Consider the following 60000-nt stretch of genomic DNA (forward strand, 5'->3'; position numbering starts at 1 on the left):
AAAAGCTTAAATGAATTAAAATTTTATGTAAATAATATAGCAAAATCTAGGGCTCATAGGAATGAACAGGCAAGGTAAAATCTTTACTTGCTAGGTCAGGAGGATGGAACAACACCCAACAGGTCTTCTTAGAAAGGCAGGATAGAAATCTTGAAGTTTCCCCTTGAATCTTTATTAATCAACATCTGTGAGAAAGATATGAGCAGAAAAGAAATTCCAAAGAGCAAAAGGAATGAGTGTAGTGATTAGTGTTGGGCCTGGGAAAATGGACAACGATAAGGGCAATGGAAGGAGAGATGAGTAAAATGGGCATAGCTGAGTGCAGATGGCATGTGCCCAGCCATCTCCAAGGAGTACAGAAAAAGTAAAGAGAGATGACATCATGCCTATGAGTGAGTGACTAGAAGTGTGTCAGTGGATGACTTTCTGCCAGTCAGTTAAGTAGTTCTTTTCTTGATGTGGGCTAAGATGTCCGAAAGTACAGCAGCTGCACCATCCTAGATGTGAGAGTAACATTCTATTGTGGGACTTACCTAGGCTTTGTAAAGTATCAATAATTGTTGGGGATTGAATTATCTTCTAGCCTTGAAGAGAAGGGCCAGTCATTAGGATGTGATCCTACGTTAAGGATATGCTTTCATTAGGATAGGTTTGTAGCAATTTTAAGGGCTCTAACTGAATGTTGCTCATAATTAAGGGATGTGTAGTGCAATGATGCTTCCTTGATATGAGTTGCATTTATGTTTTGTTATTGGAAGAGACCAGATTATTATATCCCCATTGGAGGATTCTTGTGGTCTCTGTTCATGGAATCAGTGTGTTTAATATCTAGGTTGCAAGTGAATAATGTACAGCTGGAAGCAATGAAAGCTACTGTTATCAGTATAAGAACAAGTGTTTATTAGCTCTTTTAAGAATAGATGTCTAAGTATAGAAAATTGAAAACAACTGACAACAACACAAGCAAATGATGGAATTAGTTTCAGAAGTTTTACTTGATGTGTGCTTGACCATTAGTTCCGAACTAAATTTCTCATTTTAGGATTAATAGATTTTCTTTATTGAAGAAACTATTGATTGATACCTTTTAAAGATTCCTTGTTTATTTGGTTTTTGGTGGGTGTGGGGTTGTGACATAATGCATATTTGCAAACTACACATTTAATAATCTAGAATCTGAACAGCCATGCCTCATTATGAGTTGTTTTTATAGATAATTGAAGGAGATGTATGCCCCCAAAATTTTAGTAACTGCTGTTCAATTTGAACTTCTGATGATTGATGCTTGAAGGTAAAATTTAGATAGTGAAAACTATTGCAGTTTTGAAGAGTTTATCAGAGTAATTTATATGGAATTAGTGGTCTGGGAAATAACCAGGATAACATGAGGTATAAAGGCAAGTGCTTCTGGTGAAAGAGATATGCACCTTTTAGACAGGTACAGCAAAATTTATTAAGACAGCTATTAAAGTAACTGCATCTTTGAAGTAGTGGTTTTATCATATCGGTGACATAATGTTTAGTTATAAAACTGGATGGCCGTTCAAGGGGATGGAGTCTCAGATGTTTGTGTAGCACAATCTGATATGTGTCTTCAATTTTATGTAGAAGATCGGAAATGTTTGAACCTAAAGACCTCACTTTGTGACACAGTTTTTTTTAATATTAGATGTATGATTTCCTTGGCATTGCACACAGAGCAGTTGTTGCCTTTTTCAACTCTGCCACACACATAGTAATCCTGGGGAATTAGAAAGCCAGAAATTGGGGCCTGGAAGTTGTAGAAATTCTCTGACAACCAATTGTGACTTGTTCCAGAGGCATGGCAAAGAGATGAATCTGCTGCCAACCATATGGCCTTCTAGCAGCCACCCTCTCAAGCCAGGGAATGACCAGTTTCCAGCAGCTTTACATAGCCATATATATATATATATATATATATGTGTGTATGTATTATATATATATATATATTGTTTACATTATATATATATGCATATATATATTATTTATATTTTATATATATATATATATGTATTATATATTTTTATATATCTTTTTCTTTTTTCTTTTACTTTTATTTGTTTCAGTCATTTGACTGCGGCCATGCTGGAGCACCATATTTAGTCAAGCAAATTGCCTCCAGGACTTATTCTTTGTATGCCTGGTACTTATTCTATTGATCGCTTTTCCCGAACCACTAACCAACCATAAACACACCAGCATTGGTTAAGTGATGTTGTGGAGGCAAACACAAACACATCAACACACATTTATACGACAGGCTTCTTTCACTTTCCATCTACCAAATCCACTCACAAGACTTTGGTCAACCTGAGGCTATAGTAGAAGACAATTGCCCAAGGTGCCATGCAGTGGGATTCAACCCAGAACCAGGTGGTTGGTGACCAAGCTACTTACCACACAGCCACTCCTGCACCTATAATATATAGTGGAGGTGTAGTGGCCCAGTGGTTACGGCAGTGGACTCACAGTCATAGCATCAAACTCCCATTCACCAAATGCCACATATCAGAGGTGGTTTCAAATAATGGTGTAACACAGCTAATGGTGGTGCCCTACCATGACTGCAGCTATAAAGCTGAAACATCATCATCACCACCGTCATTTAACGTCCACTTTCCATACTAGCATGGGTTGGATGGTTTGATTGAAGACTGTCAAGCCATAAGGCTGTACTAGGCTCCAATCTGATCTGGCAAGGTTTCTACAGCTGGATGCCCTTCCTAACGCCAACCACTCTGAAAGTGTAGTGGGTGCTTTTTACATAGTACTGGCATTGACTATGCTTGAATGATTCTTTTTATATACTACTTGCACAGGAGCCAGTCAGGTGGCACTGGCAACAACCATGCTTAAATGGTACTTTTTACATGCCACCAGCATGGGTGCCAGTCAGGTGGTACTGGCATCAGCCATGACAATTTCACTTGACTCAACAAGTCTTTGCAATCACAGATTATTGCCCAATGATTGAAAAGTACTCTTAAATGGGCCGGTTATGCTGCACTCGCATAGGCCACAGTTAGTCTCATTTGGTTTGCCAGGTCTTTTCAAGCACATTATATCTCCAAAAGTCTCAGTCACTCATCATCGCCTCCGTGAGGCCCAATGTCTGAAGGTTGTGCTTCAGCACCTCATCCCAGGTCTTCCTGGGTCTACCTCTTCTACAGGTTCCCTCTACTGCTAATTAAAGAAAATATATATATGTATGTGTATATGTGCATATGTTCTTTTATGCATTTCAGCCCAATGGCTACAGCGATGCTGGTTCACTACCAATGTAATAACCTCTTCAGTGGCAATTCTTGTGAGAATGACTTTTGTTGAGGGAGGGAGTTTGCCCTCTTTTTAAGTTCATCTGGGACCTTGGACAGCAGGAGGTCAAGTTGTTTCTTGGAAACATCTACCCCTACTTCATGTAGATCCCTCAGGTGTTTTGGCAAGGTATTAAATAGTTGTGGGCCCTTGAAACCCAAGTTGTTGCAGAATATAAGCCTCACTCTAGATGGGATAGCTGGGACTTTTGGAGTAGTGCAATGCTCTTTTGGACATGCCACCAATTACACAGACAGCTACACTTGTAGTACAAACAATCAAGGAACTTTCCAATGTTAATCTACAAAAAGACTAGATGCCATATATAAGTGGGCTGAAGTAAACAGCATACAATTCAATGCAGGGAAATTCCAAACACTCCACTATCAGCTAGCTAGTGCTCACATACCGCAACACTTCCCAAAAGGAGCAGTAATCCCAGAATCAAGCACAGTGTGTGATCTGGGGATTGATATGAGCAAGAATGCCTTGTTTCACCAAGAAAGTGACAATGTGCAGGCAAATGGCCAGATGGATTATGAGAACTTTTAGAACAAGAGACCAGGAAACTATGCTGGTTCTATGGAGGACTTTTGTACTTAGTTGTCTGGGCTGCTGTTCTCACAGAATCAAACTGATAGCAGAACTTGAGGCAGTTGAGCAGTGCTATGCCAAGAAGATTGCATCAATGGAACAGCTGAGCTGCTGGGAGAAACTGAGAGTAACAACTCTACTCCCTGGAACAAAGATGAAAATAATATTCAGTGTGGAAGATCTTGGGGGTACTGGCACCAAACTTTGGCATCAAGTGTTACACTAGCCTCCAAACTTGTCTCTATCACTGTGCATTCCTTTACCCCCTCCCCCCACCCACTATCTCTTTCTTTCTCATGTGTATGGTTTCATACATGTCAGACTCTTAGAAACCTATCCTTTATTATACTCACCTTCCTGTGCCTATGCAGTAAACTATAACACTTTATCACCTTCTATTCTTCCTTTCTGGGGTAACCTTGTGTCTCCACTACAAGACACGTTTTTGACCATGTTACATATAGGAACACTGATTATGATGAGATTTTTTTATAAAAAAAATATTCTTTGCGTAAACAAAAAAAATGTTACTATGAAAAACAAAATATCGATAAAGTTTGAAGCTGATTGTTCTTGGTGTGACTGTAGCAGTAGTCAATGTTAGCTGGTCCTTGTGTTGCTGTCACCATTCATTCATTCATTGTGGTCAGCTGCTGGTCATGCTTTTGTGTTGTCAGTTGGAGCAGCTGCTGTCTGCCATCTCATAGTAGCTATGGTGCACTGCATATATAGTGATGGTTTGGCTCAGAAAGAAACACACCAAATGATGAAATTGTTGTTGGAGCCAATTCCACAGTTTTGATTGGTTAGATCTTTTTTGACGATATAGGTAATTTTCTAGCAAATCACAACCATGTTCTTGAGCTATATAGTTATCTGATTGCTAAATATTCCTGCTACAACCCTCTATCATACTTTAGCCTCTAAACACCTGGCACAAAGCTAACTCTCTCAATACTACACTCAACTCAATCAAGGCGTCTTGTCTTATTGAATTACTTGGTAACTTCACTGGTGCTGAAGCTACAAAAAATGCACCCAGAACACACTCCATAAAATGGTCAGCGTTAGGCAGAACATCAAGCCATAGAAACCATGCCAAAGTATCCAGGGTAACATACTCCTCTGGCTTGTCGGCTTTTAACAAAATATCCAACCCATGGAAGATGGATGTTAAATGATATATATTGCTTATGCAGTGTGAGACTAATAATATGCATTGGCCGTTTTCAATCAAGTGGGCTTTCTTACAAAATACTCCTCCACATCTTTTTAAAAGCCCTGATTAATGAAGCAAATGATATGAAAATAGAATGAAAAAAACTTAGTTAAAATTATTATCACAATACACATAAATTATGCAATTATTAATATTACCACAATACCATTAAATTTCAGAATATCATTATCAATATAGTAATAATTAAGCAGTACAAGCTTGTAACAATTACTGTTCAAAGACTGGCATGTGCCAATAGATCTGGTAACTAACTATTATTGTTGGTAATCTCTAAGTGTTATCTTTGTCATTAGATGCATTTTAAGTTTTTCTTTTGGGGGTGAAGAGGGCAAAATTGAAAGCAGTAGACGGTATTATTCGGGTCAATTAACGATATTTTTTCACTTCTAATTGTGGTATCTGTTACTAATCAAAAAGTATCTCCTGCCATTGTAAATGACCTGAATAATGCAGTCTGTATTATTCAAAACCCAACTTTAAAATGCCTTTAAAAATAAGCATACTAACACTTAGGGATTACCTTATTATTCTATTTTCCTCCATACACAGGAGGAAATTTTATAAAATACTATTTAAGTATGGTACTTGGATCTTTTCTATTGCTATCACTGGTTTTGAAATTTTAAAATTAAGTTAAAATTTTCAAATTTGGTATATTAATGTAATTTTTCATGCTAAATCCAATTTTGTGATTCATTTATTCCAGAAGAGTTTTAGAAAAATGTTACAGAAGTTGAAAGTTTGATAATTTTTTTTCTTATCTGAAGATGGGATTTGGGAGCAGGTATTTTCTGTGCAATAGTTGTCAATAAAAAAAATTTTTTAATGCAAACAGAAACATTACAATGAAGTTTCAATAAACAAAATGAAAGCAAAACATTACTATGATGAAAGTTTGTAAGAAGTTTTAATGAATAAATTCATGTGAAACGGTCGAACAGGCATGAATATAATTTAAAAAGGAAAAAGTCCTCAACAAAATTTTGCGAAAAATTACAAAAAAAAACAACAAAAAAAACAACTCTATGTGAGGGTTAGTTTGACTTATTGCCAAAGAAGGTACACATGATGGTGATGGTAGTTCGGACAGCAGACTATAGTTTCGCTTGTTACTATGGTAACAAGCACCAATGTGTCTGTTGCTTTTGACTGGCTAAAGTTACCTAGAATTTGCAATATTTTAAATCTATTAACCTTTTATTTATTAATTTTTCATAACTAGTAAATTGGTACATCAAATCTGTAAACAACTGAAACAAAATTTAAAGAAATAGAAAACTGGCAGCAACAAAAAAAGATCCCCATATCCCTATTATTTATAACATTTCCTTACAGTACAATATTCATCCGATTTCATTTCATTAAATTTGTCATATGTAAGTGTACATACCCGGGTGGTTTTTGCCATGCGTTTGTTAATCTGCCATCGTAAAATGTAATTATTTATGCATGTTTACATTTACATGAAGTATGTAAAAAATATATCCACTTGTTTGTGGCAAATTAACACCCCCATTGAGAATACCTGAAGTAAATGGCTGGGAAATAACAATTTACTCAAAGTAGCCACCCTCACTTCCACCACAGCCTTAAGACAACTCCAGAACCTGGTACATGCATTCACCAGTGTCCACGGGAAGATTTTCAAACACCTTGTTTTTGGCCTTTATATTGGAAGTGAAGCGGTTGGTATGCACCTCTGGGATTACAATCGGTGGGGATTAGAACAGAAATTGGGGCTGGTGAAGTTGTAGAAATTCTCCAACAACCACTTTTGACTTGTTCTAGAGGTATGGCAAGCAGCCAAATCCTGCTGTCACATATGGCCTTTCAACAGCAACTTTCTCCAGCCAAAGTCTGATAACAATCTCCAGCAGCTTCATATACCCATCTGAATTAAGCCAAGACCCTGTTCCAATACATGGGACTGTATGATGTCATCCTCACTTGAGACACACCCAAAGACCACCTGTTTTGGGGAACTCGGTTTTCATGATGTCCCTATCAAACCTAGTTACTATGTTTACAGAGCAATGAACGGCAGTCATGATGTTGGAATTTCAATACCCAGCGTAAATCTAATACAGCAACTTCTTTCCAATATTCAGATGGCTTTCAGTCCTCCATGTCAGCTAACTTTTTCTCGACTATAACTTATCTTTATGCCATTGACTGTTCAGATATACTGTAAGCTGTTCCTCAAAAAAGGAGGCATAAAAAAAAATTGTTAAATCTAGCCCAAACACCCTGTATACATACACACACACATACATACAGATAGATGTGTGTATGTTAATATATTTGTATTTGTGTTAGAAAAAAATTAGAATGGGTTAAATGGAAACAAATATACAAAACAATATCAAATAAAGAAAATGCAAAAATCAATAAATTTCTTTGGGTGAAAATATATTTCAATTAGTAAAGAAATACTAATCTTGGATTATAAATTATGAATGAAACACCTGAAAAAAAACATGCAAGAGAATTTTAATTAATATCTAAAGTAAAAGAAGAGTCTCAATTTTAAAAAGCCTAGTAAGGGAGAACATTGCTTCAAATAACTTCTGATCAATTACATCCGTTTTCATTCAAATAAACTTAAAGATCAATAAATTATCCAATTTGTATGACAACCAAGTGTTGAGTGTACTAAGATAAATATGGAATGTTTTAGACCACAAATGTTAAACATATAGCTGTATTACTCCAATAATCTTCGACCAAATTTTGATAGCAAATCCATCAATAAATAAATCTACTTTTAAAATCTTCAAACAAAATCTTACATTGAAGTTTGGTGACAGTAAACGAGGATTAAGAGGGAATTTGGATATAAATTTATAACTGCAATCTTTAAATCAAATAAAGTATTGCCTTTATGAAGGGAAATAACTATTGCTACCCTTGAACAGTTTACAAAAGCAAAAAGATATCTTACAATATTTTTTTTCGCCAATGAGTTTTGTGTTAATATCAGTAATTTAAAGTATATACTTCAATTCACAACAAAATAATTTAGGTTAATGGCTTCTTCATTAGTAGAGTTTATGTAATTAGAAAAACTCTAAATTATTTAATAACCCTTAGTGCTTTTAATGAAATTCATTGATTGAGACAGTTGAAACTTAACTTGCAATATCTTCAAAAAAGAAAAAAAAAAATCAGAAACTATTTTTAACCATTATATAACCTAACTAGTTGGAAGGTCAGAAAAGAAAACAAATTTGAAAAAAAAATGGCAAGAGCATAACCAGACATTCTTCAGTAACACAAGTTATAATTATTGAGGTCAACATCAAATTTGTACAAATATAAAACAGCATTAAAGCATATAGCAATCAGCAATTTTTACCTATATGTATGCATTTAATAGGCGTTATATAACTCATCTAGGTCGTCCCACAGGACACCCCAAAATAACAGACTGGTTATGAAGTTTGCCTTGTAAACATAAGGTCACAGGTTCAATCCCTACTGCATAACATCTTGAGCAAATGTCACCCCATACCATGTAAGTAAAGTTGAATAGACAGAAATGTAGAAAAGTTCTTGATTGTAGCTGTAATTCAGAAGTATAGCCTTGTCACAAACTGTATAACACAGATTCATTGTATCAAATTATAACGGTCATTCCAATACAATAAGATAAAATCAACACGATTTTGAAGGTACCACACCTTTTTTGTATGTTTTTTGTCTTAGTATCAATACTAAACTTTTTGAAACAACGTTTTTAGTCTTTTTTTAAAGAATATTTAAAAGTTACATTTAAAATAGAAAAAAAATAATAAAGGCTATCCCATCTATGGGACAGATGAAATTAACTTTTTTTTTAATCCATAAATTAGTGATCTATCACAAATTAGTGTTTACACAAACTGGCAGAAGTTAATAATAGTCAGCTGATCAACAAATTTTACGACATTTAGCTCCAGCTCAGTGCTAACTAAACAGATTCATGATTAAAGGCATTTCAGTTGCAGCCATCTCACCTTTTTAGTGGTATGTAGGGCTAGATTAGCCAATGTGTCCATCCTTATTTAAGATGGAGTGTGACTGCTATTTCCAAAAGATTGAGCAGCAGCATACAGGCCCCTTTGTTGACTCAGATTTGATGATGCCACTGTTGGTATAAATTAAATAAAATATTAACTATTTTTTACAAAAATAAACATGCCATAGATATCACATATTCCAACGTTTCTCTTTACTTGGAGTTTACTGAAATCAAAATCAAAATATAATTTTGATCTGCACTAATTTTTGAAAGAGACAAAATATATAACTTTTAGCAAATGAAAGTTTACAACTTTTGTTCTTAATTACCTTTAAACATTTAAAATCTAAGAACCAACAGAAAAGAAAGTTTGTATAATTAAAATTACAGTCAAACATGGATTTAAAGTAATAACATTTTCCCCTTATTAGCACTGAATTGAAATAAATTTAATTAAAATCATTATTAGAACAAAGCTTAAGATATGGTAAATATTAAGTTTAGAGAAATTGCTTAAAGTATTTTAACAACAGTAGTAACTTTCAGATTAAAAACTTAATTCTTCAAATCCAGAGAATTTATTTTTATTTTACTTTTTTAGATGATAGGCAAGGTATCCCTAATGAAATTCTTTTAAAAGTTTGTGTAGAAACTGAAGATGTAGTTTTCAAGACAGTGGATTGGCTCAGAAGCATAGAATGGAACTTTGATTCATAAATCAAGGAATTTATATCATTTAAAATATTTTGTTGAAATACCAAGACTAATCATTATAGAATAATGCATTGGTCTTTTATTTCATACAAATATATATTGTAAATAATTGCTGTTTTTAAATATATTACAAAATATAGATTAATGAGAAAAAAAACAACAAATATTAACAAAAGACAGGCTGGTGTATAAAACAGTAACGTTGTGGTATCTTGAATACAATGAATAAATAAAAGCTTGTAATGTAACAGAAATGGCTGAACTTCCTTGCATTTCGTTTCTCTCTCATTTTCCGATATATACATAATATTGATACAATATGAGTACAACTGTAACATTATTCAGAGCCTCATCAGTCATAGGGAAATACCAGAAATGCTGATAAGTCAAACTTCAAACATTATTACAATGTTTAGAGAAAATGTGGGATAATCAATTAGATTGACATCATTATTTGACTAGTATTTATTTTATCGATCCAGGAAGTACGAAAAGGCAAAGCAGCCGGCATGAGTTGTAAAGGGGCGTAACTGAATGCTGCAAAATATTTTTGGCCAGCGCTTGACAAATTCTGCCATATTTCAGATATCGGTACAATACCACAGTTTTGGGGAGCTTAGTCGATTAAATCGACCGCAGCAGTACTTATAGGTACTAATTTTATCGACCTATTAAGATGATAAACAATAACAACAATAAATAATGTACATCGGTGTAAATGAATATAAAAGAATTTCGCATTTAAGACAAACCAGAGATCGAAAAGTATCTGATCTATCTTTTCAATAGAACCAAGGTGCACAGGTGTTTAGGCCAATAAAATTTTTTAAAAAACATTTAATAATGGAGAGACTCGGGTTCTTGGAACACAGAAGTGGGTAACAGAATACAGTGAGTGGCAGCAAAATCAATCATATACTTATTAGCTAAAAATATTGTCATCTGTCTTTTCATCTCATTTGTTAAATCAATACCTTCTTTTATCGGGAAAGAATTAGGTAGTTCCTTCAAATATAAGGAGCATTCTGTATAGCTTAGTTCACTCAGACATGTAGCTTTCTGTACGCCAGAATAACCCAACCATTCTTGTAAAGTGTCCTTGTTAATGATATTAGGATAACGATGAGTTAATATGTGTGTCAAAAGGTGGTTTCCACGGTTGCTAAGAAGGTCTGGTTGAGTGCTAGTTGTAATTACTTCATCATGAGTTCTACGAATCAAAATTATCGGTCCGTTATAGTGCAAAACTTGCTCTGCTATATTCAAGTTCATAAATTTATAAACACACAATGTTACAAAACTTTCCATGAAGGCAGGCAGGCGTGTGATAGCAAGAGGCAGGAGATGATCGAAGGATGCATCAATTATTAATGCCTTTAAATCAGGGTAAGTCATTCCAGCCCATGTTGCAACATAACCACCGATAGACCAAGAATATATTATTATATTTCCTGGTAAAAATCCAAGGCCCTCTATTGCATATTGTATAACCGAATCTATTGCATTTTGTTCTTCTTTAGGGCAGGGGTGTCCGCTACTTTCTCCAAAACCAGGGTGGTTCCAGCCTAGCACGGAATATCCTTTTTCAAATGGAGTACACAATATACCAATTTCATAATAGCCACAGTTTCCTTCGCAGCATATAACGAGAGTCTGGCCTGTTAGGGTCTTGTTTCTGTTGTCAATAAATACAGTATCAATGCCGTTTTTATCGAAAGTCTCAACTCGAGCTCTTACCGCTCCGTCTTCCTCCACCAATTTTGCCCTATACGATAAAAGCATGCTTCTGTTCATTTTGTTCACGACCCAAGTGGAACCGGGATAGACGAGCGCTCTGCCCATGACATTGAAAAAAACATAACCAAGCAATAACATGGGAATATCCATTATTTTTCGCAAAAGAGATTTTTCATTGATGTTTGTTTTATTAGTTTTGTCCGATTTAATGGTCCTTGCACTTTTCTGAGTGGAAACGACGCTGAAATCATAAGGACGTGCCCACTGTTCAAAATCAAAATAGTTTAACATTTGAATATTATTTCGCGAAGGACTAGATTTCGCTGTAGTCAAGCTTCTTTGAAAATCCATATAATCTGCATCCATATACCGTCCTAGACCTCGAATAACAAGTGCCATCAGATAAACAGCAGCAGCTCCGGACAAGGAGTGTACAGCGACCACTAACATGTTACTTGTATAATAGCCATGACGGTAAAAATAGAGAATTATAAAAGGTGACGCCCACTTTGAAAAACTTAATACCATATGAGTAGAAGAAATAATTTTGTCTCCAAAAGCTTCTAAATATTTTGACTGATAGTATTTCTCCGCTTCATTTGGTTTATGGATCCTGTAAAGACGTGGTCCGAAAACGGCTTGCAAGAAAAACGACGCCATGATGTTTCTTGGGGCGCTCGAAAATGTGGAATTGGTCGTGTGACGGAAGAAGAAACTTTGATTAGCACTGCTCAATAAGTGAACCTATCAAGACGAAGGAGATAAAAAAAAACATGAATGGCCAATTATGAATTAACCTTACTTAAGCCACAAAATAGCATCTCAAATATTATAAAACCTCAAATATATGCTGTCAAATGAAAATACAGCACTATGCGTGTTTTTGGTAGTTTTGAAATACACTTTAATTGGAAAATATTCCGTACATTTATTTAAACAGAAGTAAAATGCAAAAGAGAAATAAATCTAACATTTAGTTATTTTTTTTATGACATATTCCTACATTCAAATCTAAAAATGGTTTATGTCATTAAATTCATGCGGGTTGTGCTATTTTATTTCCTGGGGGGAAAAAAAGAGAAAAAACGGCGGGGTTGACTAACAAATACAATCACAACATTGATTTTATATGTGCATGTTAGGAAAGGAGGCACAGGTTTACCTTTTCTCCAGTGTTCTGATACCGAACTGGGTTCAAGGGTGTCATAATTATTCTTTTAAAAAAATAATTACACTTATAATAAACAGATAGAAAGATAACTGCTGGTAAAATAAACACTAGTTCTCCCGTTACTTGTCTAGAGATTAATCATGTGAAATGGACTATTTAGTCAATAAAGCTGATAAAATTCAGAGATTTATATGATTTTCAAGTTAAAAGAAAGATACAGAAACAAGCAAAAAGAAAGAGAAATAAAGGAAAAGTTATTAAAAAAAAAAACTCATTCACTTATATGGCAACAATCAATGGCCGGTCATTCATAGATGCAAATACATTTTACTATACAGAGGTAAACCAACCAAGATAAAACCTCGATAGAATTTCAAAAAATGTCGACATCAATTTTGTAGTTTGTTCACCTATTAAAATAACTGTAAGTTCAACAAGATAAAAGTCACAGATGGCAGTTGCATAAGGAGTCGCAGCAGCCACTACAACAGGTAGTGAAGTCAAAGTACAGGGGAGAGAAGTGGATGTAACTTAGTTTTCACTTGGTTTCAGAAGGAAGGTAACATTGTAATATTGTAAGAAATGGTAGAACTTTCGATCAGTTTGGTCGTCAATCTTGATTATGCTTTATCTTTGTGAAATGGTACAATCAATAAATATATATCTTAAGATAATCTTGTCAAATTTATTTCATCAACTTAAACGTTTGTTTAGAGGTGATAAGCAATGATTGACAGAGAAAAGTATATAATAACCCTTATACAAAATAATAATTTCGAAATATAAACAAGAGAGAAATAAGAACATGTAAAAAAACAGTTATAAGTTTTTGCATTTGTTGAACTTTTTATACCCTCCATGAATTGAAAGAACTTATCTTTGGTTGGTAGATTCATCACCATCGTTTAACGTCCGCTTTCTATGCTAGCATGGATTGGACGATTTGACTGAGGACTGGTGAACTGGATGGCTGCACCAAGCTCCAATCTGATCTGGCAGAGTTTCTACAGCTGGATGCCCTTCCTAACGCCAACCACTCCGAGAGTATAGTGGGTACTTTTACGTACCACCGGCACGAGGGCCAGTCACGTGGTACTGGCAACGGCCACGCTCAAAATGGTGTTTTTTACATGCCACTTGCACAGGAGCCAGTCCAGCGGCACAGGCAACGACCTCGCTCGAATGATTTTCTAACGTGCCACCGGTAATTTTAGACAGTCTCTTTGGAATAAATAATGCTGCATGATTTCTAAATTGGCTCCACAAGAGCATAAAGTTGATCACATAGGACCTATTCATGAAGTAATGTGTAGTTCAGAGGAATATAACATATTTGAAGCCAACATTCATTATCATTGTTTTATTAGTTTTGTCCAGGTATGATAAACATTTTTCTCTGTGCACACAACGATGAAATAATTAGGATGTGCTTACTGTTCAAAATCAAAATAGTTTAACATTTGAATATTCTATCATCTGTTTTCCATGCAGGCATGGGTTAGACAGTTTGACGAGCTGATCAGCCAGCTCCAATTGTTTGTTCTGGCATTGTTTCTATGGCTGGATGCCCTTCCTAATGCTACCCACCTTAGAGAGTGTATTATGTGTTTTTTTATGTGAAACTGGCACAGGTGTCTTATACATGGCACTGACATGGGTACTTTATACTTGGCACCAGTACAGGTTCTTTATATGTGACACCACCAGTACAGGATCTTTTTATGTGACCCCAAATGGCTACTTTTCTATGTAGTACCGGCACAGGTCCTTTTACATGACGCCAGCATCTGCAAAACAAAGGTCTCTTGGCTGACAGAGGAACATGTCTGTATGTATAGATGGCCATGATTTTACTTAGCTTTTCATATCTTCTCAAGCATGGCAAATTGTCAGAAGTCTCAGTCCCTGCATCTGAAGATCTTTCTCATCGCTTCATCTCACATCCTCCTAGATCTACCCCTTCCACAATTGGAGATAAACACTTCTTTATGCAGCTGTTCATCTTTACGTATCACATTACCATACCAGTGCAGTCTTCTCTCTTGCACACTACAACTGATGCCTCTTATTTCCAATTTTTCTCTTAAATCATTTACACTTTGTCTTACACACACACTAACATTACCCATTTAGCGGAGCATACTGGCTTCATTTCTTTCAAGCCTTTACATGTTCTCAGTAGTCACACTCCATGTCTCACTACCATGTAGCATAGCTATTTGTACACATGCTTCATACAAATTGCCATTTACTTTGAAGGAGAGGTCCTTCATTATCCACAAAGTTAGCAGCACTTTGAACTTTGCCCAGCCCATTCTTATTCTTGCAACTATGCTTTCAGAGCTTTCTCCTCCACTGCTAACTTGGGCACCTAGGTAGCAGAAGTTATCTACTACTTCTAAGGATTTCCCTAGACATTTGAGGAAGTCTATTGTTTACATATTCCTAGTGTTTATTGTAACTGCACATTTGCCACACACAAAGACTACTTTCTCTGTTCAACTTCCTGTGATACTGCTGCATCTCTTGTGTCAGTTTGCACTGGGTACACTGTATAGAGTATGGGGTTTCTACCACAGCGTTTCTATATATCAAGCAGGGACATTGCCCTAGATACGCAGTATTTATACCTTGATAGATTTAATTGAGATAATGGGGAATTGAAGTTCAATTGTTTGTCTCTTGATTCTTCTCATATTCACCCCGCTTGACTCATTATACTTTTGCTGAATGATTTTAACTTATGAAAGATTTGAAAAATAATCTATACTCCTTGTTTTACTAATCCATCTACTTTCTTGTTTCTCTTGATATCTGCATGTCCTGATAGTCAAATAATTGTTACTTGCTTATTATTTTCCACTAAATAATTATCTAATTTCAGAAAAATGTTCAAAATTATTTCAACTTGACTGTTTTTTCTTCATTGGAATAGTTATTGGCCTGAAGGAACCCTTTTTTTGTTTCATGGAATTTCTGTGGCAGAATCATCTAAGAATATTATCATACCTCACCACTTGGCATCAAGCATTGTAAAATTATGATGCAATCTGAAGCTTATATTTGCATTATTATTTTGAAAGGTTCAAGTAGCCCCACAATACTACTCCATTCTCAGAGTGTGAGCCATCTGTATAACTGACCCAGTTGGTTTGATTTTATAATGTATCTGGTATTTCTTTGCTTCCTCTTTTGATTCTTTTATTGGTATTTTGAAAGATTTTAATTGTTCCATCCATGGAGTGGGTAGTGATGTTTCCTGGATTCTTCTATTAGAAAGAGTATAGGCGGAGTTAATCCTGCTTTGTGAGAAATAGCTTTTTTGGAGGTCAAACATAAGCAGTGTAAAAATTTTCAGAAGCTCACAGAAAGACAGGACTTGAATCTCCTCATAAACCAGCTAGCAAAAATTGGTCATCAATAACTCCCTTTTCCTTATATAATCACAAGTGTTTATATGTTGGACAATGGTTTTTCTTTGAAATGACTTATATGGTATGACATATTAAGGTAATTTTTTCAAATGAAAATTGAGATAGGTTTCCCAAGAGCTTTATAGTTTTTTTCTCTTTTCTTTTTTGTTGTTGTTTCATTAGTGGTGCTAATAGCTAACTCACTAAATATATTTTATCATATTGATAACTGAAAGTTTCTGGGTTATGGAAATGAATCAACTGTTGTTTTAGAGAGAGCAAATTGTTGACAAATTTCAGTTGTTCATTTAATTGCAGTTGCTTGGACTGTACATAATTAGTTTTATTATTATTGATGGTATTAGATGAAGTGTTTATGTTGATATCAACAAAACTTGATTCTTCCACAATTTCACTTAATGATTTTGTAGCAGATAACCTTCCTCAAATTCAATTTGAAAGTCAAAACCACCAGCAAATAATATTACTATATTTGGTAATCATCATTATTAGCATCATCATTTAGCATCAGTTTTCCATGTTGGCATGGGTTAGACAGTTTGACTGGAACTAGTAAACCAGAGAGCTGTACCAGGCCCCAGTCTGATTTTGGCTTGGTTTCTACAGCTGGATGTCCTTCCTAATGCCAACCACTCTATGAGTGTAGTGGGAGTCTTTTATGTGTCACTAGCACTGTCTGTGATAACAATTTTACTTGGCCTGACATGTCTTCTCAAGCACAGCAAACTACCAAAGGTCTCATTTGCCATTGCCTCTGTGAGACCCAACAGCTGAAGATCTTGCTTCACCATCTTGTCCCATGTCTTCTTGGGTCTACCTCTTCCACAGGTTCCTTCCACAGTTAGTGATCAGCACTTCTTTACACAGCTGCCCTCATCCATATGCATCACATAACCATACCAGCACAGTTTTCTCTCTTGTACACCACATCTAATGCTTCTTATGCCTCTCAAGATGCTTACACCCTGCCATTCATGCACACTGACATTGCACATCCAGTGAAGCATACTAGTTTCATTTCTTTCAAGCCTTTGCAAGTCCTCTGCAGTAACAGTCCATGTTTCACTGCCATGTAGCACACAGACATCATGCAATCTGCCTTTCACTGTGAGGGAGAGACCCTTTGTTACCAACAGAGGTAGGCGCTTTCTGAACTTTGCCCAGCCTATTCTTATTCTCGCAGCTATGCCCTTGGAGCAGTCACTTCTACTGCTGACATGGTCAACTAGATAACAGATGTCTACTAAGTATCCCCACTGGCATTTGACAGAGTCTATTTTCTGTACATTTTTAGTGTTCATTGTACCTGTACATCTACTACACACAAAAACTATTTTCTCTGTTAACATTCCTCTGATATTGCTGCACCACTATGTGTCCATAGCTTGCACCAGGTACACCTTATGGATTTTCTACCCATGCCTTTTCTACATATCAAGCAGGGCTATCTCCCTGAACAGATTTGTGATTTGTCTGCTTTCCTACTTACTAAGACTTTGGTCTTTGCTAAATTGACTATAAGGCCCTTTGATTCTAGACCTTGCTTCCACACCTGAAATTTCTTCTCTAGTTCTGGTAGTGATTCAGCTATATAAACAAGATCATCAGCATAGAAACTCATCTTAAATTCTTCTGTTATTGTCTGGAGGACTATGATGAACAAGAAGGGGCTGAGGACCGATCCTTGATGAACTCCCACTTGTACACTGAATTCATTGCTATACTCATTTCTAACCTTCACCTTACTGACAGCATCCCTGTACATGGCTTGTATAGCCCTCACTAACTACTCATCTATCCCCAGTTTCCACATTGACCACCAGATAAGGGAGCAGGTGACCTGCTGAAGGCTTTGTCCATGTCAACAAAAGCCAAGCACAGTGATTTATTTTTGGCAAAGTATTTTTCTTGCAGCTGCCTTACCAGGAATATAGCATCAGTGGTGCTTCTCCCTGGCACAAAACCAACAACTACACTAACTTTCTTCCTAATTAGCTGGGCTGTGACCCTCTCTGTAACTTTCATCACCTGGTCCAACAATTTGATACCTCTGTAATTATTTCTGTCAAAGGCATCACCTTTACCTTTATAGCAGTTGACTATGGTGCTGCTACACCAATCATTGAGTAGGACTCCCTCAGGACAACCCAATTAACTATATGGATGACTAGACTGCCCACACCACTAGATATTTTAAGCATCTCAGCGGTGATTCCTGATGGATCAGGGGCCTTCCCTGTCTTCATATTCTTCATGTCTTTATCTACTAAGCTATTGTCTATTTGGATAGCTGGTCCCTCTGTTGAATTCACATTAGGCAGACTCTTCTGCCTTTAGCAGCCTTTACAAGCCTCTTTCTTTGCAGAATCACTAAATGCAGACACATTTTTCTCATTTCATATCACAATTTTCTCTCACACAATCTTGCAATCTGAAACACTTCAAGTCTTTGGTCCTCGTGTCACAGAACATTGGCAAACATCTTTTCTGCTTCTCTCCTGGCTAAATATACTTGTCACCTAGTATCTTTTCTAGCTATCTGATACAGTTCTCTGCTACCACATACTTTCAGTCCTGTTTCTTTTCTCTAATGACCCTGTCAACTACATTATTCCACCACCATGTCACCTTCAGTTAAAAAGGGACCATCCAAAAATTTGGACAGTGGCCCTAAACAGGTTGTCCCATAGGAACCTCCAGTTGTCCTCCATGTTATATATCACTATATCCTCATCTTTCATTAAATGCTTCAAGTAACACATCTCTAAATCTCTGACTGTTCAGAGGATCCTTAAGCTTCCAGACCTTTCTTTTCCACACTGGTTATCTTGGCAGTTTTTTAGCCCTGATTCTGAAGTCGCTAATGACTAAACTATGCTGAGGGATACACTCTTCACTTGGGAAAGTTTTGACATTTATAAGCAGCCATCTTTTCCATTTTCTGGTGAGAATGTAGTCAATCTAGGCTAGTATGCCCACTAGATGGATAGGTGAGCAGGTAGCACAATGCTAGCAATTTCAGGGGGAGGTGTTGGTTGATTACATCAACCCCAGTGCTCAACTGGTACTTATTTTATCAACTCTGAATGGATGAAAGGCAAAGTCAACTTCAATGGAATTTGAACTTGGATTAAGAAGACAGACAAAATGCTGCTAAGCATCTTACCTGGTATGCTAACAATTCTGCCAGCTCACCATCTTCTACATTTGGTAATATCAACCAGTGTATAAGCAGTGAACTGGTAGACTCATTAGCATGCTGGGAAAATGCTTAGCAGCATTTTGTCTATATTTACATCCTGAGTTCAAACTCAGGTCAATAAAATAAGTACTAGTTGATCATTGGGGTCAATGCTTCCAAAAATTGCTGGCCTATTGCCAAAATTTGACACCAATATTAACCAGTTATTTTGGCTATATGTGACAATTTTTTCCCACCCTATCATCATTGACATCAGTTTGTGATAAGCAGTGACAGAAAAATGAAAAGTTTAATTTTTATACCTAAAAGCCTCATAGAATATTCTAAAACATCTTGGTGAGTTTATATATAAACCTTGGAGTTCAACTCTCTATAGGAATTTTTTTCATTGTAATCAAAGCTCTTGTCCCTTTAGGCTTTTGTTTAATAAGATGATTTTCATCACTCAATTTTTGAAAAGATAATTCCTGTTGTAACCAGCAATTATATCCAAATTTATATGAGATATTTCAGTTTTAATCTTTTGACAATTTTATTGTTTCCTGATTCAAACACATAACTTGTATTTAACAAATTGTACATTATGTATATGAAAAGTATCTAGTATCATTAATAAATGTTGTTGAAAGTAATTCTTTTCCTTATTAATTATTCACTGTGTCGCACATAACAATTTACAAGTTAAACAAGGCTGATGTGCAAAAAAGAAAGAGAGTGGGTAAAACTGGAAAAGTAAATTAATACACCTTCCCCAGGGACTCTTATCCCAGACTGGATGCCAACAGACTCAATGACAACAGTGTAAGCAAGACTTATTCGCTACACTGCATTGGTTGGGTGTAACCACAAAGTAAGTCTGAGTTGGACCCCTGAAAATTTGTTTCAGGATCTGAGATGTGGGGTACTCAGAGACTAAGGTTTGACAAGGAAAAGCAGGTTTGAGGATTCTGCAAGAAGGTTGAGTCAATTTCACACTTCTGACTCATATACTGCCAACAGAGGAATCACAATTCTTGGTGGGTGTTGTGTGTCAAATCTTCCTCCCTTGGTATCCTGGAATCTGATGAAGTACTCCTGACAGAGGAATCCAAGGTGATAGTTCATTGGGTATCATATTTTGAGGAGTTGTATAAGGTGGACCCACCTAATACTGTTCTGAAAACTGCAGTACCTTCAATGCTGATGACTGACGTGCTGGTCAGCTGAAATCTGCCCTTCATAGACAAGGTTCATATCACAGAAAATCAGCTGAAGGGCAGGGAGGCAGCTGGTGTTTGTGGCATCTATGGGAAGATGATCAAAGAATGTGGGCCTGCTGCAGTCTTGTTCTTGCAACAGACCATTTGGTCAATTTGGAGTAGTAGCATAGTGACTGACTGGAAGAAAAGTATAATTATCCCTCTCTGGAAAGGTAAAGGTGACCGCCTCAACTGCAACAACTATAGGGCTGTTACACTCCTCCCAATGCACAGTAAGGTCTTTGCCAGGGTTATTCTAAACAAGAATTCAGTCTTAAAAAGACTTGGACAACTGGTGCAGTTGTGGTTTCACTGGAGATGCTCTGATATCTGAGCAAGAGGACAAAGCTTTGGGTTTTCAGGTCTCTGGTCCTTCCTGTTTATCTATGAAGGACATGTAGACACTGTCCAGGGCCCTGAGGAGCCAACTGAACTCCTTTGTTACCAGAACACTTTGCTTGATTATGAGTTACCATTGACCAGATTTCGTATCCAACCAATGACTATACTCAGAAACTGGGATGTGTCCTGTTACTCTTTTGATTCAGGAGTGTAGGCTTAAACTGTTTGGTCATATTGCTTGATTTTCCAAGTTGAATCCTACATGCCATGTTTTCTTCTCTGAGAGATGGCTCATGTTGGAACCACCAACTAAAACTTTAAAATCCTCAATTCCACACTGGCAAAATAATGTAAAAGAGTTGAAATAAGTAAAAAAAAATAAGGAGCAATATAAGATAAGATGAAAAACAGGACAGCAATTTACAGAGATTAGGGTAATCTGATGTAGTTTCTTATGCATGATCCTAATGAAGGGTGAGGGAGGCAGTGGGATGAGGGTGTAAAAATAGCAAAAATAATTCACTGATAAGAAAACTAAAGAATACAAGATTTTATAAATGTAGGCTGTTGAGCTGTGAACTAAGATTCAAAAAGAATTTAAGAATTAAGTTCTTCAACAATCAACTTTCTTTCAAATTCAGCCTACTATCACATTCATCCACAAAAATTACTACAATCTCACATTTTATATTTATTCATATAGCATATCATTCTGTAATATACCTAGTACATATATATCCATTCGCATTAACAAGCTATACATTGATAATATTTTACTTATATTTACTTGTTATTTTAGTTTACTTACTGTTATTTTGCTTAAATTAAGATTACTAAATTCTCTTAATTTCTTTCAAGTGCCTCACCTAAATTGGCTTGAGTGTATTCAGGGGTAAAATTCTATAAAAAAAAACACGATATAAGATGATTTCACTGTTTACTTTTACTGACCAAATTACTGTAATCCTGTTCCTATTCAGGCCTTCCATAAAGAGTGAATTTTGTGTGTATAGAGTTGAATTGTAGATGTACTTGTTATGTTCCAGTGACCTGATGAGTTAGCTTTCATTATTTACATCAATTCATGAATATACAATTATATTGTGTAATGCTGAGCATACATATTGATGTAAAGATGTACATATAATTTTGCATACTGAAATTAATAATACTGCATAATGTAAGTTATGAAATGGCTGTAATCATGTGGAAGTCATATGGATTAAAAAAAAAAAGTTCTCTTTGTCTCCCATACCTCCTGACTTTACTCCTCACAGAAAAATTTATTGTTCAGATTTCCTGGATTTTCAGTAACATGGACATATTACATTATACTACACAGTAATTGATTACTACACAAACTGAATGGGGAGCTAATTGTGACTGCTGCTGGCTTCTCTGAATCCAACTGCTCAACTACTCTTTTACACACACTGTAACTGTTGATGAACTAGCAGAGAAGCTTGGGTTTGGTCATCCAACCACTCACAAACACTTATGCGCCATCGGAAAAGTTAACAAATTGGGTCGATGGGTTCCTCAAAACTTCCAAGTGTAATCACACACAGAGCGAATGTGTGTTCTTCTTTGCTGTTACGTCTCACAAATGAACCTGTTTTGGATCGAATAGTGATGAGAAATGGGTTCTCTATAAGATGTCAAGTGCCAAAGACAGTGGGTAATGGAAAGGAGAAACATCGGCACTCATAGCTAAAGGTTTTCACCCACATAAAGTGTTGTTATTTGTTTGGTGGGATATGAAATGTTTAGTCCACTTTGAACTTTTAAACCCAAACCAAATGATAACAAAGATCTACTGTAAGCAGCTTAAGTCAGTGCTAGAAGAAAAACGACCATCCTTGGTTTCAAGATGAAAGGTATTCTTTCCAGGATAATGCTTGGCCACATACGAGGATGACATTCCAAAGGCTGGAGCAGTTTGAATGGGCAACGATGCTCCACCCACCATATTCACCAGACATTGCCCCATCTGATTATCATTTATTCCACAGTCTTCAAAATCAATTGTTTCTACTGTTGGATACCCTTCCTAATGCCAACCACTTTATAGTGTAGACTGGCTGCTTTTTCATGCCATCTACACTATGTTGTCACGAAGCTTGCAGAACTACAAGCCTTGGTGGGGAAGGGATTAGCTACATGCTAGAGGATAAGGGGATTGAACTGAAAGCTGGGGGTGCAGTAGTGCAGGTTCTAGTAGAGGATCTGCATGGCTGCTCACGTCCAGCAGGGCAAGAGGCGAGAAAAGGAAACTGAACAGTAGGAGCTACAAGAGATAGGTAATGGTGATAAGGTACCTAGTGACCCCACAAAGTGAGCTGAACTGATTTGAAAGATTGTATGGGAAGGAGAATGAAGGGACGGTGTGGCAGACTGCTAAAATGAGTAGGGTTGAAGGGTGGGCGAGATAGAGGGATACAGAAGAGAGGTGAGCAGCAGGAGTTGTAAAAATGAAATAGTTGTCAGAAGAGGACAAGAGTGATGACATGGCTGAGTAGTCTGCAAGAGCCTGGGGTTGAGGGAGATGTAGGCCTAATGCAAGGGACAAGGCATGAGTTACTATAACATGGAAGGAGAGCACAATACATATATAAAAACCGGGGCAAGTGAGAGGTAGTCGATAGCTTCTGGCATCTAGGTGACCAAGTTAGTAGTGGAGGTGGTTGTTCAGTGAGTTTAACTGTGAGAATAAGATTAAGTTGGGCAAAGTTCAGAGAGCTCCTATCCCTGCTGGCAAAATAGGGCTTCTCTCTGAGTAAAAGGCAGATTGTTTGATGCCTGTGTGTGAACAGCTATGCTGCATGGCAATAAAACATGGGCTATAACAACCAAGGACATGCGTAGGCTTGAGAGAAATAAAGCCAGTATGCTTTGCTGGATGTGCAATGTCAGTGTGCATGTCTGACAGAGGGTAAGCATCTTGAGAGAAAAATTAGGCGTAAGAGGAATCAGATGTGGTGCGCAAGAGAGACAACTGTGTTGGTATGGTCATGGTAAGAATGAGGACAGCTGTGTAAAGAAGTGCCGATCTCTAACTGTGGAGGGAACCTGTGGTAGAGGTAGACCCAGGAAGACATGGGACGAGGTGGTGAAGCATGAGCTTCAAACTTTGGTGATGTGCTCTGCTTAAGAGGAGCCCTCAAGCTAAGTGCACCTGTGCTGGTGGCACATAAAAAAATCAACCTTTGAACATTGGGCCTGACAGAGACAAAGTAGCTGAGTTCCTTTCGAGTGTTGGGCCTCATGGAGGCAAAGTGGCCAAGTTCCTTTCAAGTGTTGGGCCTCACAGAGGCAATGACCAAGACCATTGGCATTATGTCGTGCTTGAGAAGACCCATCAAGCCGAGTAAAATTGCAGATACCCGTGTCATGAAAATGGCACCTGTGCCAGTGACATGTAACAGCATCCATTACACTCTCAGTGTGGTTGGCATTAAGAAGGGCATCCAGCCATAGAAAACCATGCCAAATCAGACTAGAGCCTGGTGCAGCTTTCCAGCATGCCAACCCATGCCAGCATGAACAATGGATGTTAAATGATGATGATGTGAGGTGACACCATAGCCCAAGAGATGGTTCATGAAGTAAGATGATGAACTGAAAAGTCCAATCATGTGTTTGGAGAGTCTTTGAATGTTACTCTAGACAACTGATTTATCATGAGAGTTGTCTGGCACTCTGTTTCATCTGTATATAATTATGTAGTAGTTTGTATACAATGTAATAGATGAGGCTAATGGAGATGTTGAAGTACTTGATAACATGGAATTAGGCATTAGGGTGATTAATCATAATGGAGTTGGAGGCAAGAACCTTTGATCATGATGCAAATGGAAATATGTCCTGAGAAAAAAAATTGCCTGAGGCAGATGAAGTCTGAGGAAATAGGAAAAAGCAGCTCTCAAAATGTTGAGCCTACCAATAAAAAAGCAAAATAAACACCAGTGACAATTTCTATAATCATGTTAGCATAATAAAAATGGATATTCAAATGATGATAATGTTGATCACCATGGTTGTGTGGTTAAGAAATTTGCTTCACAGCCTCATAGTTCCAGGCTCACTATCATAGTGCAAAATCTTAAGCATGTAAATGTCACTGTAACTTTAGATTGATCTATACCTTGTGAGCAGAAACTAGTGAGATGTATGCATGTGCATCTGCATTCAAACCATGCCACTATGGGAATTGCCTGTTATTAATATGATCATGATAACTGATATATCATACCGAAAACTTAATACTTTTTCATTAGTTCTTGTTTTAAACAAACAATAATTACAAAACAAATATATAAAAAAAGAACATTTTATTTTCAATTGATGATGAATAGTGTTAAAAATAATGCAAATTAAGTTTTCATTGGTTCTGGAATTTCTAGAGATTTTCCTTGTAGTTCTAGTTGAGCCCTAAAAGAAAAACAAAACAATGTAGGAATATAAGTCAAAACAAAAGAGAAGCTCTATTGTGAAGATATTTCAAGTCACTAAGCATTAATTTTTTTGCAGTACAAATGCATGGAATAATTAAATGCTAAATCTGATTTAACTGCAATAGACATATATTCAAAATGTAAGAGTTTATAACATTTTTAATGTCTGAACCAGAACTGATTGTTGTAGAGATTATTCATTAATTATCCAATGAAGGTGAGGCAGGACTTACGTTTAAATAAATTGTAAGGACAACCTCTCAACACTGTTTTCATCTGGTGTATGTAGACTGAATCATTCTGGCATGTCAAATTAACAGAAATGTTTCACATAGCATTCTAAGTTAAAGAAACATTAATTATAAAGTTGACATAGTGTTCTTGACCATCTGAAGGCTCAGTGTCATGCCTTGTGCATAGAACATGAATTACTATTGAAAGTAGTGTAACTTATGAACACAATGTTTGTAGGACAGATCACAGTTACAAATAGAAGACATGAAGTACTGCAACTCATATAGCAATGTTGTACCTCACACTCCGTAGTTACTTAGGTTTTAGCTACATGTTGTCCAAGACTCACAATCTGATCTTTTCTGGTGATTCCACACACACAAAACAATAGCTCAAACTATATCCTGAAGCCTTTCTCTGTAGCAACAGGAAATACCTTAGCTTTAAATCAGTTATTGACTTTCTACAAAGCTCATATAAAACTCACAATGGGGTACTAGAATCAATTCAAATTCTTCACTAATTAACTCGTGCCTTCTACTATGCAGCCTGGGTCAACCAAAGCTTTGTGAACAGATTTAGTAGACAGAAATTGAAAAATGTCTTCATGTGTGTGTCTCTCCTTGTTTTGATGTGTGATCATTGTAAATAAAATGTCATTCATTTCTAATATTCTATGAAAACATGTCTGGCCATGGAGAAATATTACTTTGCTTGGAAACAGGTAAGAGTTAGTGACAGGAAGGGTATCCAGCCATGGAAAATCTGCCAGCATGGAAAAGTGGACCTTAAAATAATGATGATCAAAATTCTTATTTTAAGTTATGGGAAATACCATATAAACATTCAAATTTTTGGACTACTCTGTGAATTTGTATTTTTACACTTTAAATAATGAAGATAAGACAGCCAACCAAGGAGAAGCAGCAATTTGAAGTTCTGCAAGGAATTAGAGAATTATCTAACAATTTGAAAGTTTATCAATACACTCATAAAATTCCAAAAGTTTAAAAGAGTCACTCTTGAATGGCCAGCATACAGAACATTGTATCACTGATGATCAAATCCTCAGGATATTTGGAAAATATGCTCAATGGACTTCTAAATATCTTTATGATATTTCCCAACTTGAAATAAGCATTTTTGGCTTTGGTTTTTACTTTTATTGCACTTTGCATAAATTTCAAAATTTCATTAGAGTAAAATGAGGTGATGACTTAATTTTATTTGAGGCAGTGATTTGGTTAGCAATGAATCAACAGCATTTAGTTTTCTTTGAGTATTATTCCCACATTTGGTGCTGCAGCTACACATGTAAACATTATAGACTGCATCCAAAAGGTCATATCCAGCTATCTTTTAATACCTACCTATCTCACGTATATATATATATATAACATGTCACAACTATTTTACAATTTCCTAATCCACTGTAATAAAATGAATTCTAGTGAGATTATGCTAACTGATTTTATAAAATATTATTAAGTTTCTGTATTACATGCAAAACAACTTTAAAATTATTTACTTTTCATTAGTTTGATATTTTGTAATGTTCATCAACACTAAAGCTGGACAACCAAATACTTGTTATTCATTAAAAATTGGTATCATCCAAATTATATTTACTTACCGAAGCTGTTTTGAAAAGTCATCTTCTATATTATCATCATCCCAATTATCTTCCCACACATTTATGTCATTTTTTTCCTCTTCAGCCCCATTCCAGTCTATAAAACACATTAGAAAGATATAAAAAAATTTTTTTTAGTTTTAGTTCTGACATAGGCATGTAATGTCACTCATTAGACAAAATAATTTTCTGAAATAAAGATGAGAATAAGTAATCATACAAATGCAAAAACTGTAGCTTTAGAAAATAGGGCACTGAGCAAAGAAAAATATTTGGTAGATATTTAGAATTCAAACCTTAGATAAGAGTGAAAGCTTTTGGAAAATTAAAAGTTTCTACGTGAAAGTAGCGTTTTCGTTTTTTTTCTTTCAATGATATGCTATAAAGGGTAAAATGAAAAATTAATGTTTCCTTTATTTTCTGCACATGAGCTGGAGGCGTTCTCTTTGATTCTTTGTCCTGCCAGAAATAACAGATAAATCACCCTCAAAGTACACAGCCAGCGTCTTCAAAAAGCAAGGACACATATTCTAAAAAAAAAGGTGATCATTGCTGGAAGATCTGATCCAGGGTTCAACTACAACAATCAAAATTCCTTTAAAAATGTAATAACAAATGCTAAAAACTAAGTGGGTGTTATCAAAACTGAAACAAAATGTACTTAGATCTTGTATACAGGGTGACTTATAAGAATATATATATCATCATCCAACATTCTGACTACCTGTACATCACTTCAAAAACTCTCTCCCTATATATACACACACACATTGTGCTCATGCCTTTTGATGAAACATGGGCATTTTACTGAGGCCTTTCTGATTGTTTTTAAAGTATGAATGTTGAAATATATTTTTCCTTTTACATGTTTTATTCATATTAAAATAATAACGAAAATCTTAATGACATTATAAGGTAATGAATGAAGTTTTCAATCTTTCCCTGATACTTACTAATATATAGTAATAATAATCTGAAGTGAAATCTGTTTTCATTGTATATGCTACGTATATTCTAGGGATTATTTTATTCTCTCCCACATATTCTTTATTTCCATGTTCTTTTGTCAAAGGCATACTCATAGATATACTGTTTGGCAGAACATTTTGAAATATCATCCTTTCAGTGCCTTCTGGAAAGTAAACTAACTGTTGATATTCAAAATGTACGAGAAGACAACAGCATGTAGTCTATTGTGCATTTTGCATTCCAGCAACTTTCACATTGTTTCTGGAGTACTAACATAATGACCATTGCATATCATCATCATAAATAGAAAAAAAACATCTGTAGGCAGTCATATTCTTTTACTTGAAAATATATAACTCATTGAGTTTACAGAAGAGTAAATTTCAGTAGACGCAACAGTTGTACATAAGATGTTTGCTGTATGCTATGTACATTTCAACTCTCAACTTGACATATTTGGCTGTGGTGTCTTCATACACTGACTGTTTCTTGTGTCATAGCTGAAATCTTTAGGAAAGCCTTTGGAGCATTTACTGCAATCCACATAGGAAGCGTTAGATTTGCTTGACCACAGGGTCTAGGAATCTGATATTTTTTTCATAATAACAGAGAATTAGTCCTGTTACTGTAGTTTTAAGCCCTGCACAAAGTTTTATTAATTTCAAGATCAAAAATCTGTTTTGTCATATGAGAATTTAAGAGTGTGGCAGCCTGAGCTTTTGAAATTCAATGGAATAACAGAAATTTCAAAGGAAGACTTTAGAGCTATGTTCCCAAAGAGAGAATTTAGTTTAATTTGAACACTCAAGAAAATCTGAGACACCCTTTATCGTTTTTTTTTTCCATGCCACAATATATTACAAGTAATTAGTAATAAAGAAATTGGATTTCCCATAGTTTGACACCATTTCCATCGTATGGTGGTAATGTTCTTTCATGTTACAAGGGTACATGCAGTCATCATCACTTTACATCTACTGGTTGGATAGGTTGTCATGATCCAAGTTCTTAACTGGAGTTTGTGTTCCCTTACACATGATAGGGAGCATTTTGCTCAAACAATTTATTTTAACAAGGTTTCTATGGCTGGTTGCCATTCTAAACATCAACCACTGTACAGAGTATACTGGGTGCATATTACTCTATTATCAGCACTAGAAAGGTTTTCACATCATTGACAAAACAAGACTCAAGTGTTCACTGGACCATACAGTGTTTCTGTTCATTCACTAACCACTTCACAGTGTAATGAGTGCAGTTTACCATGGCACCAGCATTAGTGAGGTTGCCTTGTACTTTTCTAGACAAAAAGAAGTCCTTATGGCTCTACATTCTCTCCATTTGTTTAGAGCAATGAGACTAATACATGGGGTAGACAGTTTGACAGGCAGAGGACTGTGCCAAACTCCAATGTTTGCTTTGGCATGGTTTCTACAGCTGGATGCCTTTCCTAACATCAACTATTTCACAGAGTGTACTGGGTGGTTTTTATGTGACACCAGCACTAGTGAGGTCACCAAGTAACTAGCAAGACAAGACTCCTTGATTGATGTGGAGTTTAGTATTGAGGGAGGTAGCTTTATTCTCGCTGATGAGATGTTAAAGTATGAAAGCTAGATAGAAACAGGTGTCTTGCAATAGAGACGGTACATAGCTACACCAGTTGAGAAAAGAGAGAAGATGGTGGTTAAGAAGTGTGAGGGGATACCAGGGAGGTGAACTGAAGTGGTCCAGAGGATTGGACAGAGTAAATCAATTTGTAAGTTTGCAAAGTGCAAAAGGAGAGTGGCAGATAGAGGTGAATGCAGTGAATGGTAAATGGGGGAAGTGTGGTCAATGGTGAATATCAGTGTTTTTTTAGGAGTGAGGGAGGAGGAGATAATAAGAGGCAGTACAGTTGATGTGAAGTATGAGCAACGCACAAGAGATGTACAGTACCAGGGACGAAGTCAGAGTTAAATAAGGGTGGAAATAGTGGGAAATGAATGCAAGTTGTGGGCTTGTCATTAGCTGAATGAGAGGGAGTACAGAGGAGAAGTGAAGATGAAAGGGGCATCCAGAGGAAAATAAGTGGCAATGGATGATACTGATAATGCACAAAACAAAGGAATGGGTTCCAGGGAGGGTAAGTGAAAGCACAAATATGTTCAGTTCTGCTCTCATATAATTACAGCAAGAGTGATAGAGGGACGGGTATTAAGAAGATGAGTCATAGGGAAGAAGCACGTCAGACTGGGTGCAGAGGCCTAGAGACATAAACGGGCTAAAGTAAAGAATACATACACTCGGTGTTTAGAGTTTTTGTTATGCCAAAAATGGATGGTGAATGTATTCTTTACCTTCGCCCATAAATGAAAGGCATTTAGGGCCTTGTTTTTGCCGTGATGGACAAATTTTCTCAAGCACAGTATATCATCAATCAACTTTACCAAAATCATTTTTATTCTTTAGAGAACTTGATTTGACAATAAAAAAGTTTCAAACCTTTAAATTTTGAAACGTTTACTAATCTCAGTTGTGGAAAAACATGGCAATTACCATTTTCTGTATATCGATAACGGACGCTGATTATCTAAAATTAGCAAATTTTTCAAAAACACAACTGCGTAGAAAATTTAAAGAAAGATCCATGTGGTGCTATATTGTTTAGTCAACATAAAGACCTTCAGCCGGGAACAAAAAAAAATAATAAACCAGCCTGGGAGGTACAAACAAATGTGTGGAAAATACGAAAAAAAAAAAAAAAAAAAAGCGCGCTGACGACCCTGGGGGTGAGGAGGGGACTTTCAGAAAATTCACAAGATCCGATTTTTCCGTCATAAATTCGGGTAAAATGGATATATATTGATTTCTTTTTTTACGGAATACCACGTTTTTTGGTTATGGAGGATCCGATTCTGAAAAAAAATTTTTTTTTAAAATATCATTTTCAAAATTTCATTGTTATCGAAGTTTTGTGAGATTTGGCTGTTATTTCTAGTATGTGGATAGCCTGCTTGAAGGCCTGAGGGCATACTCTTTTACTTGTTTCAGTCATTTGACTACAGCCATGCTGGAGCACCGCCTTTAGTCGAGCAAATCGACCCCAGGACTTATTCTTTGTAAGCCTAGTACTTATTCTATCGGTCTCTTTTACCGAACCGCTAGGTTACGGGGACGTAAACACACCAGCATCGGTTGTCAAGCGAAGTTGGGGGGGACAAACACAGACACACACATACATATATAATATATAAATACGACGGGCTTCTTTCAGTTTCCGTCTACCAAATCCACTCACAAGGCTTTCGTCGGCCCGAGGCTATCACTTGCCCAAGGTGCCACGCAGTGGGAATGAACCCAGAACCATGTGGTTGGTAAGCAAAGTTACCACTCAGCCACTCCTGCGCATATATATATATTGGCATAACTACAGAGTATAATTCATTTTTCTGAAAGTTATGACCTTCCAAAGTCTGGGGGGTAGAACTCTGTAGTTATGCCTATATATATTTTTTTTTTTCTTGTTGAAAAATTGAAATTTTACAAACAAATTTTTTTCGGAATCGTAATCTTCGTATTTTTCTACGTATTTCGCAAAAAAACGAAAACGTGAAAAGTGAAGGGGGGGGGGGGGAGTGATTGAAATTTTGAAAATGCGATTTTTGAAAAAAATTTTTTTTTCAGAATCGGATCTTCCATAACGAAAAACATCGGATTCTGTAAAAAAAAAAAAAAAAAAAAAAAATCAATACATTTCCATATTACCTGAAGCTATGACGGAAAAATCGGATCTTGTGAATTTTCCGAAAATCCCCTCAGCCGGGAACAAAAAAAAATGATAAACCAGCCTGGGGGGTACAATCACCCTGGGTCGTAGCGCACATTTTTTTATTTTTCATATTCGTTTTCCACACGCTTGGTTGTATCCCCCCCCCCCCCCGCCCAGGCTGGTTTATTATTTTTTTGTTCCCGGGTGAAGGTCTTTATGTTGATCCACTACAAAACATTATTTCGCAAATACGATCACCACATTTTTACGTGTAATATACAAAAGAAAAATTGTCTAAAAAGTTTTTCAAACGTCGTATCATCCACTTTGTTTCATGTTTTCCCTTTGTACTGCAAAATATTTGCTACTTATCATCATCAAATTTGTATCAAAACAAACCCCGATGTATTCATTCGCATATTTTCTAGATTATTTGTCCTGATTTCACAGGATTTACTAAATTGAATGATTCAAAGTAAATGATAGTACTTTATCAGGTTAATATACAAAATAACAAGCGGAGTGTTTCATCCTCTTTAGAGTTAATGAAAATCATTCACTTTTGGAATTCTCTTTCATGAAGCTTTTTACGTCCATAACCCAAAGTTTGTTAAAATGTGTTGTAAATTCCTTAAAATAACTAGGAGTACAAATTTATCGGGAGAATATATCCCCTATATGCCAATAATGGCGAAGGTAAAGAATACGTACACCCGGTGGTTAAGGTTAGGATTTTTGTTATGCCGCAAACCAGTGGTGTACGTGTTCCTTATCTCCGCTGCAATAATATAGATATGCTTTCAATGTATATTAATAAAAATATTTCCAGTAATGTACGAAATCGTTGAATTAACAGCAACCATTAAAATACAAAGTAAAGTGAAAAGAAACCCAGAGGATGAGAATTGAATATTAAATTGATTTGTCAGCTATGAAGAGATTTTACAGTGAATTGAATTGGAATGAATGTGGACAGAAATGAATGGATAAACCTGTTCGTAGATATCTACATATATATATATTACTCAACACCATTTCGGGAAAAAATGTTACCTTCTGCTGGAAATTCCTCAAATTCATCATCCTCTTCTAGTATCCCTAAATCAGGTTTGTTAGGTGCAGTGGACATGATGACAAGTGAAATGTCGACGTTTCGTATGGCTTTGAAAAGCTGTGAAGGAGTTGTATATACTTTAGTTTCGTATTTTAGACATGCTGAGCCAATCATAGAATCAATGTTTTATTTACGAATAGGAGAAAAAATAAAAACGACAGGAAATTAATGTTGCAAATTTTATTACTGTGATTTAAGTTTTATAAGTGAAATATATTTGCTACTTTGAAATTCTATCTAAACACCTCGATACATGAAATACCTGACCATTAATGAAATAAGGAACCAACAGTAGTGTCTCAGTCTAGTCGAGGCGTCCCCAAACTTTTTAGACCATCGACCCCATCATGAAATCCTTGACCCCTCATCTACAGCCAGGCATGTACAAGAAAAATAAATGAATAATAATTAAGTAGATGTGCATTTATCGACCACTTTGGAGACCCCTGGCCTAGTCGTTTGATAGCAACAAATTAAAACCAGTTAAACTCCCTTCAAATTAAAATGGTTTAGCAATGTTGTCCCGGTTGGTTTATAATTTTGTTTGTTTATTTTTTTTAAATCTCTAATTTTTATTTTTTTAGTTTTTCGACAGTAATAACGCTAGGTTATGAAATACGAAATACTAGTAATAGGAATCCACCTGAATTTTGAACTAAAACCTTCCAATTCATTCACATAAAAAAAAGCTCTATACAGAATTGTTCTACTGCAAAAAGGAAAAAAAAAAGAAAGTGGTTTTTGTAAAAATATGTCCTTTAGAAAACCAGCTGGCAATAGGAAAATTTTCTGAGCCAAAAGAATCACTGGAGTTCTCTGACCATTCTGTGTGTTGATGAATGACAAGCATGTCTGCCTTCATGGCTGAGGGCTGGAGGCTTCAGACTCAACCACAACTCCTTACCATACACTGAAGTCTTCTGCTACAGCCATACACTTTGCAATGTTTTCTCCATTCAGTTCTGGATTACATCACTCTGTATATGCTTTTGTTTTCCAGGGTCCCAATTGCCATCCACCCAGTTCCCAAGGGTGTGATCACAGAAATTCTGAGCCCTCATAATGTAACCAAAATATTGCAGATTTTGCTGCTTAAATATCATTACCAGCATTGAATTGGCTCCCATTTCATCCAGGACTGAATCAGTTATTTTACAAACCACCCAACTGATCTGCAGTGCTTACCAATGCACATCTTGAAAGCCTTCAGTCATTTGGTGTTTATTATCCTTAGGTTCCATGCTTCACATCCATAGAATTTTACTGGTAAGGTTTTTAGAAATTTCAACTTGGTACTTTTGCTGGGAGCATAGTCTCTTCATATTGAATCGAGTGACTTCAGGTGGATGCAGTTCAGAGTCACTGAAAGTAACATCATGTCAAAGGTTCTTACTAAGATGAATATCAAGATTTGTGAGACAATAAAAAGCCTGTAGATTAGATGTGAGTAGTCTTCATTGCACTGCTCAAAGTTACAGGCTAAGATCTTGCTGAGAATTCTGCTGCTGATGATAGAACAGTTCACAGAGGTATAGCAGGGACTTTGTAAAGAGGTAGGCACAAGAGACCAGATTTTTAACATCAGGATCCTCATGGAGAAAGCCACTATACATAGCATTCATTGATTATAAAAAAACGTCTTTAACTAAATCTGACATTCTACATTGTGAAAGGTTATGCAGATTATGGGCTCAGAAGTCAATTTACTGTGGAAACTGTTTGCATATTAATAACTGTTAAAATTAGGCTGTATGTTTTTCTTACTTATCCCAAAGATTCTTTGAGCAGTGTTTACAAGACACTATTGACAAGTAACTGAAACATCATCTCTCACCTTTATTGTCTTTTTTTTTATTGTTGTCTTTTACTCTATCTCATCCAAACTGAGAAAGCCACATATCAATGCTGGATTGTTGAGAACAAAATTCAGTTTTTCTTTTTCCTCACACAGACATTTACAGGAACAAACAATTGGTCCCTTATGAGTATTCACTTTATATTTTACTATATATATATGCGTGCGTACACATGTGTGTGTGTGTATCCACACACAATTATGAATGTAGACTTTTGAATTGAATAACAGTTAATTTTTTCATGTTTCATGAATAGATCATTTTTAACTAACTAAAAACCTAGATTGGAAGGGACTTTGTTAGCACTGTCTGTGGTGCACACACTGTGCATAACTGTCTACATTACTAACTGATATCAAATCATTTCTTGTGAAAATTTTGATGCATGTAACACAGCTAAAAGAATTTTGTCACATTGCTTGAGTGGAAAACAAAAAGCTTTTACAAAATGGTAAAACCAAATTTTTACATATGCTACCAACAATTGAAAGAATTCTTTGCATTTTTGTTGACTTTAGAAACTTAATTTTGTTGCAAAGAACACTGCCTGGAATAAATAAATAAAACAATTCTTTAAAAATGATTTTGGAGAAATAGATAGAGCCTTTTCAACAAATAAATTCTAGTTATGGACATTAAAATAGAGCAAAACCTAGTTACAAATACAAACAATGAAAGCATTTAATTTGTAGTTCAAGTTGCAAGGGCTTTGCTGAGAAAACAAAAACAAAATAGCAACAACATTGAAAAGTGAAGAAAGAGTTTAGAAGATTTTATGAGAGTTGTGTAGTGAGACCAATTTCTATTATGGCATATTGGAGTTGTAGTGAAACCTCTCTCTCGGGCATTCAATCATAAATGATAACGAAGCTGTCCTACATCCTGATTGGTTCTTATTCGCGCGACAATTGTCCCCATGTTCTGATTGCTAAGGGGGCATTACATCCAATCGATGGCTTCAAATAAGATCACGTGAGAAGGAGTTTTACTGGGTTTCCGGTGAGCCCTTTTTTGCCTACAAATAAGCCTGATCCAACGACGGCAATTGTCTTCGATTTCAGATCTCTCACAGGTCTGGTCGCTGACCACACATACAGAACACAGCTACAGCCAGTTCCAGCGCTGACGTCTTCACCACCAATGTACTGTCTACCACAATGTTGTGCGCCAGCAAACCCACCACCAGGTACACACCAATATCAACACACTCGGTTTTATCTCGACCCTGTTTGAGTGGATGTTTCCACCACGAGCAACAGTCAGAACTAACCAGCGAGAATATTCCGTATCAGGTAAATGGTCACAGCATTCGACGCTCAACACACACAGTGTGATTCCACAGCTCTGCTACTTGGCCACAACTTCCTGCGTATGAACATCCTATCTCCTTGTGCAACTCTAATACGAACTGGTATTTCTCTATCTCAGTGTTTGAGACTTGTAGTCTATGTTACAGACACTCTTTCTATGTTCTGTGTTTCCTCTCATTCACACGCACACTTGTACTCTCACATATTGTACACACACTATTGCTTATATGACTGTCTGTCACTTCACATTGTTGTATACCTTCTCTTGTACACGAAGGCCTGACTTATCTACTGTGTTAATTATATATGCCGCATGCACGCACACACAGACACAAACAGTTTCACTATGTTAATAAACTTACTCTCATTATAAATCATAGTGGTTGTCTGTCCTAATCTGTTTCTTTACTGGCACTTGGCTCGTATCTCTTCACGATGAGCCAACTATTATATAATGTATTTTGTGTTCGACCGTGCGACATGGTAAAAAGGAGCCTTTCCCGTTTACGTCGCCATCTCCTTTGGTTCGCACAGTTGAAGTATTACAGAGTAAACTAACCTTTTATAGGCTCCACACATTATCTGTAATGGTTGGTCATCTGACCTATCATTTGAGTTTGGAACATTGGTTGAGTACTGTACTTTGGTTGGTCAAGTATCGCATGGGATTGGATTGAGAATCCAATCATGTTGTGCATCATACATTCTAAAACAACTAACCTGAATCTATGCTGGAGCCTACCTCTGCATTTATATTGAGTTAACAAAACACCTATGACAGAGGGGTGAGAGATTTTCATGAAGGCGAGTCATGTTATTTTCCTGCCATTATAATGAAGCACATGTAACCAATGACGGCCAGAGTTGAATTATACAAATGATAGATGAACTATACAATCATCAGAATCCATATATTTATTTTGTCCACTGTAGCAGAGGAATAAAGTCTTGCTGTTATTTTAAAGTTTATTTCTTGTATTAATTCCATGAGTGAACACACAACACATGCTAATATAATGGTATGCAAGATTCCATAGTAAACCAAGGGAGACTTTATACCTACACAGCTAAAGATGTCTCTCATACTTAGACCAACAAAAAAAAAAAAAAAACCAACTTTGAATAGGTAGAAGACTTAGTGTGATAAAATTTTGGAGACAAATTTTGACCCAGTTAGAACAGTTGTTGTTCAGATCAACCGAAAAAGGACTGGATATTATTGCAAACATTTCAAAAAAGATATATATCAGTAAAAAAAAATCTATATGCTATAATAGAATATATTTTTTGTCTTCCTACAGTCAAAATGTTTTCTAAAATAAATGTGTTGTTAGAAGAGAAGGGCAATATGTTTAGAAGCTACTGCCATAGACACACCACTAAATGGCAATGAATTTCTTAAAAAGTAGTTTCAAGGGAGAAATATAAAAGTAGTGGAAATTTAATAAAATTTTACATGACTATAAAAACATATTTAACTAAATTTATTTTAAATGTTACTGATCTACAAGACACTAACCAACATCATTAAGGTAGTGATCTATTCCAGCATCAGAGGGAGAATGGGGGAAGAGTATTAGAAGGAGTTTTGGTCTGCTAGGAGTGAGGTGTAGAGAAAAGCTTAAAAGATGAGAGGTAGAGAAAAGGTCATAATATGAGAATAGACATAAGCTAACAATCATGGCAAAGGATAGATATATAAATATCTAGAGTTAGGGGAAGATATATGAGACTAAGTTATAGGGTCTGAAATGATAGAAGTTAATTAGTTTAACAGTTGAGTCACCAATTTGTAACGGTTGATGTTAATTTGTAAACAATAATATGGAACGTTGGAGTCGTAATCAGTTTGTAAGGATTAGTTCTTTGTTGATTGTAAAGATGAAATAACAGTGATTGAAGTTGTAAAGAAAATATTTATTTTACTGTTACATTGAAATAAAAATTGTGATTGAACCAAATTCGATGACTGGCAACTGTGCCAGTGGAGCGCTTGTGATCATTGCCAGAGCAGCTGTCTGGCTTCCATGCCAGTGGCATGTAAATAGCACCGTTTGAGCGTGACCATTACCAGCGTCACCTTACTGGCACTTGTGCCGGTGGCACATGAAAAGACATTCGAGCGAGGTCGTTGCCAGTGCCGCTGAACTGGCTCCTATGCAGGTGGCATGTAAAAAACATTATTTTGAGCGTGGCCGTTGCCAGTACCACCTGACTGGCCCTCGTACCGGTGGCATGTAAAGCACCCACTACACTCTCAGAGTGGTTGGCGTTAGGAAGGGCATCCAGCTGTAGAAACTCTGCCAGTTCAGATTGGAGCCTGGTGCAGCCATCTGGTTCGCCAGTCCTCAGTCAAATCGTCCAACCCATGCTAGCATGGAAGATGGATGTTAAACGATGATGATGATGATGATGATGATTGTAAAATACCTTGCCTCGACGGGCAGGTGATAAAATCGTAAAGCATGCAAAGTAAAGGTAGATATCATAGATAGTTTGTGTTCTTGTCACCGTGTAGTAGTAATTACAAATAGAGATGGAGTAAAGTTCTAAGAAGAAAGCGAGCTGAGCTAGTGATAGTGAGAGAGTCAAGGGAAGTTGTCTCGCATAGTCGCGGATTGTAACGTTCTTTTTCCCTCAGGCCATTTGTCTTTAGTGGCTGCCTGCTTGTGGCCATGATTCTAGTGGTCCGTTCACTAACTGATGGTTGCTCTCTCTAACTCCGGTTCTCACTAACTCGAGTTGTCACTAACTGACTGACTTTTGCGTGGGGGTTCTTGCTTTTATAACTATCCAGAAGGATAGACATATCGTTGAGAACAATAGATTTCGTTTGTGGTACTTGTTATCTTAATTCTAGCTTTTGGTGAAATACAAGAGGATAGGAGGGTCAAGTGGCAAAAACATTATTTCGCTTAGCTAAGGCATTTGGCAAATGTAAACTGCTGTCATAGAAAAACTATTGTTTTACCATGAGAAAAGTGCTTTTGAAGTGTTAATTTAAATTTGGTTATCTAGGATCAAATCTACATCATGCCTGCAAGATCCACTACTGAAATGAAAAACTCTTGCAATTTATTTATGTCTGTCAGTGTGTCATTGTGTTTTAAAAAGTTCCACCTAGATGGTAGCTGACATAAATATCTGGTACCTCAATGATGCTTTTTTTGGGAGGCCCTCCTGACAAGGTGCTTGCAACTGTGAAGCTAATGATCAAGGAACTTGGTCATAGAGGTCGTAGTGTTAACAGTCCTAAATCAAGGAGAGAGTTGAAAGTGGCACCTGAACACAGATTGTCCCATACTCTCTGTTTCCGCCTGTCCTCCACTGTAACTGGAACTGACAAACCCAGCTCTCTCTACTGTGATAGAGCTTCATCCATCTCCCTGTTGGAATAAGTCCATGCTGGAGAGGAGAGGACGTTGCCTACCAAGCTAAACTTAATCATTAAGCAGACCCTGGCTCAGTATCCCCTCAGTTCTGAAGCCATCGGGGGTTATCCAGAAGTGATGGAAAGAGACCAGATGTTCTTACCCTCTGTCCCTAGGTTAGAGGTAAGTGCCTCATTTGGGATGCCACAGTCTGCAACTCCTTTGCTCCCTCCCACATCCCAAATGTGAGCTCTGACTCCTTAACCACCCAGCTTTGCATGAGCAGACTACTAAACTATTTATTGACTCCCTTCCCTCAATCGTGATTCCGCCTTCATCAGCGTGGTGCTCCATTAGAGCCCCAATTACTGACTTAACTTTTGAGTCCATCTTTAGATACAAAATGGCTAACCTTGAACAACTTTTAAAAAACCTTGAGGTAGTTGAGCCCCACCAAGGTTTTTTATACTTAGGAATTACTTGTCAATTCCTAAGCTATTGTATTTTCTGAGAGTTAGTCCCTCTTACAGATTCCTGTCATCCCTCCAATACTTTGATGACCTAATCTTCAGGAAACTTGAATATTTGGTCAATGTCAAACTCTCCCCAGACTCCCGTGACCAAGCTGCTTTGCTCAAATGGTTTGGGATCTAAGTCTGCACAAGTGCTTGCCTTTACCTCTTCCCTGTTTTCTTTCCTCCATCTATGCTTGGTAGGCAACATCCTCTCTTCTCCAACATGGACTAATTCCAACAGGGAGATGGATGAAGCTCTATCACAGTGGAGAGAGATGGGTTTGTCAATTCCAGTTACAGTGGAGGACAGACGGAAACAGAGAGTATAGGACAATCTATGTTCAGATGCCACTTTCAACTCTCTCCTTGATCAATCTGATCAATTTTCAAGGTGTTGCCTACTTTCAGCTAGTGCAAAATTCTCAGGGGACTGTTTGTGGCCAACATTGGAAGTCTACTCAGTCTAGATGAACTCTGCACCTCCATCGCACTCAAAGTGGGAGCTGACGTCTGCAGGGGACTGAGATGCCACTGTAGTAGGCCTCTTGACCCCACAGGTCTTCACAGTCTGTGTTGCCACCTAAATTCTGGTTGCTTCACTCACCACACCGAGCTAAACCTAATCATTAAGCAGACACTGGCTCGGATTAATATCCCCTCAGTTCTGGAGCCATCAGGGTTATCCAGAAGTGATGCAAAGAGACCAGTTGGTCTTATCCTCTGTCCCTGGGTTAGAGGTAGGGGCTTCATTTGGGATACCACAGTCTGCAACTCCTTTGCTCCCTCCCACACCCTGGATGCTTCAGTTAATGCTTCTGTAGCCCAACGGAAGAAAACCCTGAAGTATCAGAACCTGACAGTGAACTATCTCTTCCAACCTGTGGCGTTGGAGATGTTTGGAGGGACTGGGCCACTAACCGAGGTGTCAGGCGATGCCTGTGAGGGTGCTTGGCTTTCCCAACACCTTAGCCTCACCATCGCCCATGGCAATGTTGCGAGTGTGCTGGCTTGCTTCAGAAGGTTCTGTTAAACCTTGTGGTGTGCGACAAGTTGCTGTGATAAAAAAAAAAACCCACAAATGGTTTCAATACAGTTTTAAGAGAAAGATTTGGAAGAATAAGACGGAAGTTCTCCTGTAATATTCTTTCATGTAAATAAATGTTTACGTTAATTTAAAAATTTGCCAGCAAAATTTTATAAAATAACAATGTTCTAAAAGATGTAGATGTTTATGTTATATATGAAAATAAAAATTTCATATATGTTTCCGTTTCCTTTAGCATTGCAAGTAAAAGTGATGAAAATAGCAGGACGTCCATAATTACAGGCAAGTCATGGTATCGTGTATTTTCTTATACGTATATCTTGGTTTTCTTGTAAAACTGGATGGGAAAATACAAAGCTGCCCAAGCTCTATCCCAGTTGTATCATTATTAATATAATTTCGAGCTGGCAGAAACGTTAGCACGTCAGGCGAAATACTTGGCAGTATTTCGCCTCTGTGAGTTGTACAAGCTTGTTTGTTTGACTATATTGTGTATTTGTTTGTGCTGTGTTTGCAGCGGTTTTTGAGTTGCTGTGCTGTCTCTCAGTGATACTGAGAGATAGCGAGTGGAAGTCATATATGTTTGGACCCCAGTGAAACAGAATTGTCCTCTTTAGAGGAGGAACAGGTCAGGGCTATCAAAAGGATGGATGAAAATTTAAAAGAAAAAGCTTTGCAGAGGCAGCAAAGGTCAGTGAATTTAATGAACTTAAAAGAGGACTGTAAAATGGCAGTAAGGGTGGGGAATGACGTAAGGCTTTCCCCACCTCAGGCTAAAATGGAGGAGATGCAAAGGAAGACGGTAGTATACCAGGTATACTCCGTAGAGAAAAGGAGAGTGGATCATGTGGAGGAAAGTGAGATTGATAAGGCACTAGTGGTGGTCTGGCCAGATATCATCTATCTGGCCAGAGGAAGCAAATATGGAACTGGAAATGTGCATTATAGAACAGTAAAGCAGTAGCCAATGCAGCCAAAATATTAAAAAAACTGATAAGACAGTCTTATATGGGTAAGAGGATAGCAAAAATAAAAGTTGAAGGGGTTCTACCAGAAATTGATGAGGCTTGGGTTGTGGCGGCCCTCCTCATAGAAAAGGTGAAGGAAGTCACGGTTTTACAAGCTGAAGTGACAGATGGTACAGTATGGAAAGGAAAGATTATTGAAATGACTGTGCAGGCTAGTATGAAGATGTTGGAAGGATTAGCAGAAAACCTATGGATTGGTGATTTGAGCTTAAAAGTGTGGGTGGAGGGCAGGATTCCTCGCTGTTTTAAATGTGGCCAGAAAGGCCACATAAGAGTGAACTGCCCTCCACCACCCAAAATGGTAGAAGAGCGACAGCCAACACCAGAAGAGAGGATACAAGAAGTAGAAAAAGAAACTCCAGTATTAGAAGATAGGGAATGGGAAATAGCCCGGAGGAGAAAAAAAAAAGAAGAAAAAAAGGAAAGTACTTGTGAACCCCAACCCACCCTCTCCCTTTTCACCACACCCTCCCCATGCAGACACCAAACCTACCTATTCCCCTCCAACAACAAAACAGAAAAGAAATGCAAGCACACATGATGTAGATATGGTTCCCCCTCCCCCTGTTTGTTTTGCTTGCGTTCTGTATGTGGACGTGAAGGATTGTAAACCGGGTGAACGAGTGGAAGGATGTGGTTGAACTGGAATTCTGGGGTGAAGATGGTGAGACTATGATATGCTAATTGTTAAATAAGGCACAAATGGAAATAGTTAAAAAGAATGATAAAGGTATTGAGTTGTGGAAGGTGATCGGGGATAGACAGAAATTGCCAAAACAGACTTGTTATACCGAATTAAAAAAAGACTATGGTATTGAACTGCTGGATTTTAGATATATATGACTGAACGGCAAAACGGTTTCAATGTAACCACTCGACTTCGGGGGTCGAGTGGGCATTCCACCTCATTATATCATCTTTTTCATGATTCATTCGTTTCTTTTAATTTTATTTCTTTCTTTATGCCTCCGTTTTATAATTTTAGTTCCTCAATATTGTTTGTACCGTCTATGTTGGCCCCTGGTGGACAATAAAGAAATCGGTATTTCGTCTGCCGTTACGTTCTGAGTTCAAATTCCGCCGAGGTCGACTTTGCCTTTCATCTTTTCGGAGTCGATAAATTAAGTACTGAGGTCGATGTAATCGACTTAATCCCTTTGTCTGTCCTTGTTTGTCCTCTCTATGTTTAGTCCCTTGTGGGCAATAAATAAATAAGTGCACCTCCGATTCTGAACGTAGTTTTTTTCTGATGCGCTCCGAATATTTTAGCATGCATAACAACATACCCGAGAAAATTATTTTAGCGGTAATAAAGATCATTAAACGAATTACTTTGATAGGACATTATTGGATAAGATAAGATTATGACAAACTGTTTCTTAGATCTTTCCAATTATTTATTACAGGATTTTGACGTCATAAAACCTGCCCATATTTTACTTCAAAGCTTGTCTTAACATTTTTTTTTACAACTATCAAGTATTACTTATTACTGTTAATCGAGCAGATGTTTTTTTTTTATCTAACCCAAATTTCTTTTTAATCTTGAATCCAGTTACATGATTTAAAATTTACGTATTTCGTATTCTTGACATTAAGAATATTTCCAAAAGAAGTGTGAGGTATCTAATATTTTTCTTGTAAAGATTACTAATATATATTACATTGTATGATATTTTAAAATCAAAGTCTGGGTAAACTTCTGAAACATGTCTATATTTGTGTAATAAAATTCTTTCCTTTCATTTAGTATTATGTTAATTAAATTAGATTGATTACTAAAAAACCTAGAATTGAACGACGATGCTGATATAGAGAAAACATGCATAAGAGAATGAAAAGATAACATTTTCATTTTCCCGTTTCGCTTTGAGTACCTTTTATAAAAACGTTTTTTTTTTTTAATTCAAACATTTTTTATTAAAATGTAAACATCTCTTATATTTCAATATCGTTAGAGCATCAAAGTTCGGACGTGTTTACACCTACTTGAATTTATTTCCTCGTAACTTCATTAAAAATGCATATTTTTGAAATGAAATAATCTAAAGATTAATTTATCTTTGGATAAAGATAAGTTGGTCTAGATTGCGATTATGTCGGCAAAAGTAATATTTTTTTCATGTTTCAAATAATTTCCTTCTTCTCCATCATTTTCTGTTTTACTTTGCTCAGAAAAGTTCTTTGAATGCGTATTTCTCTTGTTATGAGGTAAATATTTCAGTAAAAAAATATAAACTAAAATTTATAAAGTAATTTTGAAAATTTGAAGTTCAGTTTCACTGTGTGACACCTTGGAAAGGTGTCTTTAACTAAAGCCCTGGGTCGAACAAAACCTTGCGAGTGGATTTCGTAGACAGAAATTAAAAGAACTCCACCTCCTCTGTGTGTGTGTGTGTGTGTGTGTGAGTGAGTGAGTGAGTGAGTGAGTGAGTGAGAGAGTGAGAGAGAGAGAGAGAGAGAGAGTATTTTGGTAAAAGTCTGTGACGTTATAAGTATGATATTGTCTTTCATCCACAATAACAGACTAAAATTGAAATTTAAGTCTTGTGAAATACTAGCTTGTCTGTGGATAGTATCTCCACAATAGGCTACAATGAAAAAACTCTGGGAAACTAAACAAGAACAATCCACCATCCCCTATATATCATCATGATAGGCTTAAATCCAGATTCAAATTACTGTCCTTAAATGCCTGAAGTTTATGCATCAAGATCCACCTCTTTGACTCTATAATGTTATAGGTCTCGGTGTAATCGTAATAGTGACAGAGACATTAGTCTTTCTCTATCCCATACAAATAAATCTATGATGAAAAAAAGAACAAATGCCAAGGTTAACGAATAACATCATAATAAATAAATTTTATTCTTTTGGTTGTTTGGCTTTACATAATGTGGTATCTGCTAGCAGGGTCGCCTCTGGGTTGGTGTGTAGTCAGCATAGGTGAAGTCAAAAGGTTGGTTAAGTCATCCCAGTAGAGTTGACGGAGTGGATCTCACCAAGTTGTTGAGTCTACCACAGCTCTGAGGCAAAGTGAGAGAGTTGTCGAATAAACACGCAAAAGGCTTTAAATACTGGTTTATTACGCATGCGCACTCGAGGGGCTTCCGGGAAGGCAAGTCCCTTGCGCATGCGTAGATCGCACTTCCTAAAATGGCGGCCATAATTTCATGCCACTACAACTCTTACATCAAAACTTTCAAACATGATTTCATCACAGTCACAGAAACATGGGTGCACTCTTTACTTTGCGATGGTGTTTTTAGCTGGTTACAACCTGTTTCGCAAAGATTGAGTTAATTGTTGTGGGGGTGGTGTGAAGGCCTATATTCCATCATACTTTTCAGCAATTCCTTGTGATAATTTGAATCAATTACAAGAGTTATTTTATTGTGATATATGCATAAATATGTCACCACTGGTACTTGGAGTTGTTTACTGCCTACCAAATTATCAAGACACACAGCGTTTTGACATCCTCAAAGCTACATCTAGAAAAACAGCCACTTATGTTTTCATTGGGAAATATTTTGTTGACTGCAAAGTGCTAATGATTTCCTTGATGTAGTGCTAGATTCAAGCTGGACCCAAGTAGTCACCTCCCTCACAAGAGGTAACAAACCTTTGGACATGCTCTTTACCACTACTCCAGAAATGGTTATCGGTGTCACTACCAAGGAACCTTTATGTGAGTCTGATCATGCTATGATCATTGCCAATCTTATGGGCAGAAACAGGAAGCCTCATCACCTCCAAAACTGCTCTCTTAGATTGGAAAAAAGCAGACTGGAACTGTTACCATACAGAGTTACAACACCCAAATTGGTCTGAATTTTACAATTCTGGGGATGTCAATACTGCACTTCAGAACATCCTCAATTCAATCTGGGCTGCATTTGAAGTATCAGTACCATACAAATGCTTTAAAAACCCCTGTAATTCAATAGCTAGGTCCTGGTACTTTGCTATTTTTACTATACCTCTCATATTGATTTTTTCATCATTTGGGGCTGTAAAGTCATCTATCTGGCACTGCCTTTCTATTACTCTGTCAGTCTGAATGTTAAAGTCTCACAACATCTTATATTTCTTATTTTCTAGTACTTTACTAAGTTCATGTTCATACCATTTATCAGTATCCTAGCTTTCTACATAACTCCCAGTGGATTACTCTCTCTAGGTTGTCATGTCTTTTCTTATATTCTTTCTGTGCCAGCATGCTACATTCACTTACTATATGAGTAATGCATTCCTCTTTTGATTTGCATAGCCTACATTGGGAATCTGCTTGTTTTTTGTCTATCTTGGCTTTTATCCAATTAGTCCTTAATACTTGATCTTATGCTGCTACTAACAAACTTTCTGTCTCCCTTTACAGCCTTCTTTTCTGCAACCATATCCATGTCTCACTACTACTATTTGCTGCAACTGTATTTGGGAATATATCGTGCAAAGCCTTCTTCTGCTAGTCAGATAACTTCTGTTCTTTTTTCTGGTTTTTAACCTCATTTGGTTTTTGGCTTCCCTATGTCTCTAGCAGCTTTTAATAAATTTTCTTCACTATTACCTACATAGGAGTCTATATCTACTCTAGCTAACTCCACACAGTCTTCTACTGATATTAACCCTCTTCCGCCTTCCTTTCTAGGTAAGTATAATCTTACTAGGTAAGTATAATCTTGGTAAGTATAATCCTGACCTTGTGTGGAGTCCTCCATTCATATTGAATTCCTTCCTAGTTCTTCTGTCTAGCTTTGGTAATTCAGTTTTTGTCCAATCTACAAAAGCTGCTGAGAATCTAAGTAATGACACTTCCCAAGAATTGTAGCCTTCACTAGATTCAGACTATTTAGCTCTGACTTCATTAGCTTCCTCACCCTTCTGATGTACTATTTCTCAATTTTCCTTTTCATTTCTATAGTTAGTATTCTATCAGATTCTAATAATTAACATTATTATTTCTCTTTATCACAGGTTTTGTTGGAGCTCCTGGAGTCTTGCATGCATAGCAGGCTTGCTACCTGCAGCCTACGGTACCATGCTATCTGTTCTTTTCAGCTATCTAATACTTTCCAGATTATTCTGGCCATGCCAAAGAGGCAAACTTTTTGTAACAGTTCTACTGGACACTCTATTCCAATTTCCTTTATATTCCCCTTGATGCCTTCTGATACTGTTCCCAAGGACCCAACAATAATTTACACTATCTTCACCTTCATTTTCCATAGCCGGATTATTTCGTATTTAAGAGGGTTGTATTTATCTATCTTTGCACCTTCCTTCTTGACTATTCATGAGTCAAAGGGGCATGCAATATCAACTAAATAGCATATGTGGTGCACCTTGTCCACCACCAATTATTATAATTATTGTTATTATTATTATTATTATTATTATTATTATTATTATCATTATTATTATTATATACTAGTCCAATCCTGGGATTAATATAATCAACTGATCCATTCCTCCAAACTTTTTGGTGTAATGTTTATTTGAAAAGTGAATGTGATTTGGATGTTGACAAAATAGATAGAGCAATATGTGGTGAACCTAAGCTTTGTGTACAATAAGTTCCTTATTTATTATCATTTTATATACTGAGTTCAAATCCCATCAAGAGCTTTTCATCCTCCTTGGGTAGATAAAATAAGTATTTGGATTAATTTAATAGATACAGGCATTGTGTCTATGTTACAAATCAATATTGGTCTAATTTTTATTAATCTATGAGGGTTGAAATAAAAATTAGAATAGGCCATGTTAAAATTGTCTTGCATTATATATTTGTAATATTTCTTTTAAGTAAACTATAATTAATTTTCTAGACTCGTAAGTGAATTTATCATTCTTTACTAAAAGCATGCATTTCTCCAGCCATTACAATTTTAATATTATATAAGAATTTCAGTTTCCCTTAAAAAGCATATAGTCCATTCTGTAAAGTGGTTGGCATTTGGAAGGGCATCCAGCTGTAAAAACCTTACCAAAACCGACCTCACTTGTACTTGTGCCATGTAAAAAGCTCTAAGTCCACTCTGTTTGGTGGTTTGTGTTAGGAAGGGTATCCAGTTGTAAAAATCCTACCAGCATGAAGGGCGGATGTTAAATGATGATGATGATGATGATGATGATGACAGACAGACAGTATACACACACATGTTTATGTATTTGTTTTGCAATATTCTTGATGTGAAATCGTGTTGAAACAGATATTGTTATACTTTGGGATATCCTACTTGACTACACATAATATAATATAATCAGCATCATCATTATCATTGTTTAACGTCTGCCTTCCATGCTAGCATGGGTTGGATGATTTGATTGAGGGCTGGCGAACCAGATGGCTACACCAGGCTCCAATCTGATTTGGCAGAGTTTCTATAGCTGAATGCCCTTCCTAAAGCCAACCACTCCGAGAGTGTAGTGGGTGCTTTTACATGCCACCGGCACGAAGGCCAGTCAGGCGGTACTGGCAATGGCCACGCTCAAAATGGTGTATTTTATGTGCCACCTGCATAGGAGCCAGTCCAGTGGCACTGGCAACGACCTTGCTTGAATGTTTTTTCATGTGCCACCGGCACAAGTGCCAGTAAGGTGACACTGGTAATGATCACGCTCAAATGGTACTATTTATGTGCCGCTGGGACAGAATCCAGACAGCTGCTCTGGCAATGAACATGCTCAGACGGTGCTCTTAGTGCTCCACTGGTACAGGTGCCAATAATATAATATAATATATGATTGCTTTCTCTCTCTTTATACGTGTGTGTGTGTATATATATGTATGTATGTATGTATATTTGTGTATATATTTGTATAAATATGTATGTAAAAAACAACTCAGAATGGGCAGTGACATGTATTTGAATAACAAAGACAAATAATGTTATATTAAATTACCTACCCAATAAATTCTTAATTTATTGAAATTAAGTCTGCTTCTAGAGAACACGAACTTTATTATTTGGTGGCAGTTGGTACCAACTCTAAATGAGTAAGGGAATCAAGAATTCCAAAAATGTGAGTCTTGAGGCAAGAGGAGAGTAGTGAACACATTTCTGCCTCAATAAGATAACCGTAGCAATTATCCTGCTTATCTTCAGCAACTGAAACAGGCATATACAAACAATGAATAACACACATTTACAGCCCAATAGCTAGATAGATAGTTGGATAAGATAAAGTTTTAAATTTGTTAAATTGAAAGATTGAGTTAAGGTGTGGATATTGGCTGTGTATATAACAACCATCTTTTTGTAAACAATCTTTCTACATATCTAAAACTCCAAACCAATATAATGTCAGGTATTTGTTATATTCACATTAAAGTCAGACAGATAGAAAAGTGATATATACCAGCTCAAGCTCATATACTTGTATATGTATGCTCAAAAGCTGATACTATTAGAAGAAAGCTATATTGAAAATAGTATCAGTGGGAAGCTCTTTCATTATATAATCAGTATAACTTCATTTTCCCTTATCTTTTTTTCATATTACTTTTGTTTTCAGTCAAGTCTGAAGTGTTTGAAACTAGGTTTCTTGAGCTTCAAATAACTTAAGAACATAAATGAAAGGAATAGTAGCTTACTATATCTATGTTGTGTTGTATCCTCTATGAAGTAAATATTTTCACTCATCAATGGGATTTAAGTTCTCACATTTATATGATGCAATACATGCTTGCATACACATATTCCTTATTACTATTTTGTATGCTCTAATGGAATAAAAATGTCCCTCATAAATTTACACAGGTAAATATAATGTAAACACACATGCTCGTTTATTTCTGGCTCATAGCAATTATACATGTGTTATGCCTTGTATATTAATTTAATTTAGAAGGTAGAAAAAAATTGTGTCTTTCTGATAATAAAATATTAGCCATTTATGGAAATATACACTGAATTCATATAATGAATTTGCATCTTTAGAATGAATTGAAATTCACTTACTTTTTATACTTAAATAACTATCAGTATAACTTCATTTTCCCTTATCTTTTTTTCATATTACTTTTGTTTTCAGTCAAGTCTGAAGTGTTTGAAACTAGGTTTCTTGAGCTTCAAATAACTTAAGAACATAAATGAAAGGAATAGTAGCTTACTATATCTATGTTGTGTTGTATCCTCTATGAAGTAAATATTTTCACTCATCAATGGGATTTAAGATAGCATGTCCTTGAGATATACATTTATACACTCTATAGGTTATACATAAATATAAAATGCTAACTCACTCTTTATATTTTAATATTTGATAGGTTGTAACTTTTGCATCCCAAACTGAAATCAATAGTAGGAAAAACCTCTCAAAATGGAAGATTATTCTCTTAGGTGTTGTCGTCCTCCAGGTTTGCTGTCAATGCATCAACGAGAATTTTGTACAAGGTGTTACAGAGTCAGAAGCAGTGATGAGCATTTGACATTCTCACTTTATGTCTGTGGCTATTGTGGTGAAATATATCGTCCAGAAGAGATTAGAATGGCATTAATATGTACCTCATGTTTACCTGAGTGTCGTCTTTACCCTATTCCTCTGCATCATTTGAGCAAAACTCATTGTCAAAATGGAGTTTGTTGTGATCACTGTGGGAATCCTGTAGGTCATGATGAACAGCTTGACATTATCTTTTAAATTATATTTTTGTAATGGTAAGGATGATATTCTATGGAATATTGTAATTATATTTTATTTATCTGGACAATAGAAATATTGGAATAAATAAACCTTTCTCATATATTACATTATCTTCAAGTTTTCTTTCTTTTACAAAGTTTCTTAAATTGTATGTAATAAAAGTTAAATGTAGATTTTATCAAAATTGTTTCATATTAAAAATGAAATTAAGTAATTGTCTCTGTATCCTTTCTTTTGAAAATTATAATTAAGTTATTGACATCTAATCAAAGTAATTATAGAGTAATATATTTCAGATTGGCAAACATTATGAACAAAATGCTTTGCAATAATAGTTATTTCACTTACATTCAGAGTTCAAATCCCACCAATATGAAACATACTCTCTCAGATTATATACATCAATTAATATCAAAAATATATCAGTAGAATGGGATCTAGGTAGATCTAGATCACAGTTCTTCAGCTGTTACAACAACTGTTTTTCTAGGAGCTATAACTCTCAAAAATATTTTAGAGCAATGCTAGGTTTTCTTACAAAGGATTAATGTATAAGCTCTTTGGTATGATATATAATTTTTCCAATAGGGTGTTGGATAAATATAGATGTTTAACTAAATTAAGTCATTGTGTAGTTATTTCAGAATTGGAAATTAAGGAATTGTACTCTATATTTTAATCTGTTGTATATTATTTAAACATGATTTTACTTATTCATAATGTATTGTTTTGAAACATGATATAATGTTAACTACTGTACATGTATTTAAAGAAATAATGAATATACAGATAAAACATCATGGCAGTGATTATATTCAGTAATATTGCAAAGTTAACTTAGTCTGACATCTATGATAAATGATATAAAAACTAAGTATTTGAGATAATTGTTTAAACAAATTGATACAATATTGGAAGCAAACTATTTCAACTCAAAACCAGGAAATACTGAAACAAAGTAATATTGAGAGTAACCTAGGTGAATATTTTGACAAAGTTTATAGAGTATTTCTTAATAATCTTCTTATTCCAGAGTCATTCAATAATTTATATAAAAAGAAAAATTAAAAGGAATTTCATTTTTACTTTATGAAATCAATTAGAATCAAGCTGTAGATTATAAATAAATAAATAGAAGTAGCTGTATCCATATGTATTTATTTTCCCTGAAAAATTAGACACATAAGGGCCTTTTTGGCATTTGGGATGAGTCAGTTTCATGTCTCTATTGCTCGCAAGGGCTTGTTTACTTCCTTTCCACAAAATGTTTGAAATGAAGTATTTGAAGGTTATTTATTAAAACAGAAAAGAAACTGTTCTTGACACAATTAATTTACATAATAAATAGAATACATATGGCTCTGCAATTATATGAGTACCAAGACAGTGTGGATTATGAATAAAGATTATGTCTATATGTATTTTGTCTCTCTGTTTACATTTGTCATACAGAGGAGTGAAAGCAACTGTTGAATACTGAAAGTGTAATCATAGTTAAATTAGTGAGCAGAATCTTTTAATTAATCAAGCCTCTTGTTGAAGTGAAAAGAAAGCACTGTCTCAATGGTTGAATCTGTTTAGGACACATAGGGGCAAAAACTCCAAAATTTCAATTAAAGTTATAATTACCCATGTGATGAGAAGAAGAAAACTAGCACAAGAACCAATTTGGCAAGCAACTCCAGATATGGTTCAGTCAGTGATGTTGTGAGCTGAGATAGCAAGTGGAGGTAGCCAGCTAGGATGATGAACAGAAGTAGCTGTTGGAGGAGGTTTGCAGAAAGTACCTTTGAACTGGAAGGCGTAAATTCACATGAGTAAGGCAGGCAGAGTGATTTTTCCATAACTGTAGATAGACGTCCATTTAATCCACTTGTTCATGATGGAACCCTGTGCTTTCTTCTACACAAGCTCCATAGAGTCTTGATGTTGAAGAACCATGGCTAAGGAAAGGATTAAATAATTTTCTGCTGTTCACCTATTTCCACTCAAGCCATTTTAACCAAGAAAATATGTTGGGCAAGGAAGCGATAAAACTATTTAGTGGTGAGGGAGATGCTGCAACAAGGGTGACAAAAATGAGGCTGATTGTGATGTGGCAAGTTTTATGCCATTGTATTTATAGAGAATGGTGTTGGCTCTACACTTAAAGCTGAGCAAAGCCCAGCAAGATGCAGAAAAACCAGAAGCCAAGCTAGAGGAAGCTTTTACAGCCTACAGCACATGTTTCCAAATGAGATAATCTCCCAGTCTCTCAACCAACAAATAGCTTGGGCATATTTATGAGGAGAATTGGAAACAAATCACTGGATGAATGATCCCCTTGTTTACAAAGATAGTGAAACATGTCAAAGTGAGTCAAAATGCTTGAACATGTAAGGGACGACCGTGCGAACTCAAAAAGGAGCAATGGTGACGAATGGAAAAACAGAGGACTCCTTTTATTTAAATGTGTCACACGGTCGAACACACAATTATATATCGAAGATGATATAGATGATATGTTATGCGACGATAACATAGATGACCAGCAATGAAAGACCACAACCGTATAAGATGAATAACAGAGATATTTATTGTGGCGTTAAAGATGTATGTCTGTGTGAGAGTGTGAATGCGACATATAAGAACATAATCAAAGACAGGCCGTCATACAAAGAAAAGTGTGTATGTGAGTGATACATGTGTGTATGAGAAATATTACAGCAGATAGGAAGAGAGTCAATAACACGTGAGCAATTATACCAGATCGTTAGTACACTATAGGAAAAGTTCTGTATGTGAAAGTGAGGAGAGGCTGAGTGTGGCAGTGCTGATCACTAGTTGTGATGTCGTGGCATCGATGCCGGGCCGTGATTCTTGTTATACAGATGTTCGTCGCTGGCTGAGAATTTCTTGTCTGTTTAAGAACTCTTGTCTGTTTATTTACCGTGGTGAAGCTGAGTCACCTAACAGAATCGAAGAGAGAGATGTACCGCGGAGTTTGGTGTGGTGTACATAGTAAATCGTGTTGACGCTGGTAGCGTAGAGGCTGCTTGGTAGGTGCTGGTTAGTAGTCGTAGACTCTTGTTGCTGATATGGCGACGGCGGAGGTCATCGTGGCTGGACGAAGCTGCTGAAGTGGTCGCTGGCTGCTGCTGCTGTCGTGTGGTACACGGAACAGTTCTCAAAGAGAAACTGGACCGAGACCAATTTGGCCGCCGAGTTAAAGCTATTTATAACAAATTATTGGCTCACCAGATGGTAGAAATATACTCTATCACGTGACCTTATTAGGGGCCGTGATTGGTCAGTTTGCGTTCTGGCGGGAACGGTTCGAAGAAGTTGCCGATTCGAATAATGATCAGTCACGTGATGACAAGGTTAATGTTTTCCCCTACGTTCGCGTTTGTTTATATTTAAATGAGAAGAATGGTGATAACAGTTTTGTATCTAATGGCGGTAGGTAGTTTCACTACAAACATGCTTTCATGGTAGAATGCAAGCAAATAACACCATTAGCAAAGCCACTGTTTACAATCAGTAAATGATCATGCTTTAACAAGAAAATATGAACTCAGTCACACAAAGACAGTCATACACACACAGCAATCTCATTAAAATGTGCTGAAATCTTTATGATCTTCAGTCAACAGCTAATGAGAAGAGATTGATAATCCTGTTTACTTTCTTTCTTGGCTGATACATTTTACCTGTTCTCTGTACTTAATTTTTCTTTTATTTGATTGTAACATATGCTGTTCCATCATCTTGCTCTATAAAAATATATATATTGTCTTCATATTAATTCTGTTGTTTCTTTTCTTTGTATTAGCAATACAGTGTAAAAAAAAATTATTTGAAATCTAAATGGGTAATCAGATTGCTTCATTTATATTATTCTATTAAATGTCCCAGTGTTTATCTCTTTCAGATAACTGGATGATTTGCTCGTCTAGTATATATTACTCTCTTTATGTATCTTTTCTGATGTGACAGTCATTTTCTGTGTATGTGTGTGTACCTCTGTATATTAAAAATAAAATATGGAGTGCAAACACATACACATTGAGCAGACTTTAAATAGCAGCAAATCATCCAGTAATCTAAAGAGGACATATAATCAGATAATATTAACAAAGTAAAGTGATTACCCAAATTATCAAACAGATTTCAATAATTAATTGTTTTGCACTGTATTAATAATGCAAAGAAAAGAAACAACAGAATTAATATACAAAGACAAAATACATTTTAATCTTTTCTATTGTTCCACCACTGCTACAGTAGCTTGCACTCCTCAGAGCTGGCTGATCTCATGCTATCTGCACTCAGACACATTTGATTCACGCATCTTACTTCCTCTTTTCATCTTTACCATCTCCAGTTCCCTGGGCTCCACACTACTCACTATGCCTAGTTCTTTCTCCCAACATCAGTTCTCTGGAACCCTAACTCTGTGGTCATTGACAGTTCACCAAGAATACTAATGTGTCAATTTCACCAAAACTCAAGAACTCTGAAAAGGTACAACCCTTTCCTTTAAACTAAAAACAAAACAAAATACATTTAAAAATATATTTCTAGTACGCAATCTTGACATCTACCACAAGTATTATTTCCCAGGTCTTTGTTAGGGAATGATACTAAAATTGGCAACAGACCACAAATTTATAAGATTGAATCAACAACCAATATATTATAAATACATATTTTATTGATTTGATGGGATAAAAGACAAATTTGATCCACACAGGATTTGTTCTCAAAACTGGATGTAGGCAATTGCAAGTGTAGTCAGTATTTTACAGTATCTACAAACTTTTCCATTCTTATAGGAATAAGAGAAAAAAATTCATTGAAAAGAAGTGCTCCATACTTCTTGTCCATTAGATGGCCATCAAGTTTAAGACATACATAATTCTAACAGAACAGTAACCAGGGAATGATATATTTTTTGCAGCCAGTTTGAAGAAAATATTTCAGGAGAGAATCTAAAGATATAAACCTTGTGTTTGATTTGTACACATGGTTACATTGTTGCTAAGATTGAACTAAAAAGTGGCAATATCTGAGAACGATCAGGTAACAAACCCATACAGGTAATGTGTGGAAGGGAAACAAGAGAGACTTCTATAAAGAAGAATAGCAATAGGTGGTATGAAAGGTACTGTTTGAATAAAGTGTTGTGATATGATGTTAGTTACAAATTCCAGTGAAACCTTTCCAAAAATGCTTTCTCTTTGTCTTTGTATAGGAGACAGACATTTACAATCTCTTGTCAGATGAAGAAATGCAATATTAGGAAAATCAGATTGTGCACAAAATTTAATGCATTCTTCAGGTATCTGTAAAAATGAAATGGTGACTAACTTAAGGAAAACGAAAAAAAAAAAATTATAATCAAAGGGAAATAACTATCAGCTATTTATGCAAAATTAATTACCTCCCTGGAAACTACAAACTCCAGTTTCATTATTGAGAAAATATAAACTGATAATCGCTGGTAAACAATTTTAAAAGGTATAAATAGATATGAGCTTTCCTTTAAGTTAAGATTGATTTTCTAATAAAAATCTGCAACAGAGACTTTAACAATAGACTCACTTAATGAAAAAAAGAAAAAAAAAACTTTATGGGATCATGTATAAAATTCTACTAAACTCGACTTGTTAGAAACAACAGTTTAAATCTCACTCAGATCAGCCCTGGTGCCTTAAATAAAGAAATATACATCGGACAATGTGATTCATGCTAAAACAGTATGGTCACTTTTAACTATACTGCCTCACCAATCGGGACTAACCTGAAATTAAACAACAACAAAGAAACGATTTAAAAAAAAAATATTAAGCATTTCCTCAGTGTGTAGAATAATAAAATAAAATTCTGACTTTTAATATCAGTAGCTCTCAATCCATTTATGGCTCAAGCGATATTTTATCAGAATATGCTCCCTTTTTGAATATTTGTATTTATATTTATATTTATATTTATATTTATATTTTAACACCAACAAGAAATGTTTTTAAATTTGTTTAAAATATAATTATTTTACCTGGTTAAAAAATTTTCATTTCTAAGAAGAGAAAAAAACCCCTGTAAATAGCACTTCCTTGTGAACTGTCAAAATGTTAACCTCTGTTTTATCTGCAATTTCTTTAGAGAGCGTAAGGAAAACCCAAATATTATATATTTATGAGATTTTATACAGTACACTGACCTTCCTTTTAAGAGCCAGAAAATAGTTGTCTTCAACAATTAACTCTTGAAAAATCTCAAGTGAGAGCCACAAGAAAGAGCCACTGTCCAGCATCACATCTTGGAAAGTGCTATTGCCCCCCCCCCCCCCAACCAGACATTCAACTGACTGGCAAACAGTTACTCATCAAAATGCTCCACTCTATGTGTTGTACTCTCTGCTTTTTCTACAGCTATTATTATGCTTAACACACTCATCCTCTCCCAAATACTTTTCTCACTACCTCAGGCTAGGCACAAAGCGTTATATTTAGTTCTTCCTCCACAGAACATCACCCTCTGGAATTCCCTTTCAGTAGACGCCTTTACAGAAGCTGCTAAGTTGCAGATGTTTAAAAGAAATGCTGACCTCATTGATATTGATATACTTATGTTACCAAAAGGTCTATGAAGGCTCTGGTTATAACCACTTCCTTCAGATCAAAGACAAATCCCACCCTGCCAAAAACACAAAACACAAAAAACCCAACAAGTTTACTTTGTTTTTGTTGTTGTTTTTATTTGTCTTGTTCCACCCAAGGATAAAACAGAGCTGAAAACTTGAAACAAAAAAACATACTACATAGCAGTAATGATTCCTGCAGCAGATTTAATAATAATAATAATAATAACAAAAACAACAACAATAATGATGACGTAGATGATGATGATGATGACGAATTGATTACCATAGCTCCATAGTCGGGGAGTAGGTAAGGTTTTATACAGTTCTATGAAATGGAAGAGTTCAAAACAATGTTTAAGTATGCTGCGTGAACAAATGCTTGCATCACTACTGCATATAAAGACAGAAGCAACAAGATTCAATTTGGTGATGGTAGTGGTGGTGGAGAAGAGGTATAAATATGATTGTTTCTGTGTAGATTTTGTTTGGATACAAACAAGGAGCACGGGATCATATATACATGTATATGTATGAATATATGTCTATATGTACACACACACACACATATATATATATAAATATGTGTATGTAGATATAATATATATGTATGTATATATGTGTGTATGTGTATGTGTGTACATATATACACACACACACATTCACACATATATGTGTATATACACTCACCCTCACATGCATATATACACACACACACATACACACACAAGCATATTCGCAAACATATGCATTTTCCACTAACCATTACATTCATCTACATGTACGTATATTTATCCTTATGATATTTGTATACATGGGTACATTTCACATATTCCATACAGGCAGATATACATACATATATTTATATATATATATATATATATATATATATATATATATATATATATATATATATATATACATACATATATAGATAGATATATATACAAACATATAAATATATAAATAGATATATGTATATATACATACATAAAAATATATATATACAAACATAAATATATAAATAGATATATACATATATACTTACATACATAAAAATATATACACATACATACATATATGTATATATATATATACACACACACACATACATATATAGATATATATATACATACATACGTACATACATATATATATATATATATATACACATATATATGTTATATATATATGAGTATATATATATGTTTGTATATATATAAATATATATATATATATATATATATATATATATATATATATATATATATATATATAATGTAAATATAATGTATATATGAATATATCTATATATACAATATCTGAAACTTAGCCAGTTTATGTCAACAGTGCAAGCTATATGCACTAAATACATCTCAGAAAGAAAGGCCAGTGCACTGCCAAACTAGATTCCCAGGGACAGAAAAATCCTTATGAGATGCAGGTCAAAGATCTCAAAGCGGCTGAATAGGCAACTGAAGGATAGAGAGAAGTCTATCTTAACACGGATGCTCCTAGAAACTGAAAGCAAGATCAAACTCTCTCATGAAAGGGAAAGAGAGAGAGAGAGAGAGAGAGAGAGAGAGAAAAGGGCTGTGGAAAGCATAAAAACAAATCCCAAAGCTTTCTATAAATTTGCAAAGGAAACAGCCACAATACAATATAAAATAGGACCCTTGTTCCAAGGGAATGACTCACTGATGGAAGACCCAGGAAGGATGAGTGAGATACTCAGTAAACAATTTAAAAGTGTCTTCACTTCCCCACTTAGACACATGCCGATAAGTAATCCAGTTGAATTCAGCTCTAAAAAAGGAAGTGCCAGCCATTGATTACATCAACACCGAGAAAACAGATGTAAGAGCAGCCATAGATGAAATGAGCTCATGCTCTGCCACTGTTCCTGATGGCTTCCCAGCTATTCTCCTAAAGTCATGTAAGCAGGCTTTAGCAAAACCACTTCAGATACTTTTCCAAAGTTTCCTTGCAAGTGGTATACTTCCTAAAAAGCTGAAAGAAGGTATTATATGCCCTATCCACATAGGTGGAAGCAGAACAGAGGCCAAAAAATACAGGCTAATCTCTCTGACTTCACATATCAGTAAAGTCATGGAGCAAATCATCAGAAAGAAGTTGATAATGATGATAATGACCTACTGAACAATACTCAGCATGGCTTCCATCCAGGAAGAAGCTGCCTCACACAGCTCCTACAGCACTATGAGACAACAGCTGGATCATTCAGATGTCAGCATGATATACCTTGACTACACAAAGGCATTTGGTAAGGTAGATCATGGCATAATAAGTCATAAGCTATGAGACCTTAGCATTGTTGGTAAACTGGGAAAGTAGCTGCATGACTTCCTTAAAAACAGAAGTCAGGTAGTTGCAGCTAATGGCGCCCTTTCTGAGGAAACTCAAATCCTAAGTGGTGT

At 36.0% G+C, this 60000-nt stretch overlaps 2 protein-coding genes and 1 long non-coding RNA gene across 5 annotated transcripts; 1 reads left to right on the forward strand and 2 right to left on the reverse strand.

The window, feature by feature from the left end:
* Nucleotides 1–6060: 6060 nt before the first annotated feature.
* Nucleotides 6061–13455, reverse strand: LOC106871946 (phosphatidylserine lipase ABHD16A). Of its 3 annotated transcripts, none has more exons than XM_014918720.3 (2): nt 12784–13455; nt 6061–12365 (listed from the first exon to the last, which is right to left on the reverse strand). In XM_014918720.3, the coding sequence occupies exons 1-2, from the start codon at nt 12826–12828 to the stop codon at nt 10722–10724; spliced, it is 1689 nt and encodes a 562-aa protein (XP_014774206.1). In that variant the 5' UTR covers nt 12829–13455; the 3' UTR covers nt 6061–10721. The 3 variants fall into 3 exon arrangements, with proteins under 3 accessions (XP_014774206.1, XP_014774208.1, XP_014774207.1); XM_014918722.3 differs by having other exon boundaries at nt 13203–13445; XM_014918721.3 differs by having other exon boundaries at nt 13072–13445.
* An 11869-nt stretch (nt 13456–25324) lies between these two features.
* On the reverse strand, nt 25325–33261 carry LOC106871952 (26S proteasome complex subunit SEM1). Its single transcript, XM_014918729.3, has 3 exons — nt 33103–33261; nt 27330–27426; nt 25325–25439 (listed from the first exon to the last, which is right to left on the reverse strand). The coding sequence occupies exons 1-3, from the start codon at nt 33176–33178 to the stop codon at nt 25382–25384; spliced, it is 231 nt and encodes a 76-aa protein (XP_014774215.3). The 5' UTR covers nt 33179–33261; the 3' UTR covers nt 25325–25381.
* A 9990-nt stretch (nt 33262–43251) lies between these two features.
* LOC106871945 (uncharacterized) lies at nt 43252–51045 on the forward strand. Its single transcript, XR_001409717.3, has 2 exons — nt 43252–43910; nt 50564–51045. It is a non-coding gene; the product is annotated as an uncharacterized LOC106871945 (long non-coding RNA).
* Nucleotides 51046–60000: the final 8955 nt, after the last annotated feature.

The sequence above is a fragment of the Octopus bimaculoides genome, chromosome 4, assembly GCF_046866305.1.
Source record: "Octopus bimaculoides isolate indiv1 chromosome 4, ASM4686630v1, whole genome shotgun sequence".
NCBI lineage: Eukaryota > Metazoa > Mollusca > Cephalopoda > Octopoda > Octopodidae > Octopus > Octopus bimaculoides.

Bases quoted from the DNA above. Each gene is read 5' to 3' on its own strand.
- LOC106871952 (XM_014918729.3), bottom strand. From the start codon at position 33,178: ATGTCCACTGCACCTAACAAACCTGATTTAGGGATACTAGAAGAGGAT. The intron at 27,427-33,102 runs GTAACATTTTTT...TGTGTTTTATAG, and splicing joins TGAGGAATTTCCAGCAGAAG to ACTGGAATGGGGCTGAAGAG. The intron at 25,440-27,329 runs GTAAGTAAATAT...TTTTTCTTTTAG, and splicing joins GACTTTTCAAAACAGCTTCG to GGCTCAACTAGAACTACAAG.
- LOC106871946 (XM_014918720.3), bottom strand. From the start codon at position 12,828: ATGACACCCTTGAACCCAGTTCGGTATCAGAACACTGGAGAAAAG. The intron at 12,366-12,783 runs GTAAACCTGTGC...TCGTCTTGATAG, and splicing joins ATCAGAACACTGGAGAAAAG to GTTCACTTATTGAGCAGTGC.